This window comes from Hypanus sabinus, chromosome 5, assembly GCF_030144855.1.
Source record: "Hypanus sabinus isolate sHypSab1 chromosome 5, sHypSab1.hap1, whole genome shotgun sequence".
Lineage (NCBI taxonomy): Eukaryota > Metazoa > Chordata > Chondrichthyes > Myliobatiformes > Dasyatidae > Hypanus > Hypanus sabinus.
In genome coordinates this window covers 177,215,866-177,287,954 of record NC_082710.1, presented here as the reverse complement: position 1 = coordinate 177,287,954, position 72,089 = coordinate 177,215,866, and the positions used below count along the sequence as shown (strand labels likewise).

The 72,089-nt window shown below is 44.8% G+C and overlaps 1 protein-coding gene and 1 long non-coding RNA gene across 3 annotated transcripts; one reads left to right on the top strand and one right to left on the bottom strand.

Moving 5' to 3' along the window:
- Positions 1-11,594: 11,594 nt before the first annotated feature.
- LOC132394665 (uncharacterized) lies at positions 11,595-17,170 on the bottom strand. Its single transcript, XR_009512396.1, has 3 exons — positions 16,969-17,170; positions 16,043-16,188; positions 11,595-11,781 (listed from the first exon to the last, which is right to left on the bottom strand). It is a non-coding gene; the product is annotated as an uncharacterized LOC132394665 (long non-coding RNA).
- LOC132394664 (butyrophilin subfamily 3 member A3-like) lies at positions 16,765-62,281 on the top strand. Of its 2 annotated transcripts, none has more exons than XM_059971024.1 (9): positions 16,765-16,928; positions 21,099-21,187; positions 33,934-34,281; positions 38,758-39,042; positions 41,397-41,516; positions 46,118-46,150; positions 50,339-50,365; positions 52,081-52,107; positions 57,728-62,281. In XM_059971024.1, exons 2-9 carry the CDS (start codon positions 21,130-21,132, stop codon positions 58,282-58,284), a joined length of 1,455 nt encoding a protein of 484 aa, XP_059827007.1. In that variant the 5' UTR covers positions 16,765-16,928; positions 21,099-21,129; the 3' UTR covers positions 58,285-62,281. The 2 variants fall into 2 exon arrangements, with proteins under 2 accessions (XP_059827007.1, XP_059827008.1); XM_059971025.1 differs by lacking the exon at positions 16,765-16,928 and adding an exon at positions 17,179-17,223.
- The last annotated feature ends 9,808 nt before the right edge of the window (positions 62,282-72,089 follow it).

The following is a 72,089-nucleotide window of genomic DNA, read 5'->3' as shown; positions in this document are numbered from 1 at the left end:
AAACAGGCATAATTAACAAAATATGTAATAAATTTTTCTAGGTACACGGATAGAAAAGGGGTCGAGGGAAATGGAACAAACACATGGAAACAGAACTTCCTCAAGAAGACATCTTAGTCCGGATGGATGAGTTGGGCTGTGGATTAAACATCTACCAAACCCCTTCCCAGATCATCCTCCTGAGGAATCTCACCCTGGAGCCTGGCTGTGAACTGTTGATGTGATGTCAGGTCGGAGGGAAGTTCATGGTAGAGAGAGACTGGATAAGGCTGGACGGTGTGTCCCACTCTGATGGAGTGTGTGTGTGTGTGTGTGTGTGTGTGTGTGTGTGTGTGTGTGTGTGTGTGTGTGTGTGTGTGTGTGTGTGTGTATGTGTGTGTGTGTGTGTGTGTGTGTGTGTGTGTGTGTGTGTGTGTGTGTGTGTGTGTGTGTGTGTGTGTGTGTGTGTGTGTGTGTGTCTATCTGTAGGACTATTGCCAGGGATTTTATCTGGGCCCACAGCTTCTGCAGTATCCACTGCTCTCAGCCATTTCTCGATATTACATGGAGTGAATCGGATTGGCTGCATTCTGACATCAGGGACGCTGGGGACTTCTGGAGGAGGCCGAGCTGGATCATCTACTCGGCCCTTCTGGCAGAAGATTGGTGCAAATGCCTCAGCCTTGTCTCTTACACAGGTTTGCCTGGCTCTTCTGTCATTGAGGATATTTGTAGAGCCTCCTTCTCCAGTGAGGACGTGGCAGGACTAGAGCTTAGATCTGATCCCTTGGCTGTGGCACCACTTAGCTCTATCTATTATTTGGGGTGCATGGGGTGTCAGGGAGAGGTAGCACCTCTGATGGGGGAACATGTTGTGTCCTTTTCAGGGAGGTTTGTCCACCTTTGGTCCTCACCTGGTGCTCAGCTCTCACCTGTGGCTCCCTGTAGCTGTTTACATGCAACAGTGGCCACACCCCGGGCAATGGCTTCGACAAGCCGGCTAAACCAGGTGAGGGTAGCCGAGGGGTCTCAAACCCTCAGTGAGATAGGGAGATGTCTATCCCAGCATGTGAAGACAGACTCCGGCGGATTGAGCGGACGGGACCAATGGAAGTTCCAACTATCGAGAAGGCCGTCTCTGCAAGCATCGTGGAATGTGTGGAGCAGGACAAGACACAGAAGATGTCCTGGTCATCCATTGCACCTGGTCCCATCTCCAGCCGTCTCGACTCATCTTGCCACTGGATCCAGATGGGAATTGGGAAGAGACAGTGAGGCTGATGCCGCACAACTCTCCCTCACTTAAATCCAAATCAGGCGCTAGTCTCTACACCATCATAATGGTGTCGAGGTCTTCATCGACGACGATGGACAAACCCCTATCTGTTACTTGCTGCTTACGGTGCTTGGCACGCAAGTAGTCCTGTATTGTACCTTCACCCGGGTGTTGCCTCATACTGATGTATGCCTAGTATTGTTCTTGGCATGCCCTCCTGCACTCTTCATTGAACCAGGGCTGATCCCCTGGCCTGCAGGTAATGATAGAGTGGGGAATATGCTGGGCCAGGAGGTTACAGATTGTAGTTGAGTACAATTCTGCTGCTGCTGATGGCCCACAGTGCCTCACAGGTGCCGGTCTTGGGCTGTTAGATCTGTTCGAAGTCTATCCCATTAGTGGTAGTGCTACACGGCACGGTGGAGGGTTTCTTCATTATGCAGACAGGATTTAGTCTCCACAAATACTGTGCGGTGGTCACTTGTTCCAATGCTGTCATGGACAGATGCTTCCACGGCAGGCAGGTTGGTGAGAATGAGGTCGAGTGTGTTTTTCCATCAGCTCCTGCTGTAGTCCCAGTCTAGTAGCTATGTCCATTAGGACCCAACCAGCTCGGTCTGTGCAGGTACTACCAAAGCAGTCTTGGTGATGGACATCGATGTCCCCTACCCAGAGTAGCTTCTATACCGTTGCCACCTGCAATGCCTCTTCCAAGTGCTGCTCAACATGACCAAGTACTTATTCATCAGCTGAGGGAGGATGGTACCTGGTAATCACTGGAGGTTTCCTTGCCCATGTTTAACCTGGTGCTGTGAGACTTCATGGGGTCTAGAGTCGATGTTGATAGCTGCCAGGGAAATTTACTCTCTACCATATATCACTGTGCCACCACCTCTGCTAGGACTGTCCTGCCAGTGAGATGGGACATACCCAGGAATGGGGATGGTAGAGTTCAGAATGTAAGGTCTGATTCTGTCAGTAAAACTATGTCAGGCTGTTGGTTGACTGGTCTGTGAGACAGCTCTCCCAACTTTGGCACAAGTCCCCAGATCTTACTAAGGAGGACTTTGCAGGGTCAACAGGGCTGGTTTTACAGTTGTCATTTCCAGTGCCTAGGTCAATGCTGGGTTATCCATCCGGGTTCATTCCTTACTATTTTCTCTTTAGCTGATGGTGTATGGGGGATTTCAATATGCAGGCAGATTGGCAAAATCAGGTTGGTGCTGGATTCCAGGAGGGGGATTTTCAAGAGTGCTTGCGAGATGGTTTTTTAGAGCAGCTCATGGTTGAGCCCAATAGGGGATCAGCTCTTCTGGAGCAGGTGTTGTGTAATGAATCAGAATTGATTATAGATCTTAAGGAAACAGATCCCTCAAGGGAAAGTGATCATAATATGATTGAATTCACCCTGAACTCTGAGAAGGAGAAGCTGAAGTCAGATGTATCAGTATCACAGTGGAGCAAAGAGAATTACAGAGGCATGAGGGAGGAGCTGGCCAGAATTGATTGAAAGAGAACATTGGCAAGGAGGACAGCAGAGCAGCAATGGCTGGAATTTCTGGAAGCAATTCGGAAGGCACAGGATTGATACATCCCAAAGAGGAAGAAGTATTCAAAGGAAAGATGACACAACAGTGGCTAACAGGAGAAGTCAAAGCCAACATAAAAGCCAAAGAGAGGGTATATAATAGAGCAGAAATCAGTGGGAAGTTAGAGGATTGGAAGCTTTTAAAAACAACAGATGACATCTAAAAAGTCATTAAAAAGATAAAGATGGAATACAAGAGTAAGCTAGCCAATAGTATTGAAAGGATGACAAGAGTTACTTCAGGTATATAAATTATAAAAGAGAGGTGTCAGTGGATATCGGACCAATTGAAAATGATGGAGGGGCAAACAAATAGTGGAGGAACTGAATTAAATATTTCACATCAGTCTTCACTGTAGAAGACACTGGCAGGGTGGTGGAAGTTTCAGCTATCAGGTCATGAAGTGTGTGAAGTTACCATAACTACAGAGAAGGGTCTTGGGAAACTGAAAAGTCTGAAGGTAGATAAGTCACCTGGAGCAGATAGTGTACGCCTCGGGGTTCTGAAATAGGTGGCTGCAGAGATTGTAGAGGCATTAATAATGACCTTCAAAAATCACTAGATTTTGGAATGGTTCCAGAAGACTGGAAAATTTCAAATGTCACTCCACTCTTCAAGAAGGGAGAGAGGGAGAAGAAAGACCAGTTGATCTAACCTTCATGGTTGGGAACATGTTGGAGTCAATTATTAAGGTTGAGGTCTTGGGATAATTGGAGGCACATGATAAAATAGGCCCTAGTCAGCATGGTTTCCTCAAGGGAAAACCTTGCCTGACAAACCTGCTGGAAGTCTTTGAAGAAATAACAAGCAGGATAGACAAAGAAGAATTGGTTGATGTTGTGAACTTGGATTTTCAGGCCTTTGACAAGATGCCATATATAAGCCTGCTTAACAAGGAAAAGCCTGTGGTATTACATGGAAGATTCTGGCATGGATAAAGCAGTGGCTGATTGGCAGGAGGCAAAGAGTGGGAATAAAGGGAGCCTTTTCCGGTTGTCTGCCAGTGACTACTGGTGTTCCACTGGGGTCTGTGTTGGGACCGATTCTTTTCAAATTATATGTCAGTGATTCAGATGATGGAATCGATAGCTTTGTTGTAAGGTCTGCAGCTGATATGAAGACAGGCGGAGGGGCAGGTCGTTGGTAGACGACTGTTTACAAGGAAGGAATGAACAGATTCTATTTCCTAAGAATCCTGAGATCCTTCATTGTGTGCAGTGGGATGTTGGGGACCTTTTATCATCTGTTGTAGCGAACAGGAGACTAGTTGCTCTATCACATCTTGCAATGAATACTTTAATGTGGTGGTTTGAAAACAGTGAAGCTTGCAACCCCAGCAGGGGGCAGACCTCAGTCACAGAGATCAGACAGGATGAGCGTGGCAGGAAGGATGGTGACAACCCCTGTCACCATCGTGATGCCAGTTTTTATCCCCTTTAATGGCATTAATTGCAGAACTACTGTATTAGGATTCAAACTCACGCAATGGCACGTTTGTCCAGCACCAATGGGATGGCTACAGTGGTTCACTTAACAGTGATAAAAATTCATCAGGAACTCTGTAGTATTTGACCTCAGAATCAGGTTTATTATCACTAGCATGTGTCATGATATTTAGGAATCAGATGGCAGATGGGAAGAAGCTGTTCCTGAATCGCTGAGTGTGCTTCTGTACCTCCTACCTGATGGTAACAATCAGAAAGGGCATACCCTGGGTGCTGGAAGTCTTTAATATGGACACTGCCTTTCCGAGACAAAGCTTCTTGATGATGTCCTGGGTAGTTTGTAGGCTAGTACCCAAGATGGAGCCGACTAAATTTACAACCCCCTGCAGCTTCTTCTGCTTCTGTGCATTAGCACCCCCCCCCACCCCCCATACCAGACAGTGATGCAGCCTGTCAGAATGCTCTCCATGGTACATCTACAGAAGATTTTGAGTGTATTTCTTAGCATACCAAATCTCTTCAAACTCATAATTGACATCTGCTGCTACATTCTTCCTGTATTGATGTATGGCTGTGAGTGAAGGACCATCACAAATCCAGTGGAAAAGAGAGTCGATGCAGCAGAGATGTGGTTCCTCAGAAGAATGCTATGCACATCATAGATGGACAGGATAAACAATGAAGAAATTCTGCAAAGAACGAAAACAAAACGTACGTTACTTAAGAAAATCAGAAAACAACAATCAAAATTCTTTGGACACATCATGCAAAGAGAGACAATAGAACATTTAGTTACAACTGGAAAGCTGAAAGGAAAAAGAAGCAGAGGCTGACAGAGAATGAGAATGACAGACGGATTAACATCACGGTTAGAAACAAGGGGAGGCAACAGCTACAATTCAGAGGGTCAGGGACCGTGATGGTTGGAGAGACATGATCACCCATGCCGAACGACAAGGCACCTGAACCAAACTATCTCAATCTGACCGACAACCACTTCCCAATGCTCTCTGTAATTTACTGTTTTCACTTCTGATCCTGTTTTTCTGCCGTGACTCTCCTTATCTGATGATAAACTCTCCTGCCAGTCTGCAATCCAAACTCCATCTGTTTATTCAGAGAAATTCAGAGACCGGCAGAGGAGGACAAAGGGCTTAATTAGGAAAGGGAACAAGATTATGAGAGAAAGCTGGCAGGGAACATAAAAACTGACTGTAAAAGCTTTTATAGATATGTGAAAAGAAAAAGATTGGTCAAGACAAATGTAGGTCCCTTACAGTCAGAAACAGGTGAATTGATCATAGGGAGCAAGGACATGGCAGACCAGTTGAATAACTACTTTGGTTCTGTCTCCACTAAGGACATAAATAATCTTCCAGAAATAGTAGGGGACCGAGGGTCTAATGAGATGGAGGAACTGAGAGAAATACATGTTAGTAGGGAAGTGGTGTTAGGTAAATTGAAGGGATTAAAGGCAGAGAAATCCCCAGGGCCAGATGGTCTGCATCTCAGAGTGCTTAAGGAAGTAGCCCAAAAAATAGTGGATGCATTAGTGATAATTTTTCAAAACTCCTTAGATTCTGGATTAGTTCCTGAGGATTGGAGGGTGGCTAATGTAACCCCACTTTTTAAAAAAGGAGGGAGAGAAAAACTGGGGAATTATAGACTGGTGATTCTGACATCGGTGGTGGGGAAAATGCTAGAGTCGGTTATCAAAGATGTGATAACAGCATATTTGGAAAGAGGTGAAATCATTGGACAAAGACAGCAAGGATTTGTGAAAGGAAAATTACGTCTGATGAACATAGAATTTTTTGAAGATGTAACTAGTAGAGTGGATAGGGGAGAGCCAGTGGATGTGGTATATTTAGATTTTCAAAAGGCTTTTGATAAGGTCCCACACAGGAGATTAGAGTGCAAACTTAAAGCACACGGTATTGATGTGGTTAGAGAATTGGTTGGCAGACAGGAAGCAAAGAGTGGGAGTAAACGGGACCTTTTCAGAATGGCAGGCAGTGACTAGTGGGGTACCGCAAGGCTTAGTGCTGGGACCCCAGTTGTTTACAATATATATTAATGATTTAGATGAGGGAATTAAATGCAGCATCTCCAAGTTTGCGGATGACACGAAGCTGGGCGGCGGTGTGAGCTGTGAGGAGGATGCTACGAGGATGCAGGGTGACTTGGATAGGTTAGGTGAGTGGGCAAATTCGTGGCAGATGCAATTTGATGTGGATAAATGTGAGGTTATCCACTTTGGTTGCAAGAACAGGAAAACAGAATATTATCTGAACGGTGGCCGATTAGGAAAAGGGGAGGTGCAATGAGACCTGGGTGTCATTGTACACCAGTCATTGAAGGTGGGCATGCAGGTACAGCAGGCGGTGAAAAAGGCAAATGGTATGTTGGCATTCATAGCAAAAGGATTTGAGTACAGGAACAGGGAGGTTCTACTGCAGTTGTACAAGGCCTTGGTGAGACCGCACAAGAGTATTGTGTGCAGTTATGGTCCCCTAATCTGAGGAAAGACATTCTTGCCATAGAAGGGAGTACAGAGAAGGTTCACCAGATTGATTCCTAGGATGGCAGGACTTTCATATGAAGAAAGACTGGGTCGACTAGGCTTATACTCACTGGAATTTAGAAGATTGAGGGGGGGATCTTATTGAAACATATAAAATTATAAAGGGATTGGACAGGCTGAATGCAGGAAGATTGTTTCCGATGTTGGGGAAGTCCAGAACGAGGAGTCACAGTATAAAGGGGAAGCCTTTTAGGACCGAGATGAGGAAAAACTTCTTCACACAGAGAGTGGTGAATCTGTGGAATTCTCTGCCACAGGAAACAGTTGAGGCTGGTTCATTGGCTATATTTAAGAGGAAGTTAGATATGGCCCTTGTAGCTAAAGGGATCGGGGGTATGGAGAGAAAGCAGGTACAGGGTTCTGAGTTGGATGATCAGCCATGATCATACTGAATGGCGGTACAGGCTTGAAGGGCCGAATGGCCTACTCCTGCACCTATTTTCTATGTTTTCTATGTTACCTTTGATCCAGTGAGCTTGACTTTGCTGACTGAACACATCCACAGTCTAATCACTGCACCGACTGTCATATCGTCACCTCTCAGTGACCTTCTCCCTTTGTCCAATTTTACCATAATTTCCCAAAATATAAGCACCAAGTTTAAACATATTACAAACTTTCCCAATTCTCATGATTCCCAGAGATCCCTCCCTCAGACATCACTGCCTGACACTGTGTGGTGTGATTGTCACTTGTCTCCTATCAGCCCAGGCCTGGATATTGTCCGGGTCTTGCTGCATTTGTGTTGTGGGCTGCTTCATTACCTGAGGGGTGGCAGATGGTGCTGAACATTGTGTCGTCATCGGTGACCATCCCGACCTCTGACCTTACGATGGACAGACGGTCGTTGAGGAAGCAGCTGAGGGTGTTTGGGCCGAGGACTCTGTCCTGAGGAGTTCCTGCAGAGATGTCCTGAGGCTGAGATGATCGGCTCCAAACACCACAGCCATCTCCTTTGTGCCGGGGATGACACACAGATTCCCACTGATTCCCCCATTATTCCTTCACTTGCACTATTTATTTTATAATTCATAGTGATGTTATGCCTTTGGTGTCAAAGTGGTCATTGTGATGAGCTTAGTGTGGTAGTGTGGTGGTAGTGCTTTTAGCTCTCACTTTCAGCTTCCACCACGGGCTGGCAGTTGTGTGAAAAGGAGAGCTGAATGTGTAAGTTTCTCCCTACCAATACAGAGCCTCTCCAACAGCAAGTCTTATGTAGCAAGTCCATCACCGTCCTTATCAACTCCGGAGACATTCCATCCTCAGCCAAAAAATCTCATAATTACCGCACCCCACACTGCTCGGTTTTACCTCCTCCCTAAGATCCACAAGCCTGTCTCGGTAGACCCATCGTTTCGGACTGCTCCTGCCCCACTAAACTTGTATCTGCCTACCTGGACTCCATTTTGTCACTCATAGTTCAGTCCTTCCCCACCTACATCTGGGATACATCCCATGTCCTCCACCTCTTCAATAACTTCCAGCTCCCCAGTCCTGACCGCTTCATTTTCACTATGGATGTCCAATCCTTAGACACTCAATTCCCCATCAAGAAGGCCTCACAACCCTCCACTACTTTCTTGACAATAGACCTCACCAGTTCCCCAACACCACCACACTCCTCCGGTTTGCGGAACTGGTACTCACACTTAATAACTTCTCTTTTGGCTCTTCCCACTTTCTTCAGACCAAAGGTGTAGCTCTGGGCACTCGCATGGGCCCCAGCTATGCCTGCCTCTTCGTTGGTTATGTGGAACAGTCTACGCTCCAAATCTATACTGGTACTGCTCCCCAACTTTTCCTTCGCTACATTGACGACTACATTGGTGCTGCTTCCTGCACCCATGCTGAGCTCGTCAATTTCATCGACTTTGCCTCTAACTTCCAGCCAGCCCTCAAATTCACTTGGTTCATCTCGGACACTTCTCTCCTCTTTCTCGATCTCTCGGTCTCCATCTCTGGAGACAGACCATCCACTGATATCTTCTATAAACTTACTAACTCTCATAACTACCTCGACAATATTTCTTCACACCCTGCCAAATGTAAAAATGCTATTCTCTATTCCCAGTTCCTCTGTCTCTGCCGCATCTGCTCCCAGGATGAGGCTTTCCATTCCAGGACATCTCAAATGTCCTCTTTCTTTAAGGATCGTGGCTTCCCTTCTGCCATCATCAATGATGCCCTCAATCACATCTCCTCCATTTCTCGCACTTCGGCCCTCACCCCATCCTCCCGTAACCACAACGGGACTGAGTTCCCCTTTTCCTCACCTACCACCCCACCAGCCTCCGGATCCAGCACATTATCCTCCGCAACTTCCGCCACCTTCAACAGGACCCCACCACAAAGCACATCTTTCCCTCTCTACCCCTCTCTGCTTTCTGCAGGGTTCATTCCCTCCACACTGCCTGGTCCACACGTCCCTCCCCACAGATCTCCCACCGGGCACTTATCCCTGCAAGCGCAAGGGCTACACCTGATCCTACACTTCTTTTCTTATCACTATTCAGGGCCCCAAACAGTCCTTCCAGGTGAGGCAACACTTCACTTGTGAGTCTGTTGAGGTCGTCTATTGCTCCCAGTGTGGCCTCCTCTACATCAGCGAGACCCGACGCAGATTGGGGGATCGCTTCGTCGAACACCTCCGCTCCGTCCGCCACAACAGACAGGATCTCCCGGTTGCCACCCACTTCAACTCTGCTCCACATTCCCATTCGGATATGTTCATACATGGCCTCCTCTACTGCCGTGATGAGGCCAAACTTCGGCTAGAGGAACAACATCTCGTTTACCGTCTGGGTAGTCTCCAGCCCCTTGGCATGAACATCGAATTCTCCAACTTACCGTAATTCCCTCCCTCTCCCTTCCCCCATCCCACCTTCACTCTGCCTCCTCTTCTAGCTGCCAATCACCTCTCTCATGACTCTGCCTTCTTCTACTACCCACAGTGCTATCTCCTGCCTATCCCCTCCCCCACCCCTTGATCTTTCCCCTCACTGGGTTTTCACCTGGCACCTACCAGCCTTCTCCTTCCCACCCGCCCCCACCTTCTTTATAGGCCCCTGCCCCCTCCCTCTTCAGTCCTGACGAAGGGTCTCGGCCCAAAATGTTGACTGCTCATTTCCACGGATGCTGCCTGACCTGCTGAGTTCCTCCAGCTTGTTTTATGTGTTGCTTTGACCCCAGCATCTGCGGTGTACTTTGTGTTTAAGTCTCATGTAGTGCCCCTCGCTGGTGACACACAGAAACTAAACTCCTTTCAGACTAAGGCTGACTAACAGGGAGGAGGCCTGGCCCCTGCAAATGTAGTTCGCAGGCTGCCCGGTGGCTGGACACGTCCTGGTGCTCATGAACCAGATCCCCAGCCTTGTGGGCAGCCTCGGGAAAAACGAAGAACATCTGGAGTGGAGCCCGTATTGCGGCTGGACGTCATTGAACATCCTTCCGGCAGCTCCTGCAGCCAAGCTGGTGCCAAACGGATTGCTTCATAAGCTCTTCCTTGGTGAGGCCGAGAGGGGATCTGAACAACTGGACTCAGAGGATCTCCAGACTTGTGATGATCATCACCATCACCCATGGTCCTTCCAGACAGACGAATGCCAACAAAGTATGTCTTTGCACTGCACTGCTGCTTCAAAGAGACTCATTTCACATCATATAAAACAGAGATAACAAACCCGATTCTGATTCTGTTTCTGCAGATTCGTCAGGCCCAGTGACATGTCTGAGCTGACCTCTCCCAACCAAGTGTGTGAACCCCTCCCAACACCCCGATAATCTGTCCATCTGTCCGTCAGATCACCCCAGCCCCTGCACAACACATCTCCTCCACAACAGTGGGGTATTACCGAAGACAGGACCCTCAAGTGAGATCAGGGGTCCTACGGGGTGTAACATTTCAGCCTCCCTCTCAAAACGAGACATTTGACCTGCCGCCCTCAGTGCTGATGTTCCTGTTTCCGGTGATCTCAGTGTCATTGAGACATTCAGCATGGAAACTGCTGCTGCAAGATCATCAACTCAGAGAGGGACGATCTTTGGTCTGCCCGAAACCTGTTGGTCTCTCAGCACAGCGAGATGTCCATAAGGGAATGCCGCCAGCTGGCACAGTCCAGGCGACAGAAGGACGTGCTGAGGGATGAACTAAATCTCAGTGTAGCTAAAGCAAAAACTCTGTGGAAAAAGACCTTAATTGAGGCTCCTTCTGCTACCAGACATGGAGGGGTTAATTCAAGTGGCGAAGCTCCACAAGCATTGAAAAGTTGAATCACCTCTGAGGCAACCTGAGTGACAATGGTGCAGTGAGTCAGGAACACAGAAAAACCTACAGCACAGTACAGGCCCTTTGGCCCACAAAGCTGTGCCAAACGTCCTTACCTTAGAAATTACCTAGGGTTACCCATAACTCTGTATTTTTCTAAGCTCCATATACCTATCCAGGAGGCTCTTAAAAGACCCTGTTGTATCCGGCTCCACCACCATCGCTGGCAGCCCGTTCCACGCACTCACCACTCTCTGCGTAAAAAACTCACCCGACATCTCCTCTGTATCTGCTTCCGAGCACCTTAAAACTGCGCCCTCTCACGCTAACCATTTCAGCCCTGGGCCTGACTATCCACATGATCAATGCCTCTCATCATCTTATACAACTGTATAAATATGATTGAATGTTTTGACCAGATGGCACTCAGAATGTAAAACAGTTTTCACATCAGGTTTAATACTTTTATTACGAATAAAGCTCAGATACAGGACCTTTGGCCACCGAGTCTCATCAACCATAAACCACACACATGTACTAATCCCACACTGCAGATCCCACATTGGCCTCATCCGTCACCTCATTTCTGGAGTGGAATCCAGTCATCCTCAACACCGGGAGGCTGCTGGAGAAGGCGCATTTCCCTGTGTAAGGAAAGAGTTAATTGTGATTCCTCCCTGGTACAAGCCAAAATAAAATGGAAGTTTGAAGACAAAATGGCATCAGGTTAGAATGTGATAATGGCCTATTTTCCCTCATATTGACCAGTGTCTTGCCTCAATGTTGAACGCACATTATTAAGATGAAATACTGACAAAGAAAGTTTTCCTCTTTACATACCTGTTGTTGTCTTCTTCCAAAATTATGTGTCTGGGCTAAAGGTTGTAAGAGATAAGAGGGTGCAGCAGGTCCCACCAAGGTATGGAAAAATACTGGGCTGATAATTATTTAAAAACACAAACACGAGGAAATCTGCAGATGCTGGAAATCCAAGCACACACATAAAATGCTGGTGGAACACAGCAGGCCAGGCAGCATCTATAGGAAGAAGTACAGTCGACGTTTCGGGCTGAGACCCTTCGTCAGGACTAACTGAAAGAAGAGATAGTAAGAAATTTGAAAGTGGGAGGGGGAGGGGGGAGATCCGAAATGATAGAAGACAGGAGGGGGAGGGATGAAGCTAAGAGCTCGAAATTGATTGGCAAAAGGGATACAGAGCTGGAGAAGGGAAAGGATCCTGGGACGGGAGGCTTACGGAGAAAGAAAAGGGGAGGGGAGCTCTAGAGGGAGATGGAGAGCAGGCAAGGACTGCTTGTGAGAGGGACTCAGGGCCCCAGACAGTCCTTCCAGGAGAGGCAACACTTCACCTGTGAGTCGACTGGTGTGATATTCTGCGTCCGATGCTCCCGGTGTGGCCTTCTATATATTGGTGAGACCCGACGCAGACCGGGAGACCATTTCGCTGAACAACTATGCTCTGTCCACTAGAGAAAGCAGGATCTCCCAGTGGCCACACATTTTAATTCCACGTTGCAATCACATTCGGATATGTCTATCCATGGCCTCCTCTGCTGTCAAGATGAAGCCACACTCAGGTTGGAGGAACAACACCTTATATACCGGCTGGATAGCCTCCAACCTGATGGCATGAACATTGACTTCTCTAATTCTGTTAATGCCCCTCCTCCCCTTCTTACCCCATCCCTGATATATTTAGTTTTTTCCCCTCCTTTTGTTCTCCCTTTCTGCCCATCACTCTGCCTGCTCTCCATCTCCGTCTGGTGCTCCCTTCCCCCTTTTCTCTCCCGAGGCCTCCCATCCCATAATCCTTTCCCTTCTCCAGCTCTGTATCCCTTTTGCCAATCACCTTTCCAGCTCGTAGCTTCACCCCACCCCCTCCGGTCTTCTATCATTTTGGATCTTCCCCCTGCCCCTCCCCTTCCCAAATCTCTTACTAACTCTTCTTTCAGTTAGTCCTGATGAAGGGGCTCGGCCTGAAATGTCGACTGTACTTCTCCCTATGGATTCTGCCTGGCCTGCTGCGCTCCACCAGCATCTTGTGTGTGTGCTGATGATTATGTTATGATTTGAAGGAATTTTAAATGGTGTTAAGAGGGTACATCCTTTGTGGAGTTTTGTCTGTGGCTGGGTCACAGGTTTGATCAATCGACAGGGGCCTCTCGCAATGCCACCTATGGCAATCAGTCTCTGCTTTTCCTTTGAATTCATCATGAGCAGCGTGGCGGGAGCCTGCTGCACAGACAACAGCTCGTGTACCGTATCATACAGCCCCATCTTGCACACCGGCATGTGAAAGATAGGATAAACAGGCAACAGCTCGTGTACAGTATCGTACAGCCCCGTCTTGCACACCGGCATGTGAAAGATAGGATACACAGGCAACAGCTCGTGTACCGTATCACACAGCCCTGTCTAGCACACCGGCATGTGAAAGATAGGATACACAGGCAACAGCTCGTGTACCGTATCATACAGCCCCATCTTGCACACCGGCATGTGAAAGATAGGATACACAGGCAACAGCTTGTGTACAGTATCATACAGCCTCGTCCTGCACACCGGCATGTGAAAGATAGGATACACAGGCAACAGCTCGTGTACCGTATCGTACAGCCCCATCTTGCACACCGGCATGTGAAAGATAGGATACACAGGCAACAGCTTGTGTACCGTATCGTACAGCCCCGTCTTGCACACCGGCATGTGAAAGATAGGATACACAGGCAACAGCTTGCGTACCGTATCGTACAGCCTGTCTTGCACACCGGCATGTGAAAGATAGGATACACAGGCAACAGCTCGTGTACCGTATCACACAGCCCCATCTTGCACACCGGCATGTGAAAGATAGGATACACAGGCAACAGCTCGTGTACCGTATCGTACAGCCCCGTCTTGCACACCGGCATGTGAAAGATAGGATACACAGACAACAGCTTGTGTACAGTATCATACAGCCCCGTCTTGCACACCGGCATGTGAAAGATAGGATACACAGGCAACAGCTCGTGTACCGTATCATACAGCCCCGGCTTGCACACTGGCATGTGAAAGATAGGATACACAGACAACAGCTTGTGTACCGTATCATACAGCCCCGTCTTGCACACCGGCATGTGAAAGATAGGATACACAGGCAACAGCTTGTGTACCGTATCATACAGCCCCGTCTTGCACACCGGCATGTGAAAGGTAGGATACACAGGCAACAGCTTGTGTACCGTATCGTACAGCCCCGTCTTGCACACCAGCATTTGAAAGATAGGATACACAGGCAACAGCTCGTGAGCCGTATCATACAGCCCCGTCTTGCACACCGGCATGTGAAAGATAGGATACACAGGCAACAGCTTGTGTACCGTATCGTACAGCCCCGTCTTGCACACCGGCATGTGAAAGATAGGATACACAGACAACAGCTTGTGTACCGTATCGTACAGCCCCGTCTTGCACACCGGCATGTGAAAGATAGGATACACAGGCAACAGCTCGTGTACCGTATCATACAGCCCCGTCTTGCACACCGGCATGTGAAAGATAGGATACACAGGCAACAGCTCGTGTACTGTATTGTACAGCCCCGTCTTGCACACCGGCATGTGAAAGATAGGATACACAGGCGACAGCTCGTGTACCGTATCGTACAGCCCCGTCTTGCACACTGGCATGTGAAAGATAGGATACACAGGCAACAGCTTGTGTACCGTATCGTACAGCCCCGTCTTGCACACCGGCATGTAAAAGATAGGATACACAGACAACAGCTCGTGTACCGTATTGTACAGCCCCATCTTGCACACCGGCATGTGAAAGATAGGAAGCAAATTCCATGGTCGACCTCAACCAACAGAGTGCTTCTCGTATTGTAACTTACAGGTCTTTTTAAAACCTTGCACTGTACTGCTGTCACTAAAACATTTCGCAGCCTAACAATGATAATACAGTTGATTGTGATTCTCATTCTCACTTCCTTTCTTGCCTTGACAATATCCTTTCAAAACACAGCTTCTACAGGTGGCAGGGACCATCTGACATCCCCCTTATCCCTCTCCTTTCACAAAAGGTGTCAGCATTTCTTTGGGGCATTGGGATGTGCAATAAATACTGGCCCCATGATGCTATAAGATACAAGAACAAAATTAGGTCATTTGGCCCACCAAGTCTGCCCAGTCATTCAATTCTGGCTGATTTATTACCCCTCTCAACCTCATTCTCCTGCCTTCTCCCAGTAATCTTTGACACCCTGACTATTCAAGAACCTACCAACCTCTGCTTTAAATAAACTCAGTGACTTGCCTTCCACAGCCATCTACGGCAATGAATTTCTCAGATTCACTACCCTCTGGCTAAAGGAATTCCTTCTCATCTATGTTTTGAATTGATGCCCCTCTATTCTGAGGCTGTGCCCTTTTGGGCCTAGACTAACATTATAGGAAATACCGCCAGTCTGGTTCAACACGTGTGGATGAGGCCCACATGGTGTGACAACCTCCCAGGATGGGACGCCAAAGGCAGTGTAGGAAACAGCAGTTGTCCATGCTGGGTTGGGAGATGACCCCTCCCATTGGCTCTGCTCTCCGCCGGTGCGAGGCGAGCTGATTTGCGTTCGTCTGCTGAACCGGTGTGGGATGAGGAACTGTTGAGTGCTTGTTTTTGGAGACACATGGCTCGAGGCCAGCATCCCATGCACCAACAACCTACAGGCCATGCCACTCACAGACCTGGGGTGAATTATTTGTTGTGACTGTGTTTTTCTGCTAGTGTATTGACATGTGCATTGTGCTGTGTGTGACTGTATGTACCGTTTTACAGAGAACGCCATTTCGATCGGCTGTATTCTTGTGTGAGGCTGAATGACGATGAATGGAATTTGAAACTGCTCACCCTTTCCACTGCTGAACCCTCGGTGACGAGCCGGTGTGTGATCTTCTTACCCCCGGATGGGGTGGGGTGGGGTGATGTGAGAAGCTGGGATTTGACGGGCAGAGGAGGCTGAGGATGAAGGACTCTGACAGGAGAGGACAGTGGACCTTGGAAGAAAGGGAAAGAAGTGTGAAACCAGGGGGAGGAGATAAGCAGGTCATGTGCTGGGAGAAGGCCATCAGAATACAGGAAATCAAAGGGAGATAAACAATGTGGCCATGAACCTGTACCTGTGGTGAGCTGTTCTGTGAGCGAAACAGATTCTACCATTTACCTGCGCACTATTCCCAGTCCTGATGTGGCACGAAACATCGACTGTTTATCATTTCCTTAGATTCTGCCTGGCATCCAGCACTTTGTGTGTTACTCTGGATTTCCAGAATCTGCAGAATCTCTGGTTTTGTTTCACAGAACATTACAGCACAGAAACAGGCCTTTTGGCCCTTCTTGGCTGTACCGAACCATTTTTCTGCCTAGTCCCACTGACATGCACCTGGACCATATCCCTCCATACCCCTCTCATCCATATACCTGTCCAATTTTTTCTTAAATGTTAAAAGTGAGCCTGCGTTCATCACTTCAGCTGGCAGCTCATTCCACAGTCCCACCGCTCTCTGTGTGATGAAGCCCCCCCTAATGTTCCCTTTAGACAAGGGGATTGGAACTTCGATTCTAACTAATCTGAAAAGGAGGATGTTCTTGAAATGTTGATAAATTAACATGTTTAACTGTAAGAAACAAAGTTTGCGTGTCTGTGGACCCTGCTCCGTCCCTATCACTAGTATGCTTTCACTTTCCCCGACACGCCCTGGCAAGTGGAGAAGCGGCCGCTCCCGGGTTTGATCGGGTGAGTGGGGCTGGGGAGGCGCCTGGACAAAGAGGGTCACCTTCAAGTTTCCTAGCGGGGCTCCGTGAAAGGGAGACCGGTCTCCCCCTTTCCTCCCTCCGAAGGCGGCTCTGGCCGAGACTTCGCTTCGTTCCCAGGGCTGGGAGCCGCCCAGGGTCAGGGAGGCGGAAGTCGGGCACTAGATTGTGCAGAGATCGCGGCGCAGTGTTTCAGTCTGGGCCGGGAGGATTTTCGCTGAGAAGCCGCGACTGGTGACTGGGAAGAGCGGGTGGAAGGGCTTTTAACCCGTAAAGTGGTAAGAGTTGAGTTGTAGTGAGTGGGGAGGGTGGTGATACTGCGCAGACTCCAACGTTTCGGTTCGGGAGCACCGCAGTAAAAAAAATCAGACGGGCTGGCGAGAGAGTGGGAACAAAGTTGTTTTTTTAATGAACATAAAAAGAAAGTTTATTTAAATCAAATATAAAAAGAAAGAAACAGTGCAAAGATTTTAAAGCGCACACACAAAATGCCGCAGGAAATTGAGGAAGTCAGGAAGAAGAGTACAAAGTCGTCGATTCGGGGCCGATACCCTTCATCGGGGCGGGAATAGAAGAGACCAGAAGCCCGAATATATAAGTGGGGTGTGGGGAGAGTGAGGAGTACAAGCTAGCAGGTGGGAGGAAAGGTGGAGGGATGGGTTAGGGAGGGAGACGGGACGAAATAAGAAACTACGAGATGATTGGACCATTTCCGATACCCCTCTTCTTCCTTGATATCTCTGTCTGTCCCTGGGGACAGATTACCTACTGATCTATTACAAACACACGGACTCTCATCGCTCCCTGGACCGTACCTCCTCCCACCCTATTGTAAAAATGCTGTCCCCTTCCCTCTGTCTCCCCGCAGTATCTGCTCTCAGGATGAGGCTTTTCATTCCAGAACAACTGAACTTGCTCAGGTGTCAGATCTCTCAGTGAGAGAGCATTTTGGAGATAGTGATTACAATTCTATCTCCTTTACCATAGATTCAGAAAGGGACAGGAAGAGACAAGTTAGGAAAGCATTTAATTGGAATAAAGGGAAATATGAGGCTACCAGGCATGAACTTGGAAGTATAACTTGGAAACAGATGTTCTCTGGGAAATGTACGAAGAAATGTGGCAAATGTTCAGGGGTTATTTGCATGGAGTTCTGCACATGTACTTTCCAATGAGACAGGGAAAGGATGGTAGGGTACAGGAACCATGGTGTTCAAAGGCTGTTGTAAATCTAGTCAAGAAGAAAAGAAGAGCTTACAAAAGGTTCAAAAAACTAAGTAATTATGGAGATCTAGAAGATTATAAGGCTAGCAGGAAGGAGCTTAAGAATGAAATTAGGAGAGCCAGAAGGGGCCATGAGAAGGCCTTGGCAAACAGGATTAAGGAAAACCCCAAGGCATTCTACAAGTTTGTGAAGAGCTGGAGAATAAAACGTGAGAGAATAGGACCAATCAAGTGTGACAGTGGAAAAGTGTCTATGGAACTGGAGGAGGTGGTGGAGGTACTTAATGAATACTTTGCTTTAGTATTCACTACGGAAAGCAATATTGGAGACTGTGGGGATGACTTACAGTGGACTGAAAAGCTTGAGCATGTTGATATTCAGGAAGAGGATGTACTGGAGCATTTGCAAAGCATCAAGTTGGATAAGTCACTAGGACCAGATGAGATGTACCCCAGGCTACTGTGGGAGGCGAGCGAGGAGATTGCTGAGCCTCTGGCAATGATCTTTGCATCATCAATGGGGAGGGGAGAGGTTCTGGAGGATTGGAGAGTTGTGGATGTTGTTCCCTTATTCAAGAAAGGGAGTAGAGATAGCCTAGGAAATTATACACTAGTGAGTTTTACTTCAGTAGTTGGTAAATTGATGGAGAAGATATTGAGAGGCAGGATTTTTGAACATTTGGAGAGGCATAACATGATTAGTAATAGTCAGTATAGCTTTGTGAAAGGCAGCTCGTGCCTTATGAGCCTGGGTGAATTTTTTGAGGATGTGACTGAACACATTGATGAGGGTTGATCGGGAAAAGTAGTGTATATGGATTTCAGCAAGGGATTTGATAAAGTACCCCATCCAAGGCTAATTGAGAAAGTAAAGAGGTATGAGATCCAAGAGGCCGTTGCTTTGTGGATCCAGAACTGGCTTGCCCACAGAAGGCAAAGAGTGGTTCTAGATGGGTCATATTCTGCATGGAGGTCAGTGACCAGTGGAATGCCTCAGGGATCTGTTCTGGGACCCCTACTCTTAGTGATTTTTATAAATGATCTGGATGAGGAAGTAGAGGGATGGGCTAGTAAATTGCTGATGACACAAAGGTTGGGTTGTTGTGGATAGTATGGAGGGCTGTCAGAGGTTACAATGGGACAATGATAGGATGCAAAACTGGGCTGAGAAGTGGCAGATGGAGTTCAACCCAGATAAGAGTGAGGTGGTTCATTTTGGTAGGTCAAATGTGATGACAGAATACAGTATTAACAGTGAGACTCCTGGCAGTGTGGGGGATCAGAGGGATCTTGGTGTCTGAGTCCATAGGACACTCAAAGCTGCTACTCAGCTTGACTCTGTGGTTAAGAAGGCATACAGTGCATTGGCCTTCATCAATTAAGGGATTGAGTTTAAGAATGTTGCAGCTATATAGGACCCTGGTCAGACCCCACGGTGCTCAGTTCTGGTCACATCACTACAGGAAGGATGTGAAAACCATAGAAAGGGTGCAGAGGAGATTTACAAGGATGTTGCCTGGATTGGGGAGCTGCTTTATGAGAATAGGTTGAGTGAACTTGGCCTTTTCTCCTCAGAGCGATGGAGGATGAGAGGTGTCCTGATAGAGGTGTTCAAGATGATGAGAGGCATTGATCATGTAGATAGTCAGAGGCTTTTTCCCAGTGCTGAAATTGCTAGCACAAGAGGGCACAGTTTTAAGGTTCTTAGGAGCGGGTTCGGAGGAGATGTCAGGGGTAAGGGTTTTTATGCAGAGAGAGGTGACTGCGTGGAATGGGCTGCTGGTGGTGGAGGCGGATACGATAGGGTCTTTTAAGAGACTCCTGGATAGCTACATGCAGCTCAGAAAAATAGAGGGCTATGGGTAACCCTGGGTAATTCTAATGTAAGGACATGTTTGGCACAGCTTTGTGGGCCGAAGGGACTGTATTGTGCTGTTGGTTTTCCATGTTTCTATATTTCGTAACAAAGGAGATGTCCTCCATCTTAAAAGAACTGGGATTTTCTTTCTCGCCATCAATGCTGCCATCAACCGCATCTCATTTATTTCACACACGTCTGCTCTCCCTCCATCCTGCCGCCACCGTATCAGGGATAGGGTTCCTTTTGTCCACACCTACCACCCCACCAGCCACTGCAACCAGCATATAATTCTCCATAACTTCCACCATCTCCAACGAGATCGCACCACAAAACACATCTTTCGCTACCCCCTCTCCCACAATTTCTGCTCTCCGCAGGGATCCCTTATCTATTACGAGACTCCCTTACCTATTTGTCCCTCCCCACTGCTATCCCTCCTGGTACTGATCCTTGCAAGCAGAACAAGTGCTACACCTGCTCCCTCACTACCCTTGAGGGCCCCAAACAGTCCTTCCAGGTGAGGCCACACTTCACCTGTGAGTCCATCAGGGTCATATACTTTGTCCAGTACACTCAGTGTGGCCTTCTGTATATCAGTGACACCCAACACAGAGAGGGAGACTGTTTCGCGGAGCGGGATCTCCCAACAGCCACCCATTTCCATTCCACTTCCCATTTCAGTTCTGGTATGACCATCCGTGGCCTCCTACACTGTTGTGATGAGGCTGCTAATTTTTGGACCTTTGCTGTTTCCTAGCCTTTTGCCCTCCCTCTATGATATTACTGTCGCCCATCTCTTCCCCTTGATAAAAATAATGCCTTTTGTTTTCAGCAAACATGCTGTGATAGAAAGTGAATGGCGATGGATTTGTAAAGTTAGAAAAACAAATGCAGAACATTAACACAGACAAAATTTGGAATGTTTGTGAATATTATTGAACAAGGTTTCTAAAGGATGTTGTCATTCAATTAAACATTGCACAAGATAAAATAATGGTAATATCTGTATGTTAATGTATGCAAAATATAATGATTCATATTCAAAAACCATGCAATTTTTTTTACAAGGGGATCTTTGTTTTCCACCCATCTCACAAACATGGAACAAATATATCTCGCTGTGTGTTTACTTCCTGTGGTTCTCAATTCTGCACATGGTAAGCACCTGATTTATTTTACATTATTAGTGGACAGTGTTTCAAAGTCTAACGAATAATTGAGTCATAGTGTTACAGAACACTGCAGCAGAGAAACAGACCCTTCGACCCATCTGATCTCTGCCACAGTTATGCTGCCTAGTCCCATTGACTGCACATGGAGCAAAACCCTCTATATCCCTCCCATCCATTTATGTGTCCAAATTGTAAAAATATTACAATCCAACCTGCATCCACCACTTCTCTGGTAGCTCATTCCACACTCGCGCCACCCTCTGAGTGAAGAAGTAGTTTCCACTTAAATATTTCACCGTTCACCCTTAGCAGATGACATCTAATTCTAGCCTCACTACACCTCAGTGGAAAAAGCCAACTTGCATTTACCCTCCATGTACGTCACAATTTTGTATACCCCTGTCAAATCTCCAATCATTCTCATCTGTTCCATGAAAATAAGTCCAAACCTATTCACTCTATCTCTAACTCATTGCCTTGAGTCCTGGCTCAGAAGGATAGGGAACCAAAGAGAATGGCAGCAATAATAGCGGGCTCGATAGTCAGGGAGACAGATCGGTGATTCTGTGGATGCAAAAAGGACACTCGGATGGTAGGTTGCCTGCCAGGTGCCAGAGTCTGCCACGTTTCTGACGCATCCACAATATCCTGAAAAGGGAGGTGGAGCTGCCAGAATTTGTGGTACATGTTGGTACTAATGACATAAGTAGAAAAAGGAAGGAGATCCTGAAAAAAGAATACAGGAAGTTCGGAAGGAACATATAGTACAGCACTGTATAGGCCCTTCGGCCCACAATGTTGTGCCAACCCTTAAACCCTGCCTTCCATATAGTCCTCCACCTTAAATTCCAACATATATCTGTCTAGTAGTCTCTTAAATTTCACTAGTGTATTTGCCATCATCACTGACTCAGGCAGTGCATTCCACGCACCAACCACTCTCTGAGTGAAAAACCTTCCTCTAATATCCCCCTTGAACTTCCCACCCCTTACCTTAAAGCCATGTCCTCTTGTACTGAGCAGTGGTACCCTGGGGAAGAGGCATTGGCTGTACACTCTATCTATTCTGCTTAATAACTTGTATACCTCTATCATGTCTCCTCTCATCCTCCTTCTCTCCAGAGAGTAAAACCCTAGCTCCCTTAATCTCTGATCATAATGCGTACTCTCTAAACCAGGCAGCATCCTGGTAAACAACACACACAAAATGCTGGTGGAACACAGCAGGCCAGGCAGCATCTATAGGGAGAAGCACTGTCAACATTTCGGGCTGAGACCCTTCATCAGGGCTAACTGAAAGGAAAGATAGTAAGAGATTTGAAAGTAGTGGGGAGAGGGGGAAATGAGAAATGATAGGAGTAGACCGGAGGGGGTGGGTTGAAGCTAAGAGCTGGGAAGGTGATTGGCGAAAGTGATACAGAGCTGGAGAAGGGAAAGGATCATGGGACGGGAGGCCTTGGGAGAAAGAAAGTGGGGGGAAGCACCACAGGGAGATGGAGAACAGGCAAACAACTAAATATGTCAGGGATGGAGTAAGAAGGGGAGAGGAGGGGCATTAACGGAAGTTAGAGAAGTCAATGTTCATGCCATCAGGTTGGAGGCTACCTAGCCAGTATATAAGGTGTTGTTCCTCCAACCTGAGTTTGGATTCATTTTGACAGTAGAGGAGGCCATGGATAGACATATCAGAATGGGAACATGGAATTAAAATGTGTGGCCACTGGGAGATCCTGCTTTCTCTGGCAGACTGAGCATAGGTGTTCAGCGAAAGGGTCTCCCAGTCTGCGTCGGGTCTCACCAATATATAAAAGGCCACACTGGGAGCACCGGACGCAATATACCACACCAGCCGACTCACAGGTGAAGTGTCACCTCACCTGGAAGGACTGTCTGGGACCCCGAATGGTGGTGAGGGAGGAAGTGTAAGGGCAGGTGTAGCACTTGTTCCGCTTACAAGGATAAGTGCCAGGAGGGAGATCGGTGGGAAGGGATGGGGGGGACAAAGGAGTCGACAAGGGAGCGATCCCTGCGGAAAGCAGAAAAAGGGAGCGAGGGAAAGATGTGCTTGGTAGTAGCATCCTGTTGGAGGTGGCAGAAGTTTCGGAGAATTATACGTTGGACCCGGAGGCTTACTATCTTTCCTTTCAGTTAGTCCTGATGAAGGGTTTCGGCCTGAAACGTCAACAGTGCTTCTCCTTATAGATGCTGCTTGGCCTGCTGTGTTCCACCAGCATTTTGTGTGTGTTGTTTGAATTTCCAGCATCTGCAGATTTCCTCGTGTTAGCATCCTGGTAAATCTCCCCTGTCCCCTTTCAAATGCTTCCACATCCTTCCTGTAGTGAGGCGACCAGAACTGGACACAGTACTCCAAGGGTGGCCTAACTAGAGTTTTATAGAGCTGCATTATTACCTCATGACTATTAAACTTTACCCCTTGACTTATGAAAGCTAACACCCCATAAAATTTCTTAACTACCCTATCTACCTGTAAGGCACCTTTCAGGGATCTGTGGGCATGTACCCCCAGATCCCTCGGCTCGTCCACACTACCAAGTATCCTGCCAATTACTTTGTACTCTGCCTTGGAGTTTGTCCTTCCAAAGTGTACCACCTCACACTTCTCCGGGTTGAACTCCATCTGCCACTTCTCAGCCCACTTCTGCATCCTATCAATGTCTCTGTGCATCTTCAACAATCCTCTACACTATCCACAACATCACCAACCTTTGTGTTGTCAGCAAACTCTACCCTTCTACCCCCACATCCAGGTCGTTAATAAAAATCACAAAAGCAGAGGTCCCAGAACCGATCCTTGTGCGACACCACTAGTCACAACCCCCCAATCTGGGTGTATTCCCTCCACCATGACCCTCTGCTTTCAGCAGGTAAGCCAGTTCTGAATCCACCTGGCCAAACTCCCCTGGATCCCATGCCTTCTGACCTTCTGAATAAGTCTACCATTTGGAACCTTGTCAAATGCCTTACTAAAATCCATGTAGATCACATCCACTACACTAACCTCATCTATATGCCTAGTCACCTCCTCAAAGAACTCTATCAGGCTTGTTAGGCACGATCGGCCCTTCACAAAGCCATGCCGACTGTCCCTGATCAGACCAGGATTCTCTAAATGCCTGTAGATCCTATCTCTAAGAATCTTTTCCAACAGCTTTCCCACCAAGATGCAATGCTCACTGGTCTATAATTACCCGGATATCACAACTACCTTTTTTGAAAAATGGGACAACATTTGCCTTCCTCCAATCTTCCGGTACCATTCCTGTGGACAACGAGGACATAAAGGTCCTAGCCATAGGCTCAGCAATCTCTTCCTTTACCTTGTGGAGCAGCCTGGTGAATATTCCGTCAGGTCCCGTGGACTTATTCGTCCTAATGTATTTTAACAACTCCAGCACCTCCTCTCCCTTAATATCAACATGCTCCAGAACATCAACCTCACTCATATTGTCCTCACTGTCATCAAGTTCCCTCTCATTGGTGAATACCAATTGAGGAGCTCGCTCACTTCCACAGCCTCCAGGCACATCTTCCCACCTTTATCTCTAATCAGTCCTACCTTCACTCCTGTCATCCTTTTGTTCTTTACACAATTGGAGAATGCCTTGGGGGTTCTCCTTTACCCTACTCACCAAGGCCTTTTCATGCCCCTTTCTTGCTCTCCCCAGCCCCTTCTTAAGTTCCTTTCTTGCTACCCTATATTCCTCAATAGACCTATCTGATCCTTGCTTCCTAAACCTCATGTATGCTGCCTTCTTCCACCTGACTAGATTTTCCACCTCACTTGTCACCCATGGTTCCTTCACCCTACCATTCTTTATCTTCCTCAGTGGGACAAATTTATCCCTAACATCCTGCAAGAGATCCTTAAACATCGACCACATGTCCATAGTACATTTCCCTGCAGAAACATCATCTCAATTCACACCCGCAAGTTCTAGTCTTATAGCTTCATCATTTGCCCTTCCCCAATTAAAAATTTTCCTGTCCTCTCTGATTCTATCCTTTTCCATGATAATGCTAAAGGCCAGGGAGTGGTGGTCACTGTCCCCAGATGCTCACCCACTGAGAGATCTGTGACCTGACCCGGTTCGTTACCTAATACTAAATCTAGTATGGCATTCCCCCTAGTCGACCTGTCAACATACTGTGACAGGAATCCATCCTGGACACACTTAACAAATTCTGCCCCATCTGAACCCTTGGAACTAATCCGGTGCCCATCAATATTATGGAAGTTAATGTCAGCTATGATAACAACCCTGTTATTTTTGCACCTTTCCAAAATCTGCTCCTCGGTATCTCTGCTGCTACCAGGGGTCTTATAGAATACTCCCAATAGAGTAACTGCTCTCTTTCTGTTCCTGACTTCCACCCATAATGACTCAAGAGAGGATCCTGCTACATTACCCATCCTTTCTGTAGCTGTAATAGTATCCCTGACCAGTAATGCCACCCCTCCTCCCCTTTTCCCCCCTCTCTATCCCTTTCAAAACACTGAAATCCAAGAATATTGGGAATCCATTCCTGCCCTGGTGCCAGTCAAGTCTCTGTAATGGCCACTACATCATAATTCCATGTATGTATCCAAGTTCTCAGTTCATCACCTTTGTTCCTGATGTCGCTTGCATTAAAGTACATGCACTTTAGCCCTTCTGCCTTACTAACTTTACACCCTTTATTCTGCTTCTCTTTCCTCAATGTTTCTTTATAAGTTAGAGCTGGCTTTACTCCATGCACTTCTTCCACTGCTGTATCACTCTGGGTCCCATCCCACTTGCAAATTAGTTTAAACCCTCCCGAACCATGCTAGCAAACCTACCATCGAGGATATTGCTCCCCCTCAAGTTAAGGAGCAACCCATCCAATCTGTACAGGTCCTGCCTTCCCCAGAAGAGATCCCAATGATCCAAAAGTCTAAAACCCTGCCTCCTGAACCAACTCCTCAGCCACGCATTCAACTGCCGTCTCCTCCAATTCTTACCATCACTATCATATAGTACTGGCAGCAATCCTGAGAACGCCACCCTTGAGGTCCTGTTCTTCAGCCTTCTGCCTAGTTCCCGAAAATCACACTTCAGAACCTCGTCCCTCTTCCTGCCTATGTCATTGGTCCCAACATGTATCACGACTTCTGGTTGCTTTCCCTCTCGTACCAGGATGTCGTGCACCCGGTCAGAGACATCTCAGACCCTGGCACCGGGAAGGCAACAAGCCTTGCAGGTGTCCTTCTCACGTCCACAAAATCTCCTGTCTGCTCCCCTGACTATAGACTCCTCAATGACAACAGCTCTCCTCTTCTCCGTCCCATCCTTCTGCACCACAGGGTCAGACTCAGTGCCAGAGGCCCTGCCACCGTGGCTCACACCTGGTAGGTCATCCCCGCCAACTGTATCCAGGACGGTAAACTTATTATTCAGGGGAATTGCTACAGGGATGCTCTGCACTACCTGTCTACTCACCTTCACTTTTCCCCTCTGACTGTCACCAATTGACCTGCTTCCAGCAGCCTAGGTGTGACTACATCCCTGGAGCTGTCATCTATGACTGTCTCATTCTCCCTTATGAGTCGAAGGTCATCCAGCTGCTGCTCCAGATTCCTCACACGGTCTTCCGGATCGCCCAGCCGCAAGCACATCTGGCAGATGTGACTCTGCTGAACTATTCAAATCTTGATTGCACAGTCCAACTGTCAAAACTTCCAGAATCTCTCAAGTCAAAGCCTCAGAGCTCCAGTCCTTCACTGACCCACTCACTCACTGGCTGCTTTCCACTGAGAAGCAGGACCTCAAAGGTAGTAATCTCGTGATTGCTGACTGTGCCATGAGACAGTGAGGATAGGAGTAGAATGAGGTGGCAGATAAATGTGTGGGACTTGTGCAAGAGGGACGAGTTGCACTTGAATCCGAGGGGAACCAATATTCTTGCAAGCTGACTTATTACAGCTGTTGGGAGTGATTTAATCTAATACAGCAGGGGAATGGGAACTAGTATGTTAGAGCAGAGGATGAGCCAGAAGATTTACTAGTAGATGATGGATATTAGGAAGGACAAGCCAATGAGAGGGTACAAATGCAGAGCAAAGAGTTAAGTTGTACCACAGAGGCAAAATTCAAAAGGGCGAAGAATAGAGGACATTAAAGTGCTGTATTTAAATGCACATAGCTTTTGGAATAAGGTGGACGAACACATGGCACAATGGTCGATATGATGTTGTGGGCATCACTGAGTCGTGGCTGGAAGAGGACCATAGTTGGGAGCTTAACATCAAAGCATATACTTTGTATGGAAGCAGCAGGCAGGAAGGCAAAGGCAGTGGTGTAGCTCTGTTGGTACATCATTAGAAAGGGGTGATGTCGGGCCAGAGAATGTTGAATATTAGTGGGTGGGGTTAAGGAACTGCAAAGGTAAAAAAACTTTATGGAAATCATATTTAGGTCTCCAAATAGTAGCCAAGGGGTTGAGATTGCAAAGGGAGTTGGAAAGGGCGTGGAATAAGAGTAATGTCACAATTGTAATGGGGGACTTCAATATGCAAGGGGATTGGGAAAATCAGGTTGGTGTTGGATCACAAGAAAGGGAATTTGTTGAATGCCAATGAGACGACTTTTTGGAGCAGTTTATGCTCGAGTCTACTGGGGGGCTATCTTCGACTGGGTGCAGTGTAATAACCCAGATGTTATTAGTCAGCTGCATGTAAAGGAAACTCAGGAGGCAGTGATTATAATATAATTGAATTCATACTGCAATTTGACAGGGAGAAGCACATCTCACATGTAATAGTATCACAATAAAATACAGGGAATTACTGAGGCATGACAGAGGAGATGGCCCAGGTGGATTGGTCGAGGATACTGGCGGGGATGGCAGCAGAGCAGAGGTACCTGAAGTTTCTGGGAATGGTTGACAAGGCATGGGATAGATATGTCCCACAGAGGAAGAAATTCTCAAATGGCAGGGATAGGCAGCCGTGGCTGACAAGGGAAGTTAAGGACTGCAGAAATGCCAAGGAAAGGGTGTACAAGGTAGCAAAAGTTGGATGATTGGGAAGCTTTTAAAATCCAACAAAAGGCAATTAAAAAAGCGGTAAGAAGGGGAAAAGATGAAATATGAGGGCAGACTAACTAGTAATATAAAGCAGGGTACTAAAAGTTGATTTTTTTTCAGTTATATAAAGAGTAAAAGGGAGGTGAGAGTTGATATTGAACCACTGGAAAATGATGCTGTGGAGGTAGTAAAGGAGGACAAAGAAATGACAGATGAACTTAATGGGTACTTTGCATCTGTCTTCACTGTGGAAGACACTAGGAGTGTGCCAGTGGTTCATGAATGTCAGGGAGCAAGAGTGCGTGCCATTGCTATTATAAAGGTAAAAGTGCTGGGCAAACTCAATGGTCCTAAGGTTGATGAGACACTTGGACCAGATGGACTACATCCCAGAGTCCAGGGGGAGGCTTGGAAGAGATAACAGATGCATTGGTCATGATTTTTCAAGAATCACCTGATTCTGGCATGGTCCCAGATGACTGGAAGATTGCAAATGTCACTCCACTCTTTCAGAAGGGAGGAAGGCAAAAGAAAGGAAATTACAGGCCAGTTGGCCTATACTCAGTGGTTGGAAAAGTGTTGAAGGCCAATTTTAAAGATGAGGCTTTGGGGTATTTAAAGATTAATGATAATTATGTCGAAGGCTTCTGTGAAGGAAAGTCTTGCCTAACAAATCTATTTGAGTTCTTTGAGGAAGTAACAAGCAGGCTGGACAAAGGAGAGACAGCGGATGTCACTTACTTGGACTTTCACAAAGCTTTTGATAAGCTGCCACACATGAGGCTGCTTAAGATAAAATCCTGTGGCGTTACAGGAAAGATACTGGCATAGACAGAGGAATGGCTGACAGGCAGGAGGCAGTGAGTGGAGTAAAAGGGGACTTTTCTTGTTGGCTGCCAGTGACTACTGGTGTTAAAACATAGAAACATATATGCATTGCCAAACATATACTTACTCTAGAAATTACCTAGGAATACCAATCTCCCTCTGTTTTTCTAAGCTCCATGTACCTATCCAGGAGCCTATTGTATCTGCCAATAGGGTCTTTTAAGACCTATAGTGTTTTTCAGGGGTCAGTATTGGGAACCACCGCTTTTCACATTGCTTGTCAATGGTTTGCATAATGCAGTTGATGGATTTGTGGCAAAGTTTGCAGATTATGATATGGAGAGAGGTGTGCTGGTAGTAGGTAGGTAGATAGGTGTGAGTAGGTAGTGCTGAGGAAACAATGCGGTTGCAGCAAGACTTCAACAAATTGGAAGAATGGGCAAAAAATGTGGCAGATGTTGGGAAATGTATGGTGATGCATTTTATTAAAAGGAGCAATAGTTTCTCAATGGGAGAAGGTTCAAACATCAGAGGTGCAGAGGGACTGAGGAGTCGTCATGCACATAAATAAGATATGGAATGGTTTAGAGTATCCTTGTGAATATTTTATTGTGAATAAAGTACATTTTGATAAAATAGTTTAACTTGCCGGCAGTGTCCATTATAGGGGAGACCTGGACTTCCAGTGGAGTCAAGACAGATATGGGGGGGGGCATGCGGGGAGAAGTCAGAACGCTTTTTCACAGGAAGGGTGGTGAAATCAGGACCACCAAAAATTAATTTTTTTCCACACTGATGGATAATGTCCAGTCCTGTACTTTGTCCTGCAGACACCTGTCAGTCATCGCCACCTGTCCTCGCAACAGAATATTCTCTCTACATCCCCAAATTTCATGGAATTACATTCTAGTCTGACTCACATTAGCTTTCGATCAAAATAAATAAATAAACAAACAAATAAGTAAACATAGAAAACCTACAGCACAACACAGGCCCTTCGGCCCTTAATGCCGTGCCGAACATGTAATTACTTTAGAAATTACCGAGGGTTACATATAACCCTCTATTTTTCTAAACCCCATGTATCTATTCAGGAGCCTCTTAAAAGATGCTATCGTATCCACCCCCACCACTGTCGAAGGCAGCCTATTCCACTCACCACCCTCTATGTAAAAAAAAAACTTACCCCTGACATCTCCTCTGCATCTACTTCCAAGCACCTTAAAACTGTGCCCTCTCATGTTAACCATCTCAGCCTTGGGAAGAAGCCTCTGACTATCTACATGATCAATGCCTCTCATAAATTTATACACCACTATAAGGTCACCACTCATCCTCCATCGCCCCAAGGAGAAAGACCGAGTTCACTCAAACTATTCTCCCAAGGCATGCTCCCCAATCCAGAAAATCCTTGTAAATCCCCTCTGCACCCTTTGTATATTTTCCATGTCCTTCCTGTAGTGAGGTGACCAGAACTGAGCACAGTCCTCCCAGTGGGGTCTGACCAGGGTCCTATATAGCTGCAACATTACCTTTTAGCTCTTAAACTCAATCCCACGATTGATAAAGGCCAATGCACTGTATGCCTTCTTAACCACAGTCAACCTGTGCAGCTGCTTTGAGTGTCCTTTGGACTCGGACCCCAAGATCCCTCTGATTCTCCACACTGCCAAGAGTCTTACAATTAATACTATATTCTGCCTTCATATTTGTCCTACCAAAATGAACCGCCTCACACTTATCTGGGTTGAACTCCATCTGCCACTTCTCAGCCCATTTTTGCATCCTATCAATGTCCTGCTGCAATCTCTGACAGCCCTCCACACTATTTACAACAACCCCAACCTTTGTGTCATCAGCAAATTTACTAACCCATCCTTCCACTTCCTCATCCAGGACATTTATAAAAATCATGAAGAGTAGGGGGTCCCAGAACAGACCCCTGAAGCACACAACTGGTCACTGACCTCCATGCAGAATATGACCCGTCTACAACCGCTCTTTGCCTTTTGTGGGCAAGCTTCTGGATCCACAAAGCAATGTCCCCTTGGATCCCATGCATTCCTACTTTCTCAATAAGCCTTGCATGGGGTATCTTATCAAATGCCTTGCTGAAATCCATATACACTACATCTACTGCCCTACCTTCATCAATGTGTTTAGTGACATCCTCAAAAAATTCAGTCAGGCTCATAAGGCATGACCTGCTTTTGACAAAACCATGCTGACTATTCCTAATCATATTATACCTCCAAATGTTCATAAATCCTGCCTCTCAGGATCTTCTCCTTCAACTCACTGACCACTGAAGTAAGACTCACTGGTCTATAATTTCCTGAGCTATCCCTAATCCCTTTCTTGAAAAAGGGAAAAAAACATTTGTAACTCTCTAATCCTCCAGAACCTCTCCCATCCTCATTGATGATGCAAAGATAATAGCTCGAGTTTCACAATCTCCTCCCTTGCCTCTCAGAGCTGCCTGGGGTGTATCTCATCTGGTCCTGGAGACTTATCCAACCCGATGCTTTCCAAAAGTTCCAGCACATCCTCTTCCTTAATATCTACATGTTCAAGCATTTCAGTCCGCTGTAAGTCGTCCCTACAATTGCAAAGATCCTTTTCCATAGTGAAAACTGAAGCAAAATATTTATTAAGTACCTCTGTTATCTCTTCCAGTTCCTTACACACTTTTCCACTGTCATACTTTATTGGTCCTATTCTCTCATGTCTTATCCTCTTGCTCTTCACATACTTGTAGAATGTCTTGGGGTTTTCCTTAATCCTGCCCACCAAGGCCTTTCCATGGCCCCTTCTGGCTCGCCTAATTTCATCATTTTTAAGCTCCTTCCTGCTAGCCTTATAATCTTCTAGATCTCTATCATTACCTAGTTTTTTGATCTCTTCTTTTCTTCTTGACTAGATTTACAACAGCCTTTGTACACCATGGTTACCATCCTTTCCCTGTCTCATTGGAACGTTCCTATGCAGAACTCCTCGCAAATATCCCCTGAACATTTGCCACATTTCTTCCGTACATTTCCCCGAGAACATCTATTTCCAATTTATTCTTCCAAGTCCCTGCCTGATAGCCTCATATTACCCCTTACTCCAATTAATGCTTTATTTCCCCTTACTCCAATGAAACATTTAGTTCTTGCAAGGTTATTACTAATGCCCCCACAATCTCTTCAGCCACAACTTTCAGAACCATCTGAGCAGATGACTTGTCTACCTCCAGACCTTAAAGTTTCCTGAGTATCTTCTGTAGTTCTGGTAACTTACTACACTTCATCATCCCACCACCTGGAACTTACATGAACCTGCTAGTGTCTTCCACAGAGAAGACTGACTCAAAATATTTATTCAGTTTCTCCACCATTTCATTGTCCCCAATTACTCCCTCCCCAGCATTGATTTCCTGTATTCCAGTATCTGCTCTCCCCTCTCTTTTATACTTTATGTATCTAAAGAAACTCATAGTATTATAGGACTCACATGATAAACAGAGGGCTGTGGGTAACCCTAGGTAATTTCTAAGGTAAGGACATGTTCAGCACAGCTTTGTGGGCTGAAAGGCCTGTATTGTGCTGGAGTTTTTCTGTGTTTCTATAAATGCAGATTTTTTCTGTCTGGGGTGTCTAAACCCACGGGTCAGTTTAAAGGAAAGTTGATTCTTGGCAAAGGCAAAAAGAATTATTTTCCTCTCTCTGGAAATATTCTGGTAGAATATTTATGCCATAGGTTCAGCCAGGACCTTATAGAATGATAGAGCAGATATGAGGGGCCAAATGGCCTACTACTACCACTTCCTACATTATTATGTGTGTAACACACACAAAATGCTGGAGGAACTCAGCAGGCCAGGGTCTCGGTCCAAAACGGCAACTGTACACTTTTCAGTCGATGGTACCTGGCCTGCTGAGTTCCTCCAGCATTTTGTATGTGTTGCTTGGACTTCCAGCATCTGCAGATTTTATCTTGTTAGTTTTTACATGGGTACTGCAATTTGTCTTACTGTTCCCATTCCGACGTGCCTGTCCGTGGCTTCCTCTACTGTCACAGTGCGGCCACTCACAGGTTGGATTAGCAACACCTCATATTCCACCTGGGTAGCCTCCAGCCCGATGGTATGAACATTGATTTCTCCAATGACTGGTAAGTTCTCCCCACTCCACTTTCTCCCTTTCCCATTCCCCATTCTGACTCCCTTCATTCCCCTTCTTCTTACATGCTCATAACCCTCGATACCTTGCTCTTTCTCCTGTCCTTTCTCCCATGGTCCACTGTCCTCTCCTCTCAGATTCATCCTTCTTCAGCCTTTACCTCTTACATGTATTTTCTCCCAGCATCTTGCTTCATCCCCTCTCACCCGGCCACCTAATCTCACCCATCACCTGCTTACCAGAACCCTTTCCCCTCACCCCACCTACTCATTCTGGCTTTTTCGCCCTTCCTTTCCATTCCTGATGAAATGTCTCAGTACAAGATGTTAACTGCTTATGCCCCTCCATAGATGCTGCCTGACCTGCTGAGTTCCTCCAAAATGGTATGCATGTTGCTCATGATTTCGAATATCTGCAGAACTTCATGTTTATAGTTGCTTTCCTCCTTTGTCTCTCAGATAGGTAGAGAAATATTTACCAGACAAGCTTGTAGAATCTTTCAGGTTAAATTTGACGCATTTAAAGTATAAATATTTACCAGCTTGAGCCCAGAATCATTTTGAGCAAAGGTATATTTTAGTTTTCCCCCAAATTAAAGATAATTATAATTAATTAATAATATGTTATCCAGTATAAGATATTTGCTGAAATTGGTCTTTCTTTTATATGTAACAGGTAAATTCCAAGTTATTGGCCCAGAGCGTCCTGTCATAGCCATCGTGGGTGAAGATGTGAGGATGGACTGTAAAGTTGTGCCAACCGAATCGAGTAGCAACATGGCACTTCAGTGGCTTAAAACAGACCTCCACTCTGCGGTTCACGAGTTCCGAAATGAAAGAGATGCAATTGCTAATCAAGATCCTGCTTACAGAGGAAGGACTGAGCTGTTCAAAGACCAAATAGATAAAGGAAATGTGTCCCTTCGAATAAAGAACATCCGAGTAGCCGACGAAGGGACCTACATCTGCTCAGTTGATAATGGAATTGATTTTGAAGAAACTTCTATTGTCTTGCAAGTTGCAGGTTAGTGGGCATGTCTAAAAAGTGAAAACTCATCTGTACAGAAGCAATGAAAAACTTACTTGCATCACAACATCACAGACACACAGCATCACGTAAGCAGCATTTGTCAGTAACACACCAATTGGACAAAAATTATCCAAAACTTTTACAAGAAGAATACAGTTAGGTCAAAATAAATCTCCATTTTACTGTAAGGTGATCAAAGTGTTCACCGTATTGTAAAACTGTGGGATTTGGGTTGTACCTGTAGGTTGGTGAGAGCAGTGTGGTAGCATAGTGGTTAGTGTAACGCGATGATCAGATCCTGGTTCAAAGGTTCAATGTCCGTTGCTGTCTGAAATGAGTTTATACGTTCTCTCTGTGACCGTGTGGGTTTCCACCCACGTTCCAAAGGAGCGCAGGTTAGTGTTAGTGAATTGTGGGCATACTATGTGCCACAACAGTACACTCACTATGTGAGTCATAGCAACACTTGTGGGCTGCAAATCATAATCGTCACACTATTTGAATCGAGAGAACACATTTCACTGCATGTTTCAATGCAAATTTGGCAAAGAAAGCTAATCTTTTTTTGTAAATCTGATCTTCTTTCAAGAGCTGAACAGTTGGAAGGAAGTAGTTGTTCTTGAACCTCGTGGTGTGGACTTCAGGCTTTGGAAGCTGTGAGAAGATGGCTTCTTGTGTTTTGTACCAGGAGGATGGTGTGAATTTCTGGTGCAGACACTATTGAGTGAGGGGAGAGACGTGCTGGTGATGGACCGAGCTGAGTGCAGTTCACTCTGCAGCCTCACGTGCTCCCATGCATTCCGATTACTGTAGCAGACTAAGGCTGATCCCAAAACAACACAAGCTTGGTTGTGGGGTTGCACATTGTGCCACGGTCTGGTTAAAATAAAATAATCATTGTATGGGTAAACTAATGTATGTTGAAATTTACTCTTCATTCTCTGTTATAATATTTATACATCAGTATTCATTATATTGATGTAGTCAGAAGATTCAGAAAGTCTGAAGAAACCAACTGTAGGGAACACACGAACAAGGACCTTCCCTGCAATCACGGAGAGACCACACATGAAGTGATGCCAACAATTTTATTTGTCTACTGAAGGACTAATCAGAATCAGGTTTATAATCACTGACATATGTCAAGAATTTCAGGACTGAAGGTGTGAGATTTGAATGCATGTGGTATACAGGCCTGTACTGAACAGCTAAAGGAAAGAAGCTGCTCTTGAACCTAGTGGTGTGGCACCTCCAGCTTCTGCACCTTGCTACAGAGAATGGAGTTCAGAAGAATGAGGGGGAGGATCTCATTGAAGTGTATTGAATATTGAAAGGCCTAGAGAGAGTGGGTGTGGAAAGGATATTTTCTGTGGTGGAGAAGTCTGTGACCAGAGGGCACAGCCTCAGAATTGAGGGGTGTCCACTTGGAACAGAGATGAGGAAAAATTTCTTTTGCCAGAGGGTAGTAAATTTGTGAGATTCATTGCCACGACGACTGTGCAGCCCAAGTCACTGGGTATATTTAAGGTGGATATTGATAATCACCAACATTATGTGCTGTGTTATATAACGTCGGCCAGAAATAATGAACCACTGCAAATCACAAGATACCGTGATGGTGATAGGGGATATGAATGGTAAAGCTGGACACAAGGAGATATTGTCAGCGCATATGGTTTGGGAAGCAGGAATGATGAAGGTGGGAGACTCATGGACTGGTGTTGTGTGAATGATCAGATAATAAACACGTGGCTCAAGCAGCACGTTAGAAGATTGTGGACTTGGAGAAGCCCAGAAGATCTGCAGTCAAATAGACTACATCACAATCAGGAAGTGTTTCTTGAATGCCTTGCAACAGTCCAAGGCATATCCAAGAGTTTACTGTGAGAGAGACCATGCTCCAGTGATATACCAGCATGAAAGTTCAATTATTCTGCGAGACCTAAGTAACTGAACAAGGTGGGGGAATAATATTAGATGCTGAAAGAAGCAAAAACCTTGTGGGATAGTGGGCATTATCAGATGTTGATAGATTCTTGATTATTCAGGATGTCAAAGGTTACGGGGAGAAGCTGGGAGAATAGGGTTGAGAGGTATAATTTCACCTTGGTAGAATGGTAGAGCAGACTCAGTGGGGTGAATGGCCTAATTCTGCTTTTATGGTCTTATTGAAATTTGTTGTTATGTAGCTGCAGAACAGTGCAATACATGAAAAATATTTGCAGTTACATTAAGAAATATAAAAATAAGCAGTGCAAAAGGAGAGTAAAAATAATGTCGTGTTCATGGTTTCATGGACCAGTCAGAAATCTGAAGATGGAGGGGAAGAAGCTATTCCTAAAGTATGGCGTACACGTCTTCAGGCTCCTGTACCTCCTCTCTGATGGTAGTAATCAGAAGTGGCCATGCCCTGAATGGTGAGTGTCTTCTCACGGTTGATGCTGCCTTCCTGAAGATGTCCTCGATGGTCGGGAGGCTAGTGCCCATAATGGAGCTGGCTGAGTCTGCAGCCTTCTTTTCCAGTTCTGTGCACCGGAGCTTCCAAACCAGGCCGTGATGCAACCAGTCAGAATGCTCTCCACAGTACATCTGTGAAAACGTGCTGGAATCTTTGGTGACACACCAGATCTCATCGAGCTCCTGATGAAGTACAACTGCTGGTGTGTCCTCCATGACTGCGTCAATGTGTAGATCTTCAGAGATTTTGCACTTGCCTTCATTGTTGCTGGCAAGAAGATTCACTGGGTTGATACCCATAACGAGAGGGTTAACCTGAGAGAAATATTTGAGTGGCATGAAGCAACACTCTTTGGAGTTTAGACCATTGAGAGGTTAGCAAACTGAAAAAAATAAGTTTCTTTTGGAGTCAGTGGTTGTTTCTACAGGTGGGGATCCTTGGAAAGGTGCAGATTGTCAGAAAAAAGGGGTTGACCATTTAAGATTGAGATGAGGAGCAATTTCTTCTGTCAAACATAAGTGAATCTTTGTAGTTCCTCACTCACCCAGAGAACTCTGGATATTCTCAGTGGCACAGATACAGTATCTTTGCTGGCATGAAGACCCAAAGGAGATGAGGATGAGGATGGGACAAGCAAATGAAAATTTATGAATCTCGGTCTATCCTCATCTGTTTTCAGATATTGGATCAGCATTGGATTTTAAGTTTAATTTGTAATATATTTATTCTTTAGTATTTATTCAGAAGCATTTATTGATGTGAAATTCAGCAAAGCTGAGGATAGGGCTTTTTCATTAGTTGTCAGATTTCAGAGGAATTTGTCAATAATGTTATTCCTGTTACACCCTAATACTTTCTTGAAAAGAATCATTGCTCAGCTGCATAGGTTGTTTCTGGGAGCAAGGACAGCCTTTTGGGTCCAAACCTGGTAAATCAGGGCAATGAGAAATCAAACCAGAGAGTATGGGAGTGGATCTAAAATGACAACCTTTAGACAAACTTTTCTCATGTTTTAGAACATACAACATTACAACACACTAAAGCTCTTTGACCCACTATATTGTGATAACCCTTTAACCTTCTTTACGACTACTCTAACCCTTCCCTCTCAAGTAGCCCTCCATTTTTCTAATATCTACATGTCTGTCTGATAGTCTCTTAGGTGACCCAAACATATCTGTCTCAACCCCCATCCTAGCAGAGCATTCTACACATCCACTACTCTCTTAAAAAAAAAACTGCCTCTGAGGACATCTCTCCTATACTTTCCTGCTACTTAAAGTTAGGCCCTCTTATATCAGCCAACTTAATATTCATTCGGAAACATTCAATAGGCTTGAAAGTTGGCAAAGCTGGGAGATTTTATTGGTAGTTCTGCGTCAGGTTCACCCTAATACGTTGTTGAAGGTACATGCACGACACAGAAAATCATTACTGAGCTCCACAGACCGTTTTAAAGTTCAAAGTAAATTTATTACCAAACTACATATATGCCATCCTGAGATTCATCTTCTTGTGGAAATTCACAATGAGTAGAAAGAAACCTGCACACAACCGAGACAATCAACGTGCAAAAGACAACACAATACACAAATAATAAAATAAGTAAAAACAAACAAAACAATAATAAATAAATATGTAAGCAATAAATGAGATGAAGAGTCCTTGAAAGAGAATCCATTGGTTGTGGGAGCAGTTCAGTGTTGGGGTGAGTGAAGTTAGCCCTTCTGGTTCAAGAGCCTACTGTTTGAGGGGTAATTAATGTTCCTGAACTTGGTGGTGTAGATCCTGAGGCTCCTGTGCCTCCTTCCTGATGGCAGCAATGAGAAGAGACAGACAAAGAAGAATAGTTTTGGGTTCAAACTTGGCAAACTGGGGCAGTGAGAAAGCACAGCAGAGAGTGCACAGAGCGGATCTGAACTGACAACCTCGTGCTGAACGTTTCTCAAGTTTTACACAAAGAGCAATTCATCACAAATATTATTTCTAAATTTGTTTGTTGATTCTTGCAGCTTTGGGATACGAGCACTGGATCAACATTGGAGGATATAGAAAAAATGAAATTCAACTTGTCTGTGAATCTAATGGATGGTATCCTAAACCACTAATACAATGGATTAGTGGTGATAAAAAGAATTTGACTTCAAAGTCTGAAATAAATTACAACCAGGATTCCAAAGGCCTGATAAATGCCAAGAGCAAGATTTTTGTCTCAAAAGATTCAACCAACAGGTCCAGGTGTATCTTAGAGAATCAAGTACTGAAGAAAGGACAAGAAGCAACTATCGAGATAGCAGGTTTGTAAACTACCAAATGTAGTTATTCACAATTGATTTGTATAGCTAATAAATTGAACGACGAGAGACTAAGTAACTAAGAGACTAACGACAAAGTAACTACACTGCCAAGATAATCTCACTCTACAAACAATCTTGATGGTTTTGTCTCATGCCTAATGAGGATAGGTTGAGTGAAATAGGGCTTTCCTGTTTGGAGTGAAGGAGGATAAGAGGTGACTTGATAGAGGGCTGAAGGGCCTGTACCGTGATATAATGTTCCACGTTCTGTCTTCCACAGTAGGTTGGTCCTGGATATCAGCTCAGAGCTGAAATGTGGTGTGGTGGGATTTCTTGATTTGGATCCCTCCAGATTATTGAAGAGGGATTGTTCACACATGGACAGTGGCCAGTTGTGTCTTTTATAATGTTTCCTGTGCCCATTCCAGACCGAGCAGGAATAATCCCGGGGTGATGAGTCCTTGAAGCAATTGTATGAATATTTTTAACAAGCTGTTCCCCATTTGGAGCAACGAACACGGAACATGCAACATAGAGCAGAACAGCACAGTAAGGCCCTTCAGCCCACATTGCTGTGCTGAACATTGCACTCTGTGACTAATCTAACTCTTCCCTCCCACATATCCCTCGATTTATGTTTCTTTACAAACTACTCCTTTGTTTGATCGTCATAAACTCTTACTCCTTGGTCTAACTACACCACTGTGCAGCTGGGCATTGGACTTCCAAACCAACAGACCTTGGATAGTCAGGATGCTTAACAGCAACTCCCTCCCTCTCCAGCATCCTCAAGAGGGGTAGCCCCCAGCACTGTGCACTGAGCCCATCACTGTACACTCTGCTCACACACAACTGCCCAACCAAACACCCGAACATTCACATTGAGCACCCAGGAACCCACCCCTCCAGGCCCCACTGCTTTAATACCGTGTCACCGTCTGTATGACACTCCTAATGGCTAGCATCATTTTATGGACATACAGTCTGTCTTTGCAAATAAGCTATATTATAACCATATAAAAATTACAGCATGGAAACAGGCCATCTCGGCCCTTCTCGTCCGTGCCAAATGCTTACTCTCACCTAGTCCCACTGCCTCGCACTCAGCCCATAACCCTCCATTCCATTCCTGTCCATATACCTATCCAATCTTTTTTTTTATTGCCAAAATTGCCTCTTCCACTTCTACTGGAAGCTCGTTCCACACAGCTACCACTCGCGGTGTAAATAAGTTCCCCCTCGTGTTACCCCTAAACTTTTGCCCCTTAACTCTCTCATTTCCTCTTGTTTGAATCTCCCCTACTCTCAATGGAAAAAGCCTTTTAAATACCTCTATCAAGTCCCCCCTCAACCTTCTATGCTCCAAAGAATAAAGACCTAATTTGTTCAATCTTTCTATGTAACTTAGATGCTGAAACCCGGGTAACATTCGAGTAAAACTCCTCAGTAGTCTCCCTATTTTGTTGAAATCTTTCCTATAATTTGGTGACCAGAACTGTACACAATACTCCAAATATGCCTTCAACAATGCCTTGTACAATTTTAACATTACATCCCAACTCCTATACTCAATGCTCTGATTTATAAAGGCCATTGTACCAAAAGTTTTCTTCACCACCCTATCCACATGAGATTCCACCTTCAGGAAACTATGCACTATTATTCCTAGATCACTCTGCTCTACTGCAGAGGCCCTTCTGCCCAACTGGTGCATGCCAACCAAGATGTCAATCTATGCTGGTTCCATTTGCCCATGTTTGCCCTTTAAATCCACCCAGTCCATAACAAACTGATATTCTGCATAGTTCCATCAACCTACACCTAGACCATAGCTCTCTAAATGCTGTTCATCTGTGTATTTCTTAAAACTTCTCTCAAATGTTGAAATCAAACCCACATTCACTGCTTCTGCTGGCAGCTCACACCATCCTATGAGCTCCTTCTTAAGTTTCCCAAAAATATTTCACCTTTCACCCTTAATCCAGGACCTTTAGTTCTAGTCTCACCCAACTTCAGTGGAAAAAGCCAGCTTCTGTTTGTCCTATCTATACCCCTCATAACTGTGTATATCTTCATCAAATTTCCTCTTTATTTTCCTGTGTTCAAGGGCACAAAGTCCTAATCTCGTTAACATTTCAGTATAACTCAGGACCTCACTTTCTGGTAGCATCTTTGTAAACTTTCTCTGCACCCTTGCAATTTTATTTATATCTTCTCTTGTGGCTTTAGAAATATAGGGCACTTCCCAAAGTAGCCGTGCACTTTCAGCCTTATTTTTCTTAAATAGAAAATGAATGATATCTGTGGGTTATTTTCAAGGCGATGTTGTCTAATCATTGGCTTTTGCTTTTCAGATGTTTTCTTCCCAGTTGTCTCGGGCTGGCTGGTGTTTTTGTGTCTGCTCCTCTGTCTTCTGTTGATAGCTCTTGGTCTTGGCATTTTCTGGACCTTAAGAAGACGTAAATACATGAAAGGTATGGTCTTGGTCTCACGCAGCCATTGGGCAACACCGAGTCACAATTTAACGCACTTTATTTTTCATGTTACCAATGAAATTAAACACACCCAGTGGCTACTTTATTTGGTACAGGAGTGGAACCCGGTGTGGTCTTCTGCTGCTGCAGCCCATCTGTTTCAAGGTTCGATGTGTCATGTGCTCAGAAGTGCTCGTCTGCACACCACTGTTGTTTCGCTTGGTTATCTGAATTACAGTCAGCTTGAACAACTCTGGCCACTCTCCTCGGATCTTTCTCAATAACAAGCCTTTATTAGTTATTTGCATTAATGAGCAGGTGGACCGAATAAAGTGGCCACATTGTGTAGCTTGAAATAAGTAAGGGAAGTGGCATGTGTGCAGAAAAAGTCTGACACTCTTTTGGATCTTTGCAAACCATGAAATCCGGATATTTTGGGTTGAGGTTGGTTGATGTGGGGGTGGGGTTCCTGTGGGAGAGGATTCAGAGAGGCCCATGTAACAATTGGCTTCGAAGTGGTTAGGTGTCTGCAGGCCCAAATCCATGTGGGCTGGATGCTTGTCCTGGGGTTGAAGGACGGTGAATGTGACTGTGGGAGGAAGGAGTGCAGCTCTCTTTGCTGTTTGCTTTGTTGCTTTTTGTGTTCTGTTGTTCTGCTGAACATTGTCTGATATGTTGGAGATGGAATGTGTGGTAACACGTGCGGGCTGCCCCCAGCACATCCTTGGGTTGTGTTGGTTGTTAACACAAATGATGCATTTTGCTGTATGTTTTGAAGTAAACATGATGGATGCCACGGTAATGCAGCATGGCACTATTAAAGCTCTTTATTAAGTTTCTTCCACGATGCCCTCAAGTTTACCTAATCCCTTTCCGACACCTCCCTCCCCTTTCTCAATCTCTCTGCCTCTATGTCTGGAGACAGTTTATCTACTGATGTCTGTTATAAACTCTCTGACTCCCACTGCTACCTGGACTATACCTATTCCCACCCTGTTACTTGTAAAAATGCCATCCCGTTCTCTCAATTCCTCCATCTCCTCTGCAACTGCTCTCAGAATGAGGCTGTTCATTCCGGAACTAAGGATATGTCCTCCTTTTTCAAAGAAAGGGTTCCCCTCCTCCGCCGTTAACACTCCTCTCAACCATATCTATTCCATCTCATACATATCTGCTCTCACCCCATCCTTCTGCCACCCCACCAGGGATTGGGTTCCTCTTGACTTCACCTACCACTCCACCAGCCTCCACGTCCAGCAGCTAATTATCCACGACTTCTGCCATCTCCAGTGGGATCCCACCACCAAGCACATCTTTCCCTCCCTCCTGGCACATCCTTGCAAGCAGAACAATTGTTACACCTGCCCCTACACCTCCTCCCTCACTACCATTCAGGACCCCAAACAGTCCTTCCAGGTGAGGCCACACTTCACCCGTGAGTCTGTTGGGTTTATCTACTGTATCCGGTGCTCCCGGTGTGGCCTCCTGTATATCGGTTAGACCGGACGTAGATTAAGAGACAACTTCGCCGAGCACTTACGCTCCATCCACCAGAAAAAGCGGGGCTCCCAATGGCCACCCGTTTTAATTCCACTTCCCATTCCCATTCCAACATGTCAGCCCATGGCCTCCTCTACTGCACAACAAAGCCACCCATGTTGGACGAGCAACATCTTATATTCCGTCTGGGTAGCCTCTAACCTGATGGCATCAACATTGATTTCTTAAACTTGCATTCACACCTCCGACCCTCCTTCATCATTCCCCATTCCCATTTCCCTCTCCCTCCTTACCTGCCCATCACCTCCCTCTGGTGTTCCTCACACTTCATCATTCCCCATTCCCATTTCCCTCTCTCTCCTTACCTTCCCATCACCTCCCTCTGGTGTTCCTCACACTTCATCATTCCCCATTCCCATTTCCCTCTCCCTCCTTACCTGCCCATCACCCCCCTGGTGTTCCTCGCACTTCATCATTCCCCATTCCCATTTCCCTCTCCTTCCTTACCTGCCCATCACCTCCTCGCACTTCACTTTCTTCCATGGCCTTCTGCCCTCTCCTATTAGATTCTGCCTTCTCCAACCCTTCATCTGTTTCATCAATCAACTTCCCAGCTCTTTGCTTCACCCGCCTCTTCTCCCGGTTTCACCTGTCACCTACTACCTTGTATTTCTTCCTCCCCTCTCTCTGACTTCTCATCTTTTTTCTCCAGTCCTGATACGACTCTCAGCCTGAAACATCGACTGTTTCCTTTTTTCCTTTGATGCTGCCTGGCCTGCTGAGCTCCCCCAGCATTTTGTGTGTTGCGGACACGTTTCACTGTCTATTTCGACATAATGAGATAAATAAATCTGAATCGAAATCCATTCTGTTTCTGAAGTGGACTAGCAAGCTGCTCGGTTGTGCAACATCCAGTGTTAAAGCAAAAGAACGATATAAGCAGATACTCCACCTGGTATCAACCCACGCGCCGAATTCTGACAACGTCAGTTCCAGTCCAGTTGTCCTTGCAAAGGTCTCCCGGAGGACATTTGAGGGCAGTTGTTTGTATTTTCAGAGATCACCCACAAAAGGGATCTGTTGGCCACTTAAAGCAAATTTAGGCCATTCAGCCCTTCTACCATGCCATCATGTCTAATTTATTATCCCTCTCAACCACGTTCTCCTGCCTTCTCTCTGTACCCTTTGATACCCTGACTAATCAAGAATCTATCAACCTGTCCTGTAAATATACCCAATGACGGTCTCCACAGCCATCGGTGGCAATGAATTCCACAGAGACACTACCCCCAGTTAAAGAAATTCCTCCTCATCTCTGTTGTAAGGAACATCCTTCTATTTTGAGGCTGTCCTCTCATTCTAGTCTCCACCACTATTGGAAACATCCAGTCTATCTAGCAATACTCAATAGCTTTCAATAAGAGCCCACCTCATTCTTCAAAACACCAGTCAGTACAGCCCCAGAGCCATCAAACTATCCCCACACGTTAACCCTTTCATTCCTGGAATCACTCGTGAAAATCCTCTTGACCCTCTCAATGCCAACACATCTTTTCTTAGAAAAGCAGCTCAAAGCTGCTCTCAGTATTCCCGGGTTGGTGTGAGCAATGCTGTGTAAAACCTCAGCATTACATCCTCGACTTTGTATTCTAGTGCATGCCATTGGAAGGTTGGGGTACAGTTCCTGCCACTCTCTGTACATTCTCCCTGTGAAATACAGTATTCTGATTTTTTTCCCACATTCCAAACATGAGCTGTTAGGGTCAGGATTAGTGAGTTCTGGTCGTGCTGTGTTAGCACGGCATCACTTGCGGGCTGCCCCCAGCTTTTCACAGACTGTATTGGTCGTTGATATAGACAATGTATCTCATTGTATGTTTTAGTGTACAGGTGATAAACAAAGCTAATCTGTTATACTGACCAAGGCAGCCCTTGTAGGCAATATTCTGGAGTTGACTGCTGTTGTCCTTAGGTACTTACTGTCCTGCTAGCAGAACTGCCCCAACAGTGAGACCAATGTAGTACTGGAGTCCGATCATTGACTACTGATCCTGTAATATCCAGTAGCATTGGGTTCATTGTGGACATGGACATCTCCTGCCAACTACCCATCAGTGACCTTCTCAGCCAATGGAACTACGCTGCTCAATGTTCAACATGTATGGAAGAAGCACTGAAAATAGTAATCGTACAAAACAAACCCTGGGTAGAGGGCCTCTCCCTTCAGGAATCACTTGGCAGCATGGTCACTGATCAAAGTGGTCAAGGCACGAAGGACCAGGATGCCATATTAGGACGGTAGTGATTAGCGCAATGCTGTTACAGCTCGGGGCATCGGAGTCCAGTCCGGTGTTTTGTGTCCTCCCTGGGGAATGTGTGGTTTCCTTTCGGTGCTGCATTACCCGTTAGTAGATTGATTGGTCGTTGTAAATTATCCTGTGATTAGGCTCGGGTTAAATTGAGGATTGCTGGCAGCACTCCTCGAAGGGCAGGAAGAGCCTATTCTGTGCTGTATCTCTAAGTAAATAAAAATAAGTTTAAAAAAATTGGATCCGCAAGTGGAAATGTGCAAACAATCGTGAGGGGACGAACTTACTTGATTGGCAAGAATGACATCTCCTTATGGCAAATGGATCTGTCCCTGGCCACATTACAAAACTGACCAGGTGTGGTGTTTCTGGATATAAGGTGACACCTTCACACTGGAAACTCTGCCCACTGTCCCCAAAGCCTGTAGATCAAGTTAATGCTCAGTGTTGCCAGACGGTGCCTGGTCCTGTGAACTAAAGGCTAACAGGAGTAGAGCTCGTTAATCTAATTTGTGTTCCTCCCCGGATTCCCGTCATCCCAAAAGTCAGTTGTCAGCCAATAGGATTCACTCCATGGGATATCAAATAATGACTGATAGCTTTGGATACAGCAACAGTTATGGACCTGACATTCCTTCTGTAGTACTGGAGTTTGCATTCGCTGGTGCAATTACTCGTTCAGTTTTGAAATGCAGAATTCACTCTATTCATTCATAATTATATGCAAAAATAGATGTTAATGAGAGATGCTGGTGTTTATATTAACTACAATTCCCTTGTTGAATTTTCTAGGTCTAGAAGATGACGAATCCGTCAAACAGTATGGTGAGTGTATAATAACCGAAATAAATGCGCTATAACAATGAATAAACTCCCAGCTCTTGTAGATGTGCCTTGTAAAGAGACCATAAGGTATAGTAAGACATTAGGCCATTCAGGCCATCGAGTCTGCTGCACCATTCCATCTTGGCTATTTTATTATCCTTCTCAACCCCATTCTCCTGCCTTCTCCCTCTATCCTGGCTAAAGGAATTCCTCCTCATCTCTGTTCTAAAGGGACGTCCTTAATTTTTTTGAGGCTGTGCCCTCCAAAAAATAGACTCCTCCACTATTGGACACATCTGGTCTACCTCAGCCTTGCAATATTGACAGGTTTCAGTAAGGCACCAGCGGCTGAAGCTGCAGTACAGGGTTGTTAAATGATGTACTGAAAATTGACAAAGCATTTAGACCATAAGATATAGGAGAAGAATTAGGCTATTTGGCCCATCAAGTCTGCTCCACCATTTCATCATGGCTGATCCATTTTCCCTCTCAGCCCAAATCTCCTGTCTTCTCCCTGTATTCTCTCATGCCCTGACTAATCTGGAATCTAACAACCTCTGTCTTAAATATTCTCAGTGACTTGGCCTCCTCAGCCACTTGTGGCAATGAATTCCACAGATTCACCACTCTCTGGCTAAAGAAATTTCTCCTCATCTCTGTTCTAAATGGATATCCCTCTATTCTGAGGCTGTGTCCTCTGGTCTTTAGGCTCCCCATCATAGGAAACATCCTCACCACATCCACTCTGTCCAGGCCTTTCAAAATTCGATAGGTTTCAATAAGGTCATTCCTCATTTTTCTGAATTCCAGTGAGTAGAGGCCCAGAGCCATCAAATGTTTCTCATATGACAAGCCTTTCCGATCCGGAATCATTTTTGTGAACCTGTTTGAACCCTTTCCAATGGCAGCACATCATCTCTTAGTTATGAGGCTCAAAAGTGCTCTCAATACTCCAAATGAGGCCTCATCTACTGATTCTTGAAAGATCATTATATGTGCCTTCACAATATCTTCAGCCACCCCTTTCAGAACCCTGGGATGTATACCATCGGTTTAAGCGACTTATCTACCTTCAGTTTCCCAAGAACCTTCTGCCCAGTAATGGCAACTTCACACACTTCTGTTCCCCGACTCTCTGGAACTCCTGGCACACTGCTGGTGTCTTCCACAGAGAAGACTGATGCAAAATACTTAATCAGTTCATCCACAATTTCCTTGCCCCATTACTACCTCTCCAGCATCACTTTCCAGCGGTTCGATATCTACTTTTGCTTCTCTTTTACACTTTATCTGTCTGAAGTATCCTCTTCAATATTATCTGTTAGCTTACCTTCTTATTCTATTGTTTCCTTCTTTATGATTTTTTTAGTTGCCGCCTTTTGGTTTTCAAAAGTTTCCAAATCCTCTAACTTCCCACTAATTTTTGTTGTATTATGTGGCTTCCAATTACACATTGGTGATTATATAAAATTATAAGCAAGCATAGGAAAGGTAAATGACAAGAAAAATACCAGCTCTACACTCCAATCCCACACATGCAACGTCAACTCTTTACAGTAACAAAACATGACAAAGCCCTATTCTCCTACAACATCCAGCTAAAAAGCTAGGTGGTTAGCTAAAAGGTTTGCTAAAAAGCTAAAAAGTGGAGGGAGATTCGTAAGATTACTTAAACACACAGCCTCTGTTTGTAAAGGATAAGGAGATCTGTATCCCAGAATAATGCATTTCTCCATCACCTCAAATATAGCGGTGAGTCGTTTAGGACAGAGGGTCTGTTAGTTCTCTGATCATCTGAATTTGATTAGAACATAGAACCTGCGGTAGAACAGTACAGAACAGTACAGGCCATTCAGCCCACAATGTTGTGCCAACCATTTCCCTATTTCAAGATAAATACAACCCTTCTCTCCCACTTAACTCTCATTTTTTTCTTTCATCCATGTGCCTATCTCACAGTTTCTTTAATGCTTCCAATATGTCTGCCCCTACCAGCACACCTGGCAGTGCCGAGGTGTATGCCGAGGAAATTAAAGCTGTTCAGGCTCTCAACTCCAGATCCGTTTACGTCTATAGGGTTTACCCTGTCTCCATTCTTCAAGCAGTCCGCAACATTGAGGGAGAAGTTGTTTTCTTGATACCACTGTGTCAGGCTGATGACTTCTTCTCTGTAGGCTGCCTGATTATTATTTAATCTAACTCTGTAACATCAGTGTGGATCTGTAAGTACCAACCTTGGTTTCAAGATCTGTTTCCTTGTGAAATATTGCATGGGGAAAGGCTCTTTCCAACTGTACAAAGATGTGACATTCAATTTAATCACATAGCAAACACAAACTGTTTTTGCTTGAATTTACATAATATAAGTGACTTGCAACTTTTCAAAATGGGGAATAAAGGAAGAACAACCTGATGTTCATTTCCCATGCCTCCAGAGTCATAAAAAGAATCACAGAGTACTACAGCACAGATACAGCGGGACATTGATAGCGTCAGCTCAACAAGCTTTTTGAGGATGTGACTAAACACATTGATGAAGGAAAAACTGTAGATGTAGTGTATATGGATTTCAGCAAGGCATTTCATAAGGTCGCCCATGCAAGGTTTACTGAGAAAGTAATGAGGCATGGGATCCAAGGGGACATTGCTTTGTGGATCCGAAATTGACTTGCCCACAGAAGGCAAAGAGTGGTTGTAGACAGGTCCCATTCTGCATGGCGGTTGGTGACCAGTGGAATGCCTCAGGGATCTGTTCTGGGACCCTTACACTTCGTGATTTTTTATAAATGACCTGGATGAGGAAGTGGAGGGAGGGGTTAGTAAGTTTGCTGATGACATAAAGGTTGGAGGTGTTGTGGATAGTGTGGAGTGCTGTCAGAGTTTACAGAGGGACATTGATAGGATGCAAAACTGGCTGAGAAGTGGCAGATGGAGTTCAACCCAGGTAAGTGTGAACTGGTTCATTTTGGTAGGTCAAATATAATGGCAGAATATAGTATTAATGGTAAGACTCTTAGTAGTGTGGAGGATCAGAGGGATCTTGGGGTCTGAGTTCATAGGATACTCAAAGCAGCTGCACAGGTTGACTCTGGGGTTAAGAAGGCATGTGATGTATTGGCAAGCGGTAATGTTGCAGCTATATAGGATCCTAGTCAGACCTCACGGAGTACTGTGCTCAGTTCTAGTCGCCTCACTACAGGAAGGATAGGGAAGCCATAGAAAAGATGCAGAGGAGATTTACAAGGATGTTGCCTGAATTGGGGAGCATGCCTTATGAAAACAGGTTGAGTGAACTCGGCCTTTTCTCCTTGGAGCGACAGAGGATGAGAGGCGACCTGATAGAAGTGTATAAGATAATGAGAGGCATTGATCATGTGGATAGTCAGAGGCCTTTTCCCAGGGCTGAAATGATTGCCACAAGAGGACACAGGTTTAAAGTGCAGGGGAGTAGGTATAGAGGAGATGTCAGGGGTAAGTTTTTTACTTAGAGAGTATTGAGTGTGTGGAATGGGCTGCCAGCAACGGTGGTGGAGGCGGATATCATAAGGTCTTTTAAGAGACTTTTGGATAGGTACATGGTGTTTAAAAAAAAAGAGCCCAGTAATTTCTAAGGTTGGGACATGTTCAGCACAACTTTGTAGGTCAGACACCCTGAGCCAATAGGCTGGTCCTGGACTTATTTCCGCTTGACATGATTAACTTATTATTATTTAATTACTTATGGTTTTATATTGCAGTTTATAGAGCAGTTTAGGTAAGTACACGGATGGGAGGGATATGGAGTGCAGGTTGATGGGATTAGGCTGACTGATGTTTTGTGGACTAGATGAGCTGAAGGGCCTGCTTCTACGCTGTAGACACAGAGAACTCTGTGGAGACGTCGACTGCAGGATATCAACTGACCAACAAACAAAGAGAATGACCTTGTTATGTTTCGCTCCAACTGAGAAAGTGCAGTCTGGGCCTCCATTTAACATTTCTATGAAAAGATCACTTCTCCATCAGCCCAGCACCCCACGGCATTGCATTGAAATGGAGTCTGAACGTTGAGCCTGAGTCTTTCACTTATGTTCACCTCCTCTGCTAGGGAAGTAAGGTTACCCACCCTGACCTTGGGCTATCATAGAAAATGACCAATAACTTTGCACCAATAAGGTTATTAAAGTATATTTTTCTTAATTTTTTTAGGCCACTGGAAACCTCTTGTTGAGTCAGGTAAGTCATAATATTTAACAGAAATGTTATGAAAATGTTGAGGAATGTAGATTCCCTGTGCACCATCAGTTTAAACTCCTCTAAGCTGCAGAATGGTGAGAGTCAGAACAAACAGTGGCAGGGCATAGTTAGAGAGGGTGGGAAGTAGATTGGAAGGATATCACCAAGGAAGACCATCTCAGTGTTATTGTATGATAGATGTCTGAGTCAGTGAGCCCTCTGGAAGCTGGAGGCCAGACATGTCCTGAGGCTGGAGGACTGACTGTGAGTGAGTGGGTGAATGGGAACGAGGGAGCAATGGCCTGGCTTTACTGTTACTGTTGTTGTTGTTAGTGGAGGTGGTGTTGCTGGAGTTGGTGTTGGTGCTAATATTCTTGTTGCATGTGTTCTTCTGAACATTTTGGTCAAATTATGTTGGCCCTGGAATGTGCAGTGACACTGGTGGGGTGCCCCCAACATATCCCCAGGATGTGCTGGTTGTTAACACAAGTGGAGCATTTCACTGTATGTGTCAATGTACATGTGATAAATAAATGAATTTGAATGTAGTAATGGAGGACGTTTGTGAATAAAACTGGAATGTTGAAAATAATTAACAACAATATGATGTAAGAACATAAAGAGACCATTTGGCCCTTTGGTCTGATCCACCACTTCATCATGGATGATTTATTATCCATTTTAACCCTACCATCTCTGTGCAACATTTCACCCTGACTGATCAGGAATTCTATGAACCTTCATTTAAAAATACCCAAAGACCTGGCCTCCACAGTCGTCAAGTGGCAATGAAATCCACAGATTCACCACAATCCTGCTGAAGAAATTCCTCATCGTCTCTCTTCTGGGGGGGATGTCCTTCTATTCTGAGACTGTGCCCACTTGTCCCAGACCCCACCCCCACTATAGGAAACATCCTCTCCTTCTGCCCTTTATGTGAGCCTTTCAAGATGTTAGAGATTTCATTGAGCTTCTCTCTCCCCCACCCCCTCCAACACACCCATTCTTCCAAACTCCTGCAAATACAGCCTCAGAGCCATCACGTGTCAGTCCTCACGTGTTGACCCTTTCATTCCTGGAATCAGATTATCTTTCAGTCCCTTTGCACCCATACAACTTCTGATTTTTTAGAGCAGTGTCTGTGCTGGGGTTGTTTACTTTGGAAATCAGCTTCGGGTGAGACTTCAACTTTACGTGCCCCCGGTTAGTGTAATTATGCAGTCTGTTCTACACCCTTCAACCTAGTTACAACATGACCTACCTCGGGGGCGACCCAGCTAAATCCAATTTCAAATTTGATCGTTGCTCACTCAAAGAAAAATGAAGATTAGCTTTACTTGTCACATGTACATCAAAAACACAATGAAATGTGTCCTTTACATCAAATCGAATCAGTGAGGATTGTGTTGCCCCTTACCTCAAATGATGTATTTCACTGTATGTTTTGATGTAAAATGATGAATTAGTCGTGGGCATGCTACACTGGCACCGGAGCATAACGATGCTTGTGAGCTGTGCCCAGTACATCAGACTGTGTTGGTGGCTGATGCAGAGGTGCATTTCACTTTGATTTCATGTTTCGATGTACATGTGACAAATAAAGCTAATCATAAACTTCCAATTCAAATGAAGCTTGAACATTATGAGGAGAATTGCATGGTAATTCAATGTACAGAGAAAGTTTTTCCATACTAACTGGCTGTTTTTGTTTCCAGATTGGGAGATCATGTGTAAAAATCCAGGTAAGATCTTTGATTGATTTCGATGGGTATTTTGGCTCCATCTGAGGTCGCATCAGAATCAGAGTCAGGTTTGTCTACATCTGCGGCGTATGTTGAGAAACTGTGGTCTTGTGGCAGCAGTACATTCCAATCCATCATAATAAAGAATATATATATATATATAAGTATATGTATATATTTTGACAAATTAAATAAGTAGTGCAAACAGAGAGGGAAAATAGTTGAGGTTGTGCTCATAGGTTCACTGTCCATTCGGAAATCTGATGGCAGTGGGGAAGAAGCTGTCCCTGAATGTTGGGTGTGTGTCTTCAGGCTCCTGCTCCTCCTCCTCTGATGGTAGCAATGAGAAGAGGAAATGTCCTGGGACGTTGTGCTTCCTATGATGGATGGTACCTTTTCAAAATTCAAAGTACATTATTATCAAAGTATGTACATGATATACAACCTTGAGAGTCAACTACTTGCAGGCAGCCACAAAACGAAGAAACACAATGAAACCCACTGAAAGAAACCGCACAGAACAAAGACCATCAAACACCCAATGTGTGAGAAAAGATCAAATTCTGCAAACAGTAAAAACGTAAACAAATCACAGGTAGAGTCTCCGAAAGTGAATCCACAGCCACGGAGCCAGTTCAGCAGCACAACTGCATCACCTTTATATCTCCGTGATGGTGAGGAGGCTGGTGCCCGTGATGGAGCTGACTGAGTTTACAAATTTCTGCAGCATTTTTCCCATCCTCTGCAGTGGCCCCTCTACCAGACAGTGATGCAACCAGTCTGAATATTTTCCACAATACCGCTATTGAAATTTGCCAGTGTCTTTGGGAACATACCAAGTCTCATCAAACAAAAGAAAGATAGTCATTGTCAGACAGACAGACAGACATACTTTATTGATCCCGAGGGAAATTGGGTTTCGTTGTAGTTGCACCAACCAAGAATGGTGAAGAAATATAGCAAAATAAAACCAGAAGTAATTAAATAATAATAAGTAAATTAATCCAAGTGGAATTTAGTCCAGGAGCAGCCTATTGGCTCAGAGTGTCTGACACTCCGAGGGAGGAGTTGTAAAGTTGTAAAGTAAAATCCTCTTTTCAGACACCACCGTCAGAGAGTCCAATTCCACCCCCACAACACCACTGGCCTTGCGAATGCGTTTGTTGATTCTGTTGTTGTCTGCTACCCTCAGCCTGCTGCCCCAGCACACTACAGCAACATGATAACACTGGCCACCACAGACTCGTAGAACAACCTCAACATCGTCCAGCAGATGTTAAAGGACCTCCATCTCCTCAGGAAATAGAAATGGCTCTGACCCTTCTTACAGACAGCCTCAGTGTTCTTTGACCAGTCCAGTTTATTGTCAATTCGTATCCCCAGGTACTTGTAATCCTCCACCATGTCCACACTGACCCCTTGGATGGAAACGGGTCACTGGTGCCTTAGCCCTCCTCAGGTCCACCACCAGCTCCTTAGTCTTTTTGACATTAAGCTGCAGATGATTCTGCTCACACCATGTTACGAAGTTTCCCACCATAGCCCCATACTCTGCCTCATCTCCTTTTCTAATGCATCCAACTATGGCCAAGTCATCAGAAAACTTCTGAAGATGGCAAGACTCTGTTCAGTAGTTGAAGTCCGAGGTGTAGATGGTGAAGAGAAAGGGAGACAGGACAGTCCCCTGTGGAGCCCCAGTGCTGCTGACCACTCTGTCTGACACACAGTGTTGCAAGCGCACGTACTGGGGTCTGCCAGTCAGGTAATCAATAATCCATGACACCAGGGAAGCATCCACCTGCATCCCTGTCAGCTTCTCACCCAGCGGAGCAGGGCGGATGGTGTTGAACGCACTGGAGAAGTCAAAAAACATGACCCTCACAGTGCTCGCAGGCTTGTCCAGGTGGACATAGACATGGTTCAGAAGGTAGATGATGGCATCCTCAAATCCTAGTCGGGGCTGGTAGGCGAACTGGAGGGGTCTAAGTGTGGCCTAACCATAGGCTGGAGCTGCTCTAGAACAAGTCTCTCCAGGGTCTTCGTGATGTGGAGGTCAATGCCACCGGTCTGTAGTCATTGGAGCCACTGAGGCACGGCCTTATTTGTAATTACATCAAGCTGTCAGGCCCAGGCTAGACCTTCCGAAAAATAGACACACAGGAACTCGAAACCGCTCACCCTTCCCCCTACTGATTCCTCAATGGTGGGTATTCTCTCAACTTCCTCTTTCTGAAGTCTAAATCAATTCCTTAGCCTTACTGACAATGAGTGCAAGGTTATTGTTGTAACACCACTCAACCAGCTGATCTGTCTCACTCCTGTGCTTCTCCTCATCACAATATGTAATAGTTGTGTCATCAACAAATTTACAGATGTTGTTTGTGCAGTGCCTAGATACACATTAATGAATGCAGAGAGAGTAGAGCAGTGGGCTAAGGTGCACCAACGCTGTCGATTGTCCACGAGGAGGCCAATGTTATTTCCAATCTGCACAGGCTTTTCGTCAAGGATCTAGTTGCAGAGGAAGGTCCAGGGTTTGGAGCTTGTTGATTAGAATGAAGGATATGCTTTTGTTGCAATCAATAAACAGCAGCCTGACGTAAGTACTACTGTTGTTCAGATGACCTACGGCTGAATGGAGAACCAGTGAGATTGCATCTACTGTAGATTGATTATGGAAATTGGCAACTCTCAGTGGGTCCAGGTCCCTGCTTAAGCAGGAGTTGATTCCAGTTATGATCAATCTCTCAAAGCACTTCATCACAGTAGGTGTGAGAGCCACTTGGAAATTGTCATTACCAGTTCACCCTGCTGTTCTTGGACACTAGGAATATAGAGCTTAGCTCCTCCAGTCATTCCCAGACATTGGCCTGAAGTGGAATGTACACAACTTCCAGAATTGTCGTAGAAAATTCCCTCAGCAGATTAAAATGATGATATTTGACAGCCACATGTTCCAGGTTGGGTGAGCAGTACTGGGATAGAACTACCACCTTTGTGCACCACAATGAGTTAATCATAAAGCATATTCCACCGCCGCTGCTTTTAAATGGCAGAACAGTCCTGTCTTTGCAGAGAATGGTGAAGCTGCATCTAAAATGGAGAGTGGTAGCCATGTTTCTGTGACGTAGAGTACTTAGCAGTCGTTCCCTGATGTCCCTCTGGTACAGTAACCTTGCTCTGAGGTCTTCAGTTTTATTTTCCAGAAACTGTACTTTCACCAGCAGGATAGGCAGCAGGGGAGCGCTAAAGCTCTGCATTTTAATCCTATCTGGGTAGACCTGCTCGGCTTCTGCAGTCTATTTTCTGAAAGGGGAAATTCACTCTTGACCTGGCTCTGCATTCTGGGATCCACCAGTTATGAGTCTTGACAGAATGTTTACGTGTCTTAAAATGGTGTGATTACTGAAGTACCTCTGGCAGTGGATTTCAGCTGTGGTAGTCTTCAATGGGAAAATTTGACAATTCCAATTGGAGGTGCACACAAAGAGTCGCTGAATATTGGCACCATCTTGATGATCCATTTTGATCCATAAGCACCAGAATATGTATTTGAAAAGATCCCTCTCAACCCCCATGATGGGTACTTCGTAGTTTCTGATTTAGTGCTGCTGAAGGGGCTTCAGACACAGTTGGTACAAAAGGAAACAGGATATGCACCATCTAAATGTTCCATTTGGAATGAATGGCCAGTTGATGGCAGCTGCAGGGATGTAATATTGCCGGGAGCCAGAAATGAAAAGCTGCAACACCAGCTCTTAATAACTCCGGGATTTCCCCTGCAGTGAGAGTGAGACCCACCCACAAATGTGCCTCAGCATCCGTCATCCTCTCTCTGCCCGACTCTTGTTGCCCTCCATTCCTTCCAGATTGCATTCTTGTTTCTATTGATCTCATTCACTGATCATGTTGCTGCACAGTCTCTTTGGATCTCAGCTGCTCAGCAACATTTCAAATGTCACCTCTTTCCAAATTATTACTGAGCTTTGTCTCCAACTGCCAGACTGTGTCCATTTTTTCCCTTGCAAGGAGCAGGAATGCATAATGCCTCATCAGTCTAAGCCCACCTCTCCTATCATTTCCTGTTGGTGACCATCTATGTCAGTGTCAGGCCACTCATCCTGAGAAGTGAGATCCTAGAACGCTGCCTTTCTATCACTCCAGGTTCCTCTTTCTCAGACTATCAGTGTAGAACAGTTGGGTCCAATTCCTGATTCCCTCCTCAAGCCTGTTTTGGAGAATTTACCCATCCCATTCATGTGTGTACCCTGGCAAAGGTGTTCTCCTGGTCCAAGCTGACCAGGCAAGTATCCGCCCACTCTCTTGCACGTAGGTAGTTTGTATCTCTGAGGATTGCGTAGGACATAGAACAGTACAGCACAGGAACCAGCTTCCACCACAATGTTGTGCAGAGCCAATTAAATTAGTGATGGAGTGACCAACTGAACGAATCTCCTGAGCCAACATAATGACATATCCTTCCACTTTCCTCACTTGCAAAAGTCTCTCTAAACAACCCTAGAAAGTCAGTATATTTTATTTTTGTAAGTCATTTTCAATATGAATAAAGTATATTTTAATCCAAAAATGTATCAGGACTACAAAGTAATAGTATGAAGGGGACTGGGACTGATTTGGATTGCTCTGCTGGAGACTGACACAGTCTGAGTATCACAATGAGGAACTGCAAACAGTCCTTTCAGGTGAAGCAACAAGCATGTCCACACCATCTGTCAAAAGTGGGATTTCCAGGTGGCCAACTGTTTTAATTCCTATTCCCACATGTCAGTCCATGGCCTCCTCTTCTGCTCCGATGAGATCAATCGCTCTCAGGTTGAAGGAGCAACACCTCATATTCCATCGATTTAGCTCCAACCTGATGGCATGATTATCAATTTCTCCAACTTCTGGTAATTTGTTCCCCATTCCCCTTCCCTCATCGTCAATTTCCTATGCTGGCCACATAAATAGATTTAAATTATTCATTTATTCTCCTCACCTGCCTTTCACTCCTCCTGGGTTCCCTCTTCCTTCCCTTTCTCACAAGTTCCGCTCTATTCTCTATCAGATTCCTTCTTCTCCAGCCATTTACCATTATCACCTATCACCTCCCACCTCCTTATTTCCTGCCACTCCCCTACCCACTGACTTCACCTATCATGTTCTTGCTTCCCTGACATCGAGTTTCCTGTCTGATCCTTCACTTACTGACCTGGTGCTCTGGTTCCCAGCCCCCTGCACAACTGGTATAAACCATCCTGCCATCCTGAGTAGCATTAGCAAACCTGGCCAGGATATTCCCATTTCAGTTCAGGTGCAACCCATCCATCTAGTACTCTAGCCTAATTACAGGACAACTTTTAAGACGACCAATTAAGCTACTAACTGGTTAATGGGGAGAATGGACAAACTGCTCCCAGACGGCGCTGGAATTGAACGCTGAACTCCGTAATGCCCTGAGCTGTCATAGTGGTGAACTAATTGCTATACTACTGTGACAAATATGTAATTTGATAATAACTTTGCTTTGAATTTGATGTCTTACTTGAATGTTGCTGCTGGTTACTCTCAGCTTAGAACCTACATTATAACTGTTATCAACTTTTCCCATTTCTTGCAGCCTCTATAAAACTGGACACAGAAACAGCACATCGACAACTGGAGATATCAAAGGATCAGAAGAGTGTGAGACTGACGAACTCCCAGACAGATGTTCCTGAAAATGAGGAGAGGTTTACAGCCTGGGAATGTGTTTTGGGATCAGATGGATTCACGTCGGGGAAACATTATTGGGAGGTAGAAGTTGCGGGAAATCACAAGTGGTCTCTGGGAATTGCTGGAGAGAGTGCAAATAGAAAGGGTGACCTTACAGTAAAACCAAAGAATAAATTCTGGTCCATTGGGCAAAATGAGAAAGAAATCCATGCAAATGATAATGATAAATCGAATATCTCTTATCAAGAGATTCCCAGGAAGATAGGAGTTTATCTTGATTATGATACAGGGGTAGTTTCATTTTACGATGCAAACACCAAGTCTTTCCTCTACACATTCAATGAGAAATTCTCTGAGAAGCTTTACCCTTTCTTTCACACAACACATCAGAAGAGATGGCTGAAAATCTGTTCCAAGCAGGAAACAAAACCCAGTAATCATTCTAAAAATAATGTCATTTAACACAGCAGGTCTGTGCAATATGGATCAAGTATGTGTGGCTGAGAAGCTGGGGCAGGGGCAGGGCTCGGGTTCTTGGATCAATGGGATCTCTTCTGGGGGAGGTATGATCTGTACAAAAGGGGTGGGTTGCACATGAACCTGAGGGTGGGGCCAATATGTTCGTGGGTGGGTTTGTTAGAGCTGTTGGGGAGGGTTTAAACTGATTTAGCAAGGGGGTGGGAACCAGAATGAAGGGACTCAGGTTAGGACAGATGGTAAGAAAGCAAAGATAACATGCAGTCAGACTGTCAGGAAGGGCAGGCAGATGATAGGACAAAACTGCAGTCAGCAGGGTGAGTATCAGTGCATTAGGGGAGCAGAATCAAAAAGGGTAGCAAATACGGTACTCAAAGTATTAGATCTTAATGAAGCGAGAGTAAGAAATAGGGTGAATGATCTTGTTGCACTATTACAGGTTGTCGGGTATGAAGTTGTGTCCATGACTGAATCGTGGTTGCAGGTGGGAGCTGAATGCCCAAGGTTACACACTGTATCAGAGGGATAGGAAGGTAGCTAGAGGGGGTGGAGTGGCTCTTCTGGTAAAGAATGGAATCAAATCAGTAGAAAGATGTACAAAGGATTGGAAGAGGTTGAATCCTTGTGGGATGAGTTGAGAAAATGCAAGGGTTAAAGGACCCTGATGACAATTTTATGCAGGCCTTCCAACAGTAGCTGGGATGTGAATACAGATTTCAATGGGAAACTTTAAAAAGGCATGTCGAAAGGACAATATTATGATAGTCATGAGAGATTTAAACCTGCAGGTGTATTGGGAAAATTAGGTTGGTAATGGATCTCAAGAGAGTGAGGTTGTTGAATGCTTACAAGATGGCTTTTTAGAGCAGTTTGTCATTGAGTGTACAAAGGGATCAGAAATACTGGATTGGGTGCTATGTAATGAACCAGAGGCAGTTAGGGAGCTTAAGGTAAAAGAACCGTTAGGAGCCAGTGATCAAAATATGATTAAGTTCAACTTGAAATTTGATAGGGAGAAAGTAAATTCTGATGTAGCAGTATTTCTGTGGAGTAAGGGAAATTCCAGTGGTATGAGTGAGGTGTTGGCCAAAGTAAATTAGAAGGAGCTGCTGGCAGGGATGACGGCATAGCATAGCTTGAGTTTATGGGATAAATGAGGAAGGTGCAGGACAGATGGGTTCCAAAAACAAAGAGATACACAAATTGCAAAATTGTACAACCGTGGCTGACATGGGAAGTCAAAGCTAATGTAAAATCAAAAGAAGGGGCATACCACAAAGCAAAAATTAGCCGGAAGATAGATTGGTAATCTTTTAAAAACCTACAGAGTAACTAAAAGAATCATTAGAAGTGGAAAGATGAAATGTGAAAGCAGGCCAGCAAACAATATCAAAGTTGATAGTAAAAGCTTTGTCAAGTATGTAAAAAAATAAAAGAGAAATGAGAGAGGGTATAGGACTGCTGGAAAATGAGGCCATAGAAATAATTACGGGGGACAAGGAAATGTCAGATGAACTAATTGAGGATTTTGCATCAATCATCACTGTGGAAGACACTAGCAGTGTGCCAGGTGTTGTAGTGTGTGAAGGAAGAGAAGTCAGTGCAGTTACTATTACAAGGAAGAATATGGTCAAATTCTGGAATACCTGAGGGTACATGAGTCACCTGGAGCAGATGAACTGCACCCTAGGGTTCTGAAAGAGGTAGTGTTAGAGATTGTGGAGGCATTAGCAATGACCTTTCATAAATCATTGGACTCTTGCGTGGTGCCAGACAGCTGGAAAATTACAAATGTCACTCCACTCTTTAAGAAAGGAGGAAGGCAGCAGTAAACCTGACCTCAGCGGTTGGGGAGATGTTGGACTCAATGTTAAGGATGAGTTTATGGAGTATTTTGTGACACAGGGCAAGATAGGACAAAAATCTTGCCTGACGAACCTGTTGGAATTCGTGGAGGAGATTGCAAGTAGGATGGATAAAGGAATGCAGTGGATGTTGTATTTTTGGACTTTCAGAAAGTCTTTGGCATGTTGCCACACCTGAGGCTGCTTACCAAGTTAAGAGCCCATGGTATTACTGAAAAGTTACTAACATGGTTAGAGCATTGGCTGATTGGTGGGAGGCAGCGAGTGGGAATAAAAGGATCCTGTTCTGGTTGGCTGCCAGAGGCTAGCAGAATTCCACAGGGGTCGGTGTTAGGACCACTTCTTTTTATGCTGTATATCAATGATTTAGATGATTGAATGGATAGCTTGCTGCCAAGTTTACAGATAATACGAAGATTGCAGGTGAAGCAGGTTGTGTTGAGGAAACCGATAGGCTGCAGGAGGACTTAGTCTGATTAGGAGAATGGGGAAGAAAGTGGCAAATGAAATACAATGTTGGAAAATGCATGGTCATGCACTTTAGTAGTAGAAATAAATGTGCAGACTATTTTCTAATTGGGGGGAAAATCCAAAAATCTAAGAGGCAGAGGGACTTGGGAGTCCTTGAGCTGAACACCTAAAGGTTAACTTGCAGGTTGTGTCAGTAGTGAGGAAGGCATTGCAATTTTAGCATTTATTTCAAGAGGTCTGGAATACAAGAGCAGGGATATGTTGCTGAGACTTTATAAGGCACTGGTAAGGCCTCACCTTGAGTATTGTGAACAGCCTTGGGCTCCTCATCAACGAAAATATGTGCTGGTATTGGACAGGGTCCAGAGGATGTTCACAAGGATGATACCAGACATGAAAGGGTTATCATAGAAGGAATATTTGATGGATCTCAGTCTGTACTTGCTGGAATTTTGAAGGATGAAAGGGGATCTCATTGAAACATTTCGAATGTTGAAAGGCCTAGACAGTAGATATGAAAAGGATGTTTTCCATCATTCAGGAGTGTAGGACAAGAGGGCACAGCCTCATGATAGAAGGACGTACATTTAAGATACAGATGCGGAGAAATTTGTGAATTTGTGGAATTTGTTATCACATGCATCTGTGGAGGCCAGGTCCTGGGTGTATTTAAGGCAGAGATTAATAGGTTCCTGACTGGACATGGCATCAAAGATTACAGGGAGAAGGCTGGGGAATAGGGCTGAGGAGGGGGAAACAAGGATCACCCTTGTTTGAATGGTGGAGTAGACTCAATGGGCCAAATGGCCTACTTCTGCTCCTATGTCTTATAGCTTTATGGTCTTATAAATATGTAAATATGGGAGTTCGTTGAGCAATACACACAAATTGCTGGCACCATCTGTGGATGGGAGTAGATGGGTGACATTTTGGACTAAATCATCATCAGGAATAGAAAGGAGGGAGGAAGACAGAATAAAAGATGGGGTGGGGGAGGAGTACAAACTGGCAGGGGATCGGTGAGACCAGGTGAGCTCATATTCCATCTGGGTAGCCTCCACCCTGACGACATGAACATCAATTACTCTAAGTTACAATATTTTCCCCCTCCAACTTTTCTTTTGCTCCATTTCTCATTCTGTCTCCCCTTTTACCCTTTCCCTTCTCTTCACATCATAAAATTAAGGTAATAGAAAACAGTGAGGTGATATTAATGATAGATTTTAAATATTAAAGATCAGCTTCATTTGGTGCATGTACATTGAAACATATTCACTGTACTCAGTGATGCGTTGTTTGAATCAAGGACCATCACAGTGTGCTGGGGACAGGGGCACCATGCCTCTGGCGGCAGCAACACATGCTACTAACCCCATCCCATACATCTCTGGAATGAGGTAGGGAACTGTATCAAGACTGATGAAGGGTCTCAGCCCAAAACGTCGACTGTTTACTCTTTTCCATAGATGTTGTCTGTCCTGCTGAATTCCTCCAGCATTTTGTGTGTGTTGCTTCATCGAAAATATCACTTATTTTATTATTCTGTTTCACAAAGTTTACTGCCTCCTGTGTAAGCAACAGTAAGACCTATTTTATAAATCAAAATAAACTTTATTAATAATAAAATATTTACAAAAATAAACCATGCTATGTCTTTAAGTTCTTACATTCATAGTCAATGCATTACACATTGTTTATTGCATTCCTTACAACCATTAGGAGTGGGCTGTTAACTGCTACAATAATTGAAGAGCTTTCTCATCCAACCCAGACTTGTCCTGTCCAGTAGGGGAAGAACCCTATATGGTACTATGTTGAGGGCAACATCAGATGTGTTTTTGCCCCTGTTGTCCAAGGACTTACCCACTGTGACCCATCTGACTCACTCCATTTTGCATCCCAAGGGAGTTCTGGGGATTCCCAGCAGGAGGATTGGAGGATGTTTCACAGTTGCATCAAGTGCAGCAGCGCTGATAGCACCTCACACCTGATAGGTGTTCTTCCCAGTTATCGACAAGGAACACCCTCCCACAGTCCCAATTTCTCTTCTACCTTCCCAATCCACTCCAGCCAGTACTTCTTGTATTGGTCCAGTTGCCAAAGAGCACGGCCTCAATCTTCATTCAGTTAACCCTGGCCTCCGATGCCAACTCAAACCAATCGCAGATGCTGATCAATTTGTGAACTAACCTTGGATCTGAACAGAAGATGGTGATGTCTTGTACTGGGAAGATGGGTTCCTTGGCCAGGTAATAATGACCTGTGCTGATCAACTGACTACGGTATTCACTACAATCTTTAACCTCTCGCTTCAGCGGTACGTGGTACCCACCTGTAATCAGTATTACAGTTGAACAAAGGGGACTATAGAGCCATGAGGGAGGAGCTGGCCTAAGTTGACTGGAATGATACCCTAGCTGCAATGACAGTGGAACGACAATGGCAGGTATTTCTGGGAACAATTCAGAATGTTCAGGGTCAGTTCATTCCAAAGAGGAAGAATGATTCTAAGGGGAGTAGGGGGCAACCATGGCTGACAAGGGAAGTCAAGGACAGTATAAAAATAAAAGAGAAGTATAATATAACAAAGATGAGCGGGAAGCCAAAGGATTGGGAACCTTTTAAAGAGTAACAGTAGATAACTAAAAAGGCAATATGAAGAGAAAAGATGAGGTATGAAGGTAAGCTAGCCAAGAATATAAAGGAGGATAGTAAAAGCTTCTTTAGGTATGTGAAGAGGAAAAAAAAATAGTTAAGACCAAAGTTGGGCCCTTGAAGGCAGAAATGGGTGAATTTATTATGGGGAACAAGGAAATGGCAGATGAGATGATCAGATACTTTGGATCTGTCTTCACCAGGGAGGACACAGACAATCTCCCAAATATAATAGTGGTCAGAGGACCTAGGGTAATGGAGGAACTGAAGGAAATTCACATTAAGCAGAAAATGGTGTTGGGTAGACTGATGGGACTGAAGGCTGATAAATTTCCAGGGCCTGATGGTCTGCATCCCAGAGTACTTAAGGAGGTGGCTCTAGAAATCGTGGATGCATTGGTAATCATTTTCCAATGTTCTATAGATTCAAGATTAGTTCCTGAGGATTGGAGGGTAGCTAATGTTATCCCACTTTTTAAGAAAGGAGGGAGAGAGAAAACAGGGAATTATAGAGCAGTTAGCCTGACATCAGTGGTGGGGAAGATGCTGGAGTCAATTATAAAAGATGAAATAACAGCATATTTGGATAGCAGTAACAGGATTGGTCCGAGTCAGCATGGATTTACGAAGGGGAAATCATGCTTGACTAATCTTCTGGAATTTTGTGAGGATGTAACTATGAAAATGGACAAGGGAGACCCAGTGGATGTAGTGTACCTGGACTTTCAGAAAGCCTTTGATAAGGTCCCACATAGGAGATTAGTGGGCAAAATTAGAGCACATGGTATTGGGGATAGGGTACTCACGTGGATAGAAAATTGGTTGGCAGACAGGAAACAAAGAGTAGGGACTAACGGGTCCTTTTCAGAATGGCAGGCAGTGACTAGTGGGGTACCGCAAGACTCGGTGCTGGGACCACAGCTATTTACAATATACATTAATGATTTAGATGAAGGGACTAAAAGTAATATTAGGAAATTTGCAGATGGCACAAAACTGGGTAGCAGTGTGAAATATGAGGAGGATGTTCTGAGAATGCAGGGTGACTTGGACAGGTTGGGTGAGTGGGCAGATGTGGATAAATGTGAGGTTATCCACTTTGGTGGCAAGAACAGGAAGGCAGATTACAATCTGAATGGTGTCAAGTTAGGAAAAGGGGAAGTACAACGAGATGTGGGTGTCCTTGTTCATCAGTCACTGAAAGTAAGCATGCAGGTACAGCAAGCAGTGAAGAAAGCTAATGGCATGTTGGCCTTCATAACAAGGGGAGTTGAGTATAGGAGCAAAGAGGTCCTTCTGCAGTTGTACAGGGCCCTGGTGAGACTACAGCTGGACTATTGTGTTCAGTTTTGGTCTCCAAATTTGATGAAGGACATTCTTGCTATTGAGGGAGTGCAGCGTAGGTTCACAAGGTTGATTCCCAGGATGGCATATGTCAAAAGATTGGAGCAACTGGGTTTGTATACAGTGGAATTTAGAAGGATGAGAGGGGATCTGATTGAAACATGTAAGATTATTAAGGGATTGGATGCGCTAGAGGCAGGAAACATGTTCCTGATGTTGGGGGAGTCCAGAACCAGAAGCCACAGTTTAAGAATAAGGGGTAGGCCATTTAGAACAGAGTTGAGGAAAAACTTTATCACCCAGAGAGTTGTGGATCTGTGGAATGCTCTGCATCAGAAGGCAGTGGAGGCCAATTCTCTGGATGCTTTCAAGAAAGAGTTAGGTAGAGCTCTTAAAGATAGTGGAGTCAAGGGATATGGGGAGAAGGCAGGAATGGGGTACTGATTGTGGATGATCAGCCATGATCACATTGAATGGTGGTGCTGGCTCAAAGGGCTGAATGGCCTACTCCTGCACCTATTGTTTATTGTCACCTATTCAAGCAGGTTTCAATTATACTGGTGGCCAAGAAGACATGGGGAGTCCTCTTGTGCTTACATCCACAGTGATGAAGCATATTAGCTCCCGCCTGAGAAGCAGCTTAGATCCGCTCCAATTTCCCTTCCATAGCGCAGATCCACAGTACATGCCATCTTATTGGCACTTCACTCAACCCTGGAACATCTGGACAGCTGAGATGCATACATCAGCTTGTAGGCAGCACGGCACATGGCAGCAGCGGCCTTTCAGATCTGGTGCTACCTTAATTTAGTTTTTTAATTCAATTTAATTTAAATTAAATTTACCACATTGATGTTGCCCTAATCTCTGAAGTTAGAAACATAGAAAAACTACAACACAATACAGGCCCTTCGGCCCACAATGCTGTGCCGAACATGTACTTACTTCAGAAATTACCCAGGGTTACCCTCTATTTTTCTAAGCTCCATGTACCTATCCAGAGACCCTAACGTATCTGCCTCCACCATCATTGTCGGCAGCCCATTCCACACACTCACCACTTTGTGTAAAAAACTTACCCCTGACATCTCCTCTGCACCTACTTCCAAGCACCTTAAACCTGTATCCTCTCGTGATAGCCATTTCAGCCTGGGAAAAAGCCTCTGACTATCATGAATGAATGAATGCCTCTCATCACCTTATACACCTAAGTTGTGTTCTTTAGCCTCTTCTATGACTTAGCTTTCAGTCTGTGATGAGTGGTAATTGGCTGCAAGGAAGAGAGCGCTGGGTGTAGAGTATCTACATTTGCTGATGATACTAAATTGAGTGGGAAAGCAAATTGTGCAGAAGGTTCTGAGGGTCTGGAGAAGATATATATAGGTTAAGTGAGTGGGCAAGGGTCTGGTAGACGGAGTACAATGTTGGTAAATGTGAGGTCATCCACTTTGGAAGGAACAATGGAAGAGCAGATTATCATTTAAATGGTAAAAAGTTGCAGCATGCTGCTCTGCAGAGAGACTTGGGACTGCCTGTGTAAGACTCACTGGAGGTTGGTTTACAGGTACAGCAGGCTATCGAGAAGGCAAATGGAATGCTGGCCTTCATCGCTGGAGGGATGGATTCTAGGAGCTGGGAGGTAATGCTGCAAATGTACAGGGTACTGCTGAGGCTGCACCTGGAGTACTGTGTGCAGTTCTGGTCTCCTTACTTGAGGAAGGATCTACTGGCTTTGGAGTCGGTGCAGAGGAGGCTCATCAGGTTGATTCCAGAGATGAGTGGAGTTTAGAAGAATGAGAGCAGATCTCAAAACATACAAAATTATGAAAAGGCAAGATAAGATAAAGGCAGGAAAGTTGTTTCAACTGGTAGGTGAGACTAGAACTGGGGGACATAGCCTCAAGATTCGAGGGAGCAGATTTAGGTGGAGATGAGGAGGAACTGCTTTTCCCAGAGAGTGGTGAGTCTTTGGAATTCTCTGCCCCAGGAAGCAGTGGATGCCACATCAGTAAGTATATTTCGTACAGGGTTGGATAGATTTTTGCATAGTCGGGAATTACGGGTTATGGGGAAAAGGCAGGTAGGTGGAGAATCAGCCATAATATTATGGGATGTTGGGGCAAGCTCGAGCGGCCAGATGGCCTACTCCTGTGCCTATTTCTTATGTTCTGACATTCTGACTGTGACTAACCAACATTTCCCAGCTACAATTTCCATTGGACTTACCCAGCGATGGTCAGTGTTGTTGAAGTTTCTCAGCAGTTTCACTGGGGAATCTTCCAGAAGAACTGCAATAAACCCACACAGGAACAATATTTTTACTAATATGATACTGTAAAGCTAGTACCTTTATTTTATTGAATACTATACTGTTTTGGAGTATGTAATAAACTTTACTAATCTAATTATGGAAATCTTGAGAATAATTTCACTTTTTTAATACAAATTTGTTGGTTAGAAATGTTCCCTACAATTCTAAAGTGAGGTGGGGGCTCCATGCTGAACCTGGTGCTCCTTTGCCCAGTAACTTGTTCCCACCTTGTGTGGAGAGGCCAAGGGCATTTTTTCTCAGGTTATTGGGAGTGGAGTTGGTGAACATTGGTGCTGAGGACAGTGGAGGAGGGGATGCTCACAACTTCCCACCACTGACAGGACTATTCATATTCATATTCATTTTCTCTCTCTCTCTCTCTCTCTCTCTCTCTCTCTCTCTCTCTCTCTCTCTCTCTCTCTCTCTCTCTCTCTCTCTCTCTCTCTCTCTCTCTCTCTCTCTCTCTCCCTCTCTCTCTCTCTCTCTTCTCTCCCCCCCCCCTTCACCCCTCTTACTCCCCCTCACTGCTGCCATCACTCCTCCCCTTCTCCCAGCTTCTCAGCCTCTCGACTCTTCAGCTGTTATCTCCTTCACGTCTGGCATTCACCAGAAGTTCAAGGAAGCAAAACATCAACACGTCCTCAAGAATAATTGATGTACCAGTCTTGTAAATTGAGAAAGCAAAGTTTGTTTTGCATCCAGCAATATTTGTGAGTCTAGGTCATCATTAGGATGTATGCCAAATTGATGGCGTATAAGTGATATGATCCTGCAAATGAATGTTAAACAGGGTGTGAACAGCAATTCAGGAACATCTTGTACAAAGGCCCTTTACTGCAAAATCTGCAGTTTGGGTTCTGTGCATCTGACAGTCGACCTTCCATACAAATCTATTAGAGAACACTGTAGGTTTTCCCAAATAAAAATAGTGAAGAAGCCATGTTATGTTTAAGAAAATCCATAACAACTCATTTATTATACTCCAAACCCTGAACACAAAGTGTGGTTAAAAAAAAAATTACATAATTATATCAGACCAGCCTCTTAAAGTGAAACGCCAACTCAATATCAGTGGTTGTGAATTCTATATGTTTCCATTAATTACATTACACTACACAGCCTTCCCCCTCCACATAGTTCACTAAAACCGGCATTGTGAACCTGTCCGGAGTTTGGACGAGCCTCCCAGCTCAGGTTCTGTGTTCCATGGGAGGAGGAACAGCAGGTGCCTCGGCTCCTCCAGAGGAGTGTCATGTGATGCAGGCCATGCTAGTGGAATTCTTGGTGGGTCTGTTTAAGGCAATCTATGGAAGTACATTCAGGTTTACCCCTCTTCTTTATGATAAAAAGTGTCTTCTCCCCATTCAAAATGGGCCATCATAAGAGGTCTAAGGGGATGTTGGTGTGCATCATGGCAGGCTAAAACAAATGAGGTGGAACGTAGGTCAACAGGAACCCAAGAGTGCTGTACACCATGATGGGAGGTAGGAATAGGTGGAAAGGAATTGAATTTACTGAGGAGGCTGGAACGCTTTGAATGGCCGACAAGGCAGTTGTGGTGTCAGGAATGAAATCTCCTGGGTCTCGTAACGGTTGCCCTTATACCAACAGCCATGGGTGACAGCAGGCCCTATTTCAGAGCTGTTCTGAGCCCCGCAGATGATCATTCCCATGAGATAATATAGTATAGTATATTCACATACTATATTGTTTATTACAACTATTACTATACTATAGTATAGTATAATACATAGTATAGAATATGGTATTAATGGTAAAACTATTGGCAGTGTGGAGGATCAGAGTGATCAGGGTCCAAGTCCATAGGACACTCAAAGCTGCTGCGCAGGTTGACTCTGTGGTTTAGAAGGCATACAGTGCATTGGCCTTCATAAACTGTGGGATTGAGTTTAAGAGCCAAGAGGTAATGTTCCAGCTATATAGGACCCCGGTCAGACCCCACTTGGAGTACTGTGCTCAGTTCTGGTCACCTCACTTCAGGAAGGATGTGGAAACTATGGAAAGGGTGCAGAGGAGATTTACAAGGATGTTGCCTGGATTGGGGAACATGCCTTATGAGAATAGGTTGATCAAAGTTGGCCTTTTCTCCTTGGAGTGGCAGATGATGAGAGGTGACCCGATAAAGGTGTACAAGATGATAAGAGGCATTGATTGTGTGGATAGCCAGAGGCTTTTTCCCAGGGCTGAAATGGCTAACGTGAGAGGGCATTTTTTAAGGAGCTTGGAAGTAGGTACAGAGTAGATGTCGGGGTAAGTTTTGTTACTCAGAGAGTGGTAAGTGCATGGAATAGGCTACTGGCGATGGTGGTGGAGGCGGATATGATAGGTACATGGAGCTTAGAAAAATAGAGGGCTATGGGTAACCCTAGGTCAGGGGTCAGCAACCTTTACCACTGAAAGAGCCACTTGGACCCGTTTCCCACAGAAAAGAAAACACTGGGAGCCGCAAAACCCGTTTGACATTTAAAATGAAATAACGCTGCATACAACGTTTTGTTTTGCCTTTATGCTATGTATAAACAAACTATAATGTGTTGCATTTATGAAATTGATGAACTCCTGCAGAGAAAACAAAATTACATTTCTGCATGCAACAAAAACATTTTGAACTCCGAAAAAAAGACGTTGGGTTGAAGGTTACTTTTAAGTAAAATACTCAACGTCTATTTGAGTCCTTCTTGTATTTATGAAAAACGCCAAACTTAAATTTGCCGCCAGCAGCAAACCAAAAATAACGTCAGCCAGCTGTCAACCTGAAAAATAAAAGGACTATTTCACTGAACAATGAAAGCATATGAATATACGTAAAATAATAGGCAATTAAAATATTTATCATACTTGTTCAGGTTGACTCACACCTGACAATTCAGTAGGGATGGATCGATGCTTAGGGGAGTGACCGGGAAGGATAATGTGTTTTTTTCCTCTCTGAACTCACAGAAGCGTTTCCCAAATGATGTTTGCATTGCGAAGATTGCAGAATGTAAATACTCCGAATTTATCATGTCGTGACCTTGTTTGAACTCTCTCAAATTGGGGAAGTGAGACAAAGTGCCTTTCTGTAAACCTCTGGCAAGCAACGTCAACTTGCGCTGGAATGCCAAAACATCCTCCAACATGTGCAGGGCTGTACGTCCTTACCCCGTTGAAGAGCTGTGTTCAGCGTGTTCAGGTGCGCTGTCATGTCTACCATGAAGTGTAGCTTTTCCAGCCACTCTGGCTGTTCCAGCTCAGGAAAGGTGAGCCCTTTGCTGCCCAGGAAAGTTTTCACTTCTTCCAGACACGCGACAAAGCGTTTCAGCACCTCTCCTCTGGACAGCCAGCGATAAAAACACGTTGTAGCGTGTGCTACACGCAGTCAGTAAACTGCAGTCAAAGATAGCTTTATTCGAACTAAACAGCCTTGCTTTTAAGCCTCCCTCAACCCGCCCCCCATGGGCGCAGATGCTGCAAAAGACACGTACTCACAAACCCCCGTAGGCTATCTCCCTTAGCCTGAACGCTGGCTAATTGTGAGCCGGTTCGGATGTGTCAGGAAATGAGTCGCCACAACGTCTTATTTAGATTGTACAAGATCACCATAATCTTCAAATTTAGATTTACATTTCAAAAACTAATAAACTAACATAAAATACATTTTAATTAAATACTGACCATGTAGCGGTGTGCTGCACGCAGCGCTAAAATTACGACACGGAGTCGGTAACTGCAGTCGAAGGAAAAAACTTTATTCGAAATCTTCAGCCTCACTTTTAAGCCTCCCTCAACCTGCCCCCCATGGCGCAGAGGCTCCAAAACTCTGTGCTCGCAAACCCCCGTAGGCTATCTAATTGTGAGCAGGTTCGGATGTGCCAGGAAAAGGGTCGCCACAACCAATTATTTCCCAAAGCAACAGGGAGCCGCAGCACAGACGTAAGAGAGTCACATGCGGCTCCGGAGCCGCGGGTTGCCGACCCCCGCCCTAGGTAATTTCTAAAGTAGTTATATGTTCAGCACAGCTTTGTGGGCTGAATGGCTTGTATTGCGCTATAAGTTTTCTATGTTTCATTGCCAACATCCATCAGTCAGGGAGGCCCTGAGACCAGCTTTTAAGAAGAGCTGAGACAGCTCACTTAGGCTACTGGGGTGTAGGGATCCGCTGTGGTGAGAGGCACCATCTGTGCTAAATTCATCAGGAACTTGCAACTGTCTAATTCTGCTATTTATCTCCAAACAATCAGTCACAGAAGAAAATGTCATGCAAATACTTAGAGCAGCCTTTCTCAAACTTTTGGTCATGGAGGCAACATTGAAATAATTTTTAGTTCTCAGTGAACCCTTGCATAAAAATTATATCTACAGCTAGTGTACGTTAGTGTAATCAGTAATTTGTTGATATAATAAATCAAAAATAATTGTCAATGCTCTTTTGAGCAGAGAATGAATGTTCAGCTGACCTTTCTTGAAAATATAACAGATTATTAAGCTTAGCTTACCTTTCTTGAAATTAATCTTTCCTTGCATTTCATAAATTTTAAAAACCCATAAGGCAAACATAATAAAGTTCTCAATTTTTAGTCGAACTTGAGATAAGCACACCTTCAACTGAAATAAGAGTATTTCTATCCTTGCTTTTGTTGCTTATTAAACAAGAAAAGGCTTGCTCACACATGTAAAAAGTTAAAAGCCGAAGCAAAATGTTCATTGCTTTCAGATGAACGGCAGGATACTGTTCTACAGAAATCCAGAACTTGTCCAGGGTCAGGTCAGTAAATCTAATCTTGAGTGCACAATCAGAGTGCTGCTCACAAAGTTCATCCTCTTCTCTCAAAGTCAGGTTCTCAGGCTGAGCAGAAGATTCAGAGAAAGGTTCCCTCACCCAGTCATACTCTTGTGTTGAAATGGAGAGAACTGACTGTTCAATTTGGTTCTGCAGTTCTTCCAGGTGGTTTTCAACAAGATTCAAGACTTCCTGATTTCCGTTCTCACTCTCAAATCCAAACAGCAATGGAAACATTTCAAGATCTGCTTTTGCAACGTGATTTTTCCAAAGATTCAGTTTCCTTTTAAATCCAAGAATCTTGTCATTTGAAGTCAAAACATTTCCTTCAGGACATTGCAGATGTTCAACTGGTTCATTTGAT

Coding starts and splice junctions, on each gene's coding strand:
- LOC132394664 (XM_059971024.1), top strand. CDS start 21,130: ATGGAACAAATATATCTCGCTGTGTGTTTACTTCCTGTGGTTCTCAAT. Junction 39,043..41,396: donor AGCAACTATCGAGATAGCAG/GTTTGTAAACTA, acceptor TTTGCTTTTCAG/ATGTTTTCTTCCCAGTTGTC. Junction 50,366..52,080: donor GAAACCTCTTGTTGAGTCAG/GTAAGTCATAAT, acceptor TTTTGTTTCCAG/ATTGGGAGATCATGTGTAAA.